This window comes from Rutidosis leptorrhynchoides, chromosome 3 (assembly GCF_046630445.1).
Source record: "Rutidosis leptorrhynchoides isolate AG116_Rl617_1_P2 chromosome 3, CSIRO_AGI_Rlap_v1, whole genome shotgun sequence".
Classification (NCBI taxonomy): Eukaryota; Viridiplantae; Streptophyta; class Magnoliopsida; order Asterales; family Asteraceae; genus Rutidosis; species Rutidosis leptorrhynchoides.
Window position 1 is genome coordinate 6,198,436 of NC_092335.1, and position 72,089 is coordinate 6,270,524.

The following is a 72,089-nucleotide window of genomic DNA, read 5'->3' on the forward strand; positions in this document are numbered from 1 at the left end:
TCACGTCCAACTATCAAAGAAGGATTTGGCTAATTAGTAGGTTTTTGCTCCAATCCTCCTAATTTCTTGGTTTCGGATCTAATTGGGTTCGGTTTCAAGTGCTTTGTTGCTGACTTTTCAGCATTGTTCTTGTTACTAATCTAGCTTGTCTTTTCAAGTACGTTCCATACCTTGACAATTTGGTGTGATCTGGGCTTTTTCCCTGCTAAAATCTGCGCTCTTCACCTCCCTTCTGGGCCGAGACACACTGTTTTCTTTTATGTTTTAAGTGTGTAGGTCACAAGCTTTTATCATAGCATGATTTTTCCATATTTGTATACTTTTCATCGAGTTAGCTTAGTATAGGTGTTTGGGTTTGTCGAGATTGTATATGGGCTTCGGGCCTGAATTTGTAATCCTTTTATATTTAATAAAACTGTTTGGCTTTTTTTTAAAAAAAGAAGAAAAAAAATCTTAAAACACTAGTTACCATTTCCTAAATACTAATTGGACTTGGTTTGAAAGTTTGACATTTATTACTGAACGACTTAAGTTCAACTGATCCTTCTGCTACAAATTACTCCACTCGTCTCATATTTATTTTCTTTAGATAAAAAATACTCTATTTTATAAATATCATTACATGATATTTTTTTCTGTACTTTACAGTTTTACCTCTTACTTTTTCTCTATCATTTTATCTTTATATACATAGATAAGGGTATTGATAAACTTTACCTCTTTATTCTTATGAAAGTGTGCAATTAATTTGGACAACATAAAAAGGAATAATTGACAATAAATATGGGACGGACGGAGTACTACTGTAACAGCCTAACTTAACATGACCACAATATTGTCCGCTATGCCCGCAGACGCACATATTTTTTTGGCTACCACACACAATGAGCACTTTCCCAGGAAGTCACCCATCCTGGTAGTGCCCTCGCACGAGCACACTTAACTGCAACGTACTCACACACCTGCTCTGCTTGTGGTCCCAAAACGCATTGTGTCATTTAAGCGTGAGTATTACCTAATAATCTCATGATTACTCTTGTTCATGGGCGATGCAGGATTTGTCTACGGTGTTACAACACATTCCCCTTAGGGACTCATCCTCATCGATGAGGTTTGCCCCACCACCCCCAACGACACATGAGTGGTTGTGATAACATACTGTAACACCCAGCTCAACATGATCACAATATTTTCCGCTTTGCCTGCAGGTGCACGACTTTTTCTTGGCGACCACACACGATGGGAAGGTCACTCATCCTAGTAGTACCCTCGCCCGAGTAAGCTTAACTGCAGCGTACTCACACACCTGCTCTGCCTGTAATCTCAAAGCGCGTTATGTCATTTAAGCGTGAGTATTACTTAATAATCTCATGATCACTTATATTCGTGGACGATATCAGATTATCCTAAAGTGTTACAACTACTCTACAAAAAGGACACGTGCCCATGGACTAGTACTCACTGTTGTAAACGGCGTCTGTTGCGTCTGTTGCGACGCTCGTTGCGGCGTTTTGGTGACTAAACCGTTTCGACCCCGTCCCTTTTTTATAAGTCGGTCAAAGATCAAAAGTCGGTTCAAATGCAGGAAAAATTGGGTCAATGCCGGTCAAAAGTCAGAATTTCTGTTAAAATCGGTCATAAGTCGGTCAAATTAATCAAAATTGACTTAGTTTAATATTCCATTTTGTATTATATTAACGCTAATAGCAATTATAGGTACAAACTTATCAACGAATGTTTTTTTAGCTCTAAAATATGTGTAAATATATTTATATATATAGAAGTCAACATTAGTTAACATCCGTTTCGACCCCGTTTCGACCCTGTTTTCCGTTGCGACGTTTTGAGGTCGCTACCATTTCAGCCCCGTCTCGCGTCTTTTTCAATCTTGCTACTACTTCAATGAATCTGGTTGTTGAGTATAAAACCATTATTAACCATTCCCATGATGCAGAGGTAAATAGTATAATTTTTAGGTAAAAAGTGGTTTGGTTTGTGACATGAAATTGTCATGGAATGACACTCTTTAATGGTAAGTGACAGTTTTCAATGTTAAAACGAATAGACCCTACATGTTTTTTTATTTTTTAATACATATGAAACATAACTAAACTAAAACTATAATTCAATAAACTACATATTAAATAGAAAAATGACATAAATTAAAATTTCATTAAAATTCATCATTACATAAAAATAGAAAAATGATAAAGAGTAAAATTCTTAAAAACTTGAGATTACATAAAACAAAAAAAAAAAACTAATGCATGATGTAGAAAGTAGGTGGAAGGTGACAAATGTATTAGACTAGATCATCTCGTAGTTGGTCGTGAATTTGCTTATCTCTAGTTACTGTTTCATAATATCGTACTTAGTTTCTTATACGTTGAGGCCGGTTCTCCGTACGCTCGGTAATCATCTCGTCTTAACTGACTAAATGCAAATTTGTTATCTTCCTTAATCATATTAAGTAAGAAGACACGACAATTCATTATTCTCCGCATCTTGTTTACACTTACGTGAAGGTGTCCTTAAAATATGAAACCGACCTTCAAATAATCATTCCATAACCGTTTTGCGTCAACCTCACGTCCCTCGGAATATATATTTGAGATCTTGGGATATGCTCGGGCTCATCTATCAAGTATTCTTGAACGAAGTCAAACAAATTTTCGTCTTCTACGCAGGATTAAAAAATAATATCATAAGATTTCATTTTTATATAGAGTTGGATGGGGTGGAGGATGTACGTGTAGAGTTGTGAAAAATGTAGTAAAATAGTTTGGTGTTTATAGCTTATAAGTAGATATATTACTTTTAATTAAATAATAATAATAATAATAATAATAATAATAATAATAATAATAATAATAATAATAATAATAATAATAATAATAATAATAATAATAAACAATCAGTAATATTACTGTTTGAAAAGCAAATTTCAATCAATCAAAGCTCGACAGGTGTCTTGATGCTTTTTTTCCGTCACTCCCCTAAATGACATCCCGCAAAGCCTAGACAGACGCTTCATTAAAAGCGTTAGAGAGGGTCAAATTTGCTAAATCACGGGCTCTTTTGCATTTTTTATGCCGCGATAATTATGGTGTAATGAATTCAAAATTAAATTAATGTAGTCATTGCTACGTGACTTTTCTTTTATTCTTTTCTAAGGTAGATGGTACTCATGGTAGCATGGTCCATTAGGCCAAAAATGTGTAGACATGTATACACTCGAATTAACCAACCTTGTAATGATAAACTTGATAATGAACATAGAGCATACCTATTATATTATTTTCAATAAACTGGCGATCGGTAAACTAGTAACTTACATTTTTACACATATATATCATATTATTATATATTATATATAATTAATTATTATTATATATTCTAGATAGAATGAAGCAATGCCATTGGCTTTAGCTCAACACTTATTTTAACAAATAACTCAAGTTTAAGAAATATTAGTAATGAGAGCCAAAGCATTGCTTGTTAACTCTGCAACATTCACTATATATCCTCTGATACTCACCTTTATCTTCACATTTTCAACACCACTATCATCTTCAAATCCATCCATACATGTATCTTCATCGGTCAAAGCTGCACTAACCCAAGTCTTCAAATTCCCCATTTTCTCATTATAATCTGGACCATCTAAATCCTTCATTTCCACCATTGATTTCTTCATCTCATCCACAGAATCACTCATGTTTTCCAAACAATCCGCTACAGCCTGCCCGTCTTGCATACTCAATTCCTGCCCTTTCAACAGTCCCCGTACGTCTTTTGAGGTCGATTTTGCACTTTTTAAGCACACGGTCAGGGCTGCATTGGCCAACTCCATAGCATTTGTTTCAATGGTGGTAGCATAAGGGGACAAAGTTTTATAGCACAAGCTCGGATACCGTGTGGTTTCACATGAGGCCTTAATGAAATCTGTGTCTTTGGCATTTGTATCCAAGCTCGTTTCTGTTAAAATACAATGCAAATTTAGAATAATATGGAATTAGTAAATGTATATGGGTAAAATATCTAGATATTAATATGTATAAGAAAATATCTAGATATTAGAATATGAGAGAAAAATCTAGAAATTGAAATGTAAAAGAAAAATCTAAATATTTGTAGGTTGTAGAAATATCTAGATATTTATATATCCATGGAAATATCTAGGTTCTAGAATGTTCCATGGAGTAGTATAAATATGGGAGGAGATTTCATTTGTGTTGTGTGAAAGTTGTGAGAGTGAAATAAGAAGTGAGTTGTGAAGAAGAGAAGAAGAGTGTGAGTTAGCGAAAGTAGAGAAGATAAAGCTTGTAAGTAATATTGTAATTGTAATTTAATATAAGTGTTTTTGTTAAGTTTCCCGATCAAGCCTTAGTTTGTGTTTAAGTTCTTAGTGCACTTTTGTTGTTCTTATTATATGGTCGGCTCTGCCGCCTAAGTAATACATGGTCGGTTATACCGCCTAAAGATATATGGTCGACACTGTCGCCTAAGTACATTGTGCACTAAGGATTTATAAAATTAAAGGCTAACCAACGTCAAAGTGTTGGTGTAGTGAGTCTAGTATAGTCTAGATCCTCTATAGTGGTGTGTTGGGCTCGTCGAAGCTTCCAACAATTGGTATCAGAGTGGGTCGTTCGGGACCATTTCTAGTGGAGGAAATCGGTAAACGTTGGACGTTTACATCGACTTGTTTTCACCAAGGCTCTAAGGGAGATTCTGTCGGAGCACAGTTAGGAACTGTGAAAGCTCATCGGTCAGGGACCAAGCTTATTGGACGTTGGAAGTCATGATGGCAGATCTTGCAAGTACGAGCAGTGGAATCAAGAGTCTCAATAACCACAACTATGGTTATTGGCGGACTTGCATAGAATCCTACCTGCAAGGACAGGATTTATGGGAAATAGTTGCTGGCAGTGATACAACGCCTCCACCGAAAGAAAATGCCGAAGCCTTGAGAAAATGGAACATCAAGGCCGGGAAGGCTTTATTTATATTGAAGACTACAATCGAGGAGGATCTATTGGAGCACATCCGTGACGAGAAAACACCAAAGACAGCTTGGGAAACTTTTGAAAAATTATTTTCAAAGAAGAATGAAGCACGACTCCAGCTCTTGGAAAATGAGCTCGCAGGTATCTCACAAGGAAGTCTATCTATTTCTCAGTATTTCACCAAGGTGAAATCTATTTGCCGTGAGATATCTCAACTTGCCCCTGAAGAGAAAGTGAGTGATGCAAGGATGAAGAGAATTATCATCCACGGCTTAAGATCCGAGTATAATGGATTTATAGCCGCTGTGAGAGGATGGCCTACTCAACCATCATTAATAGAGCTGGAGAATTTATTGGCTAACCAAGAGGCATTAGCCAAGCAGATGAATGAAGTGAGCATAAAAGGAGAAGAAAAAGCACTCTTCACCAATAAGAAGAAAGCTATGTCTCGAAGACAAGAGGCGATGAAAGAAAGTAAGACATATGGGTGGAAGGGTCACCTAAAATCAAAAGGCAACGCTTCAGGGGGAGCTCAACAAGGAAGAAGAGATCATCGTCAACAATACGGGGAAAATAATAAGAGAAAGAATGGTGAATGCTTCAATTGTGGCAAGAAGGGTCATTTTGCTCGAGATTGTAGATTCCCCAGAAGGCGAACTTTCGAAGAAAATGTGACCGCCGCAAGAGATGAGAAGAAAGAGGTCACATTCGAAGCATCCATTAATGAGGAAACTTGGGATTCAGAAGCAGGACTCTCCGTTGAAGCTGACATAGATGATCAAGCTCTTACAACAACTTTAAAGTCAAAAATAAACTACAAAGATGATTGGATCATCGATTCTGGGTGCTCAAATCATATGACCAATGATGAGACGAAGCTGCAAGAAATGGAGGATTACAAAGGAAAGAGAGTCGTGTTGACAGCCGACAATTCAAGGTTGTCTATTTCTCACATTGGAAAGACAATAATTCCAAGTGAAGGTGACTCTCATAAGCTCCAACTCGAGAAGGTGTATCTTGTCTCTGGCAGAAAGAAGAATTTACTATCAGTACCACAATTGACAGCAGAAGGGAATTATGTGCTCTTTGGACCAGAAGATGTGTCCGTATTCAAGATAGTGAAGGTTGTTGGCAATCCAATTATGCAAGGAAAAAGAATAGAGTCGGTCTATGTACTATCTGCTGTAACAGCATATGTGGATAAGACTCGAAAGAATGAGACGGCTGATCTGTGGCATGAACGTCTTTGGCATGTGGGATACAATAAGTTAAAGGAGATGATGGTGAAACGCATAGTAAATGGGCTTCCTCAAATTGATATCCGAACAGATACAATATGTGCTGGATGTCAATTTGGCAAAGCTCACCAATTGCCATTCAAGGAGTCAGCGCATCAGTCCAAGACACCACTAGAGCTAATACACTCAGATGTCTTCGGCCCAGTGAAACAAACATCACTTGGAGGTATGAAATATATGGTGACATTCATTGATGACTTCTCAAGATATGTGTGGGTTTACTTCATGAAGGAGAAGTCGGAGACTTTTCTGAAGTTTAAAGAGTTCAAGAACAAGGTAGAAAGTGAGCTCAATACTAAGATTCGATGCTTACGCACAGATAATGGAGGAGAATATTTATCAACCGAGTTCAATATCTATCTTGAGAAGCACAAGATCAGAAGGCAATTAACTTGCCCTAATAATCCACAACATAATGGAGTGGCAGAACGTAAGAATCGTCATCTTGCTGAAACCTGTCGAAGTATGCTTCATGGTAAGAATGTACCAGGAAAATTTTGGGCCGAATGTATGAGGACGGCTTCATACGTGATTAACAGACTCCCACAAACAAAGTTGGGATATATTTCACCATATGAAAGATTATGGAAGATCAAGCCAACCGTCAACCATCTCAAGGTTTTTGGATGTGTATGCTACGTCTTCGTACCAGATCATCTACGAAGCAAATTTGATAAGAAGGCAATTCGGTGCATTTTTGTCGGTTATGATGAATCAAGAAAAGGATGGAGATGTTGTGATCCAAATACTGGGAAGTGTCATACTTCAAGAAATGTGGTATTTGATGAAGCTTCTTCATGGTGGTCACCTCAAAAGATAGAGCTTCCAGAATCTCATGGATTAGAAGAAGTTCCAGAAGATAAAGAAGAACATAAAGAGCACATATCGGATCCAATTAAAGAAGGAGATGGATCGTACTCTAAGGAAACGAGTCCATGGAAAACTGGGGTACATCAATCTACATTCGAAGAGGTTCGTCCAAGCCAAATGGATGCCGAGGAGCATGTGCAAGAATTACGGAGATCAACAAGGTCGAGGCAACCTAATCCGAGGTATGCCAATGCTGCTCATGTGGATGAATTAATACATATTGAGCCTTCCACTTATGAAGAAGCAGCACAAAGTCAAGAATGGCAGAAAGCGATGGAAGAAGAAATTAATGCACTAAAAGAAAACCAGACATGGAGTTTAGTTCCAAAGTCAAAAGATGTAAAACCAATATCTTGTAAATGGGTTTACAAGGTGAAGACTCGATCAGATGGCTCCATAGAAAGGTATAAAGCTCGACTTGTTGCTCGAGGTTTTTCTCAACAATATGGGCTGGATTATGAAGAAACATTTAGTCCGGTGGCAAAGATCACAACAATTCGAGTTTTACTAGCTTTAGCTGCTAGCAAATCTTGGAAGCTGTGGCAAATGAATGTCAAGAATGCTTTCTTACATGAAGAACTTGACAAAAACATTTATATGGAGCAACCAAGAGGCTTTGAGAACAAGATCCATCCTGAGCATGTCTGCAAATTAAAGAAGGCACTATATGGCTTGAAGCAGGCTCCAAGAGCTTGGTACTGGAAAATTGGTGAGTTCTTGGTACAAAGTGGTTTTACAGTTGCTCCTTCAGATTCTAGTTTATTTGTGAAACACGGTCAAGGAAAACTAGCCATAGTGCTAGTATACGTGGATGACTTAATCATCACGGGAGATCATTATGAGGAGATTCAAAGAACAAGGGAGAATCTTTCTATCAGATTTCATATGAAGGAGCTTGGAGAACTCAAACATTTTCTTGGACTCGAAATAGAGCAGAAAAGAGAAGGATTTTTTCTGGGACAACAGAAATATGCGCGAGATCTTTTACAAAAGTACGGAATGCTTAATTGCAAACCTATCTCAACTCCGATGGATCCAAATACAAAACTACGAGCAGATGAAGGAAAAAGTCTTCAAGATGTTACCATGTATCGAAAGATGGTTGGAAGTCTTATTTATCTCACACTAAGCCGGCCAGACATATCTTATGCAGTTGGAGTGGTTAGTCGATACATGAGCAAACCGAAGAAGCCTCACCTTGATGTTGTACGACGCATCTTAAGGTATGTTAAAGGCACTATTAACTTTGGTATTGATGTGTTGCACGTGGTGTACGAAAATACTATTATTTTTAATATGAAATGCGACGAAATATTACACAAGTTTTAATTAATTTACGGACGGAATATACCTAAACGTTGCTACAACACTTATAGGCAGTGTACCTAATCGTAGAGTAGTGCAGTTTTTAGTAAGTCCGGTTCGTTCCACAGGGAGCTAGTGAAGTTTAACACTATATTTTTAAAACTATATTTTTACAAAAATATAAATAAATATAAGTAGTATTATTATTATTATATAAAGGGGGGTTTTTACCGTTTAGTGGCCGGTTTGTCGATTTTAAAACTTAAGTTACAATTAAAACCTAATGCAAAATATTAAATATAAATATATCTTAATTTTAAAGCGTAAAGTAAATGACAATAATTAAAATGACAGAAAATTTAAGTGCGATAAAATATGAAATAAAGGAATTATGCTTATTTAAACTTCCGTAATCATGATGTTTGGCGTGTTGATTTTAATTTAGTCCGATGGGTTAATTGTCCTTTGTCCTGGATTATTTAATATGTCCATCTGGTTTTTGTCCATAATGGTCCATCAGTCATAAATATAAAGTGCGAGTGTTCTCGTCAAATTACCCTTATGTCCGAAGTCAAATATTCCAACTAATTGGGGACTTAAACTATAATTACACCAAGTGTCCTTGTATATAATTCACCCCTGTTTTAATTAGTCAATTAACTATTAATCCATCCCCGTGTCCGGATAAATGAACAATTATTAGTACTTATAAATATCCCGCCCATCGTGTCCGATCGAGTGTATGTGGTTATTTATAGGTACGTCCAATTGTAATTTTTATATTAAATTAACGAACTGTCATTCAATTAACAAATATAAAACCCATTAAAAGCCCATAGTCTAATTTCCACAAGTGTCGGTCTTTTGTCCAAACCCCAATTATGGTCCAAAGTCCAATTACCCAATTTTAGTATTTAGCCTAACATCACGATTACTTCGGTATTAAATAAGCATAATAACGGCTTAGCTACTAAACAATAATGAAAATAATATAAACATAACTTACAGTGGGTATTAATAGCGTAGTATTACACGGGCAGAGCTTCGACTTAAAACCCGTAAAACATTTCTTACAATAACCCAATTATTATTAAACTTAAATTAAAATTAAAATTATAAATATAAATTACATATAGGGAGAAAGAAAGATTGAAAAAGGTGTACTTAAATTCATCGATTACATGGCCTTTTATAGGCAAATGATTAATTTGAATTTTCACTTATGACCCCTGAACTATGCTCAATTAACAACTTTTTATTATTTAATATTATTCTTATTATGAATTATTTAAATATTATATTATATTCTTTTGCATAGTTGACTTGTACTTTCAGCTCCGTTGCGTCGAGCGTTGAAAGTTGGTTCATGCCTCGGTTCCGGATTTTCGAACGTCCTTTCGTACAATTTTATATCGTGTACTTTGCGTTTTGCGTCTTGTATTCTTGTAATTTTGAGACGTTCCTCATCAATAATTTGAACCTCTTGAATTGTATCTTGTACTTTTTAGCTTTTTGGACCTTTGTGTCTTCAAATCGTCATTTTCGCCTTTTGTCTTCGCACTTATTTAATATAAACGGATATCACTTGAAAATGGAACAATTGCAACTAAAATCTTGTCTTTCTTGGGGAATAATGCTATGAAATATATGTTCCTTTTTAGCCTTATCAATATCCCCACACTTGAGCATTGCTTGTCCTCAAGCAATACAGTCTTGAAATAATATAATACATCACACGAATCACTTCTTTATTCTTCACACTTTGTACATCAGTGATTTTGATATGGCGGTATAAACAATGATAGTAACAATAGAACCATGCTTAAAGGTGGGTGTGTCATCCACAGTTGCCTCGGGTTTAGGTCAACGACACTTGCAATCAAATAGCCGATTTACTTTCGGTTTCCAAAGCAAAGTGCACATTTGAAAGGCGGTTTACAGTCCCACATGACTATAAAAATGTAGATCCTTTAGGAAAATTGGATCTTTATGAAAACATTTGATCTTTTTGAAAATTCATTCTAGCTTTTACCCTAGACAAGTTTTCCGATTTGATCCACCATTGGTGTTGCAAAATATATTTGTGGATCAATAGTTTGGCTAAAAACTTTTAGGCTCGTGTAATCCACTGTTATCCCTGTATCGAAAAGCACACATCCAGTTTATTTGTCCCGTATATTACCTTTCGGTAAACTACCGTCCGGTTGTAAAGGAAAGCGATGAACAAGAAACTGTTAAGGCAATGTCTAATGACATGCATTTGATTATGGTCTTTTTAACGTGTCGGATGCTAGTACTATCCTTGGTAGGAGCAATAGTAAAGATCATCCTTTGATTTTTCGGTCTGGCACAAGGTCCTGTCTCCGACCATGCTATGCAACCACCGTTCTTACGGTTGACACCCGATTTGGTTCAGGTGACCTAATGAATTCCAGGTGAATTCCTAGGATTTTACGTTCAATGGTAATGAACGCATTGAAAATGGGTTTCAGAAAACAAATCGGTTTGTATTTTTGATCAAAATATTTTCTCGTTCAAGCTCGAGTTTAGATATCATCGAATTCCATGAGTTTGAATTCTCAATCTTTAAGGTCAATCTCAAGGATTGAGTAATATCAGACTTAAAAGCTAATTTTTAATCTTTAAGGAGATTATCCTTTCTGGGGATCTGATTCATTAGTCTTATCAAGCTAATTTGCACGGTGCCCCCCCCCCATTGTACGAGATAAATCCTTCTCATGGTTAGGATAAATCTGACCACTTGGCGACCCTGTTTGATGCTGAGGTCCGTGGATTTCCTGCTGATTTTAGAGATGACTTTTCTAGATTTTTCGTCAACCTACAGCTGGTCTGGACGACAACTTCATGACCTAAATCAAGAAGCGCGTGTCTTTTTCGGAAGACTTTACTTCCTTTTAATGATGAAATTGATTCATCGTGTAGATCCATCTTTCTTTAATAAATCGGGTAAAACAGTTAATTTAGTCCAAAACAAAAACACCTGCAATAACTTTACAGAAACATGTGATAGATAGTTTTTAATTGAATAACTTGGTACATTCTCCCCACACTTAGTTTCTTTCTTTGCTTTTTTATTCTCCTTTATTCCATTTTAAATGAATTCAAGCGTTTTAGGTTGTTTCTCAATTTATGCCCTTTCCGAGGTAACGATAATTTCGGTATTAACACCTAGTTTTCACCGTTCATAAATATGTATAAACATAATTTTGACTTCATTTAATTGAAAATTTTTCAAATTTTCACAAAATTTGGCAAATAAACCAAGTGCAAACCCGAGAGAATTTATAACCCTTCCCCACACTTGAGATCATGCAATGCCCTCATTTGCATGAAATCAGACTATAATTATAAATTCATGAGGGTGATTAGTGTAGAAAAGTGATTAAGAAACCTAGTTTGTACTTACAAAGCTCTTCGAATGATAGATGGCGCGCCTCATCGTTCATTCCTTAATGTTGTTTTATCACACATATTTTTCTTCAAAAACGGTTGCTTTTCTGAACTGTTTGCTAATTTTGAAAATGCGTCTTTTACCCTAACTTATCATGCATTTTTGTTAACGAGTTATGCACTAACCCGAACCCCTAATTTAACGTTAAGTGGGGTTAGACTTCCCCACACTTAGCTGACGACATGTGAAGTCGGTAGAATAAGTTCCACGAATTAGAATAGTGAGCCAGTTATTTACATCTCGGGTGGTGTATAATATATCAATGGGTTTAAAGTTTAGACTCACCCGATCGTCACTATTTAATTCTTTTTTAAGTGTAGCTTTTAGTAAATGGATATGTCTCTTTTCTGGTTCTTGGTCAAATGGATCGATATATTCCGACATACATATTTCTATAGGGTTGACAATTCCTAAAAATTTCTTTCGTTCATCCTCGGGATCAAAGGTTTCACCTCTATTACCCAATTGGGTGAAATCCGAGGTGTCATTATCTATTACAGCTCGTAGTTCATCTTCGGTAGATGACTTGTCTATTGAGAATATTGGGTTAGAAGGTTGTGGAATGGTGAAGTTCGGTTTGGTCTCGGGGGTAAAATTTTCAACGTTATCGTTTTCCCAAGAGTACCAATTTGTTACCCTTATTTCTTGTTCATCATCCATTGATGGATTGATGATTTCGTCGGTAGAGGCTAATGTGTCGATATGTTGTGAAATTGGTAAGACTGAATAAAAAGTATCATCGGGATAATTGGTGATTTCGGAGCTCTCGAATTCATCAAAATTCGATGAAATGAAATTTTCTTGCACAATACTCCTCAGATCAACAGGTGTGTAATCTGATAGAGTTTCAGCTTGCCTATTTACAAACTCTCTCATTTGTTCATTTTGAGCATCGAGTTCTTCGAGTTTGATTTTCATATTGTCTAAAGAATTTTCAGACACATAATTTTCCTCGTCTTCTGGTTGTTGATTTTGGATAAATTCTTGGGAATAATCCCATTTAGAATTGTATTCTTTGTCATCGTTCCATTCAGGTTCCGTGGGTGCGTAATTTTCCATAGGAACGTAATAGTAACATTCCCATGTTGAGTGATAATCTCCACAGATTTCACAACCAGTTATTGTTTCGTCATTCGTGATCCAAGATTGACTGAACGAATTGTCATCAACACTCGTTTGAGAGTATTGACTTAATTGATTTTGGAGTTCAAAAAGAGTTTCCAAGGCCTTGTTTTCAAAAATTTTCATTTTATTGCGATGGCCAAATTTTAGCTACAATGTGGTACATTCACTAATTTTTCTATTAGTTATAAAAATAGAAAAACTTATATAAGTTGTCCAATTAATAGACTTTTCTGATTTTTGCCCACGTTTCGAATAGCCAAAAGATGTAGCAGGTAGCCATGACCCTTTAAATCGGAAGCCCACAACTAGCCACTAACAAATCCAACTATTACTACGAACCAGAAAAATGTCAACGTCCTTAATTTAACCGCTTAAATAATTTTTCTTTCCCGTTTGAAGAATTTAGATAAGAAATATAGAAAATTCTAAGTCCTAAAAACTAGAATGTCGAGAAATAAGAAAGAAATAGATTGCGCGTCAAAAAGTGTCGAAAAAAATAAAAAGGGTCGAAAAATAGGTGTCGAAAAATAAAAATAAGAAATTAGCGCGAAAAACGGCGTCACAAAATTCTAAAGCACCTAAATCTTAGTCTAAAGAAATAGCACTTAATGGATTTTACGGCAAAGCCTAAAAATTCTAGAAATAAAAATAACTATGACAAAACTAAACTTAATACTAAAAATTGTAACTATAGTCTAAAAATCTAAAGGTAATAAAACTTAAAAAAAATATTATTTATTATTTTTTTTTAAATATTTTTTTTAAAATTTTTTTTTTTTTTTTAAAATTTTTTTTTTTTTTTTTTTTAAAATTTTTTTTTTTTTTTACAATTTTTTTTAAAAACGTTTTTTTTTACAATTTTTTTTAAAAAAAAAAACGATTTTTTTTTTACAAATTAATAATTTTTTTATAATTATAATTTTTTTTTCAAAACTTTTTTTTTAATTCATTTACTATTTATGAATAGTAAATGAAAATAAATTAATTAATTTACTATTCACATGAAAGCGACATGATAGAAATTATTAATTATAAGTTACATAATATACCCCTGAAGTATTTAATAAATACGACTTTATCAAATTTTGATTCTAAAATATTATTATATTATTATATTCTATTTCAATATTATTATATTATTATATTCTATTTCAATATTATTATATTATTATATTTTATTTCAATATTATTATAATTAAAAATATAGCGTTTTAGCGCTCCCCGGCAGCGGCGCCAAAAACTTGATGTGTTGCACGTGGTGTACGAAAATACTATTATTTTTAATATGAAATGCGACGAAATATTACACAAGTTTTAATTAATTTACGGATGGAATATACCTAAACGTTGCTACAACACTTATAGGCAGTGTACCTAATCGTAGAGTAGTGCAGTTTTTAGTAAGTCCGGTTCGTTCCACAGGGAGCTAGTGAAGTTTAACACTATATTTTTAAAACTATATTTTTACAAAAATATAAATAAATATAAGTAGTATTATTATTATTATATAAAGGGGAGTTTTTACCGTTTAGTGACCGGTTTGTCGATTTTAAAACTTAAGTTACAATTAAAACCTAATGCAAAATATTAAATATAAATATATCTTAATTTTAAAGCGTAAAGTAAATGACAATAATTAAAATGACAGAAAATTTAAGTGCGATAAAATATGAAATAAAGGAATTATGCTTATTTAAACTTCCGTAATCATGATGTTTGGCGTGTTGATTTTAATTTAGTCCGATGGGTTAATTGTCCTTTGTCCTGGATTATTTAATATGTCCATCTGGTTTTTGTCCATAATGGTCCATCAGTCATAAATATAAAGTGCGAGTGTTCTCGTCAAATTACCCTTATGTCCGAAGTCAAATATTCCAACTAATTGGGGACTTAAACTATAATTACACCAAGTGTCCTTGTATATAATTCACCCCTGTTTTAATTAGTCAATTAACTATTAATCCATCCCCGTGTCCGGATAAATGAACAATTATTAGTACTTATAAATATCCCGCCCATCGTGTCCGATCGAGTGTATGTGGTTATTTATAGGTACGTCCAATTGTAATTTTTATATTAAATTAACGAACTGTCATTCAATTAACAAATATAAAACCCATTAAAAGCCCATAGTCTAATTTCCACAAGTGTCGGTCTTTTGTCCAAACCCCAATTATGGTCCAAAGTCCAATTACCCAATTTTAGTATTTAGCCTAACATCACGATTACTTCGGTATTAAATAAGCATAATAACGGCTTAGCTACTAAACAATAATGAAAATAATATAAACATAACTTACAGTGGGTATTAATAGCGTAGTATTACACGGGCAGAGCTTCGACTTAAAACCCGTAAAACATTTCTTACAATAACCCAATTATTATTAAACTTAAATTAAAATTAAAATTATAAATATAAATTACATATAGGGAGAAAGAAAGATTGAAAAAGGTGTACTTAAATTCATCGATTACATGGCCTTTTATAGGCAAATGATTAATTTGAATTTTCACTTATGACCCCTGAACTATGCTCAATTAACAACTTTTTATTATTTAATATTATTCTTATTATGAATTATTTAAATATTATATTATATTCTTTTGCATAGTTGACTTGTACTTTCAGCTCCGTTGCGTCGAGCGTTGAAAGTTGGTTCATGCCTCGGTTCCGGATTTTCGAACGTCCTTTCGTACAATTTTATATCGTGTACTTTGCATTTTGCGTCTTGTATTCTTGTAATTTTGAGACGTTCCTCATCAATAATTTGAACCTCTTGAATTGTATCTTGTACTTTTTAGCTTTTTGGACCTTTGTGTCTTCAAATCGTCATTTTCGCCTTTTGTCTTCGCACTTATTTAATATAAACGGATATCACTTGAAAATGGAACAATTGCAACTAAAATCTTGTCTTTCTTGGGGAATAATGCTATGAAATATATGTTCCTTTTTAGCCTTATCAGGTATTTTATACAAGAAAACAAAAGAATGTCACGTGACTGGATATTGTGACGCCGATTACGCTGGAGACTATGATACACGACGGTCAACAACTGGATACATGTTTAGTCTTGGATCAGGAGTAATATCATGGTGTAGCAAGAGACAACCAACAGTATCCTTGTCAAGCACTGAAGCAGAATATCGGCCGGCAGCATCAGCAACGCAAGAAATTACTTGGTTGAAACAACTAATAGAAGATCTACATCAATCAGCAGATTATCAAGTAAAGCTTTTCTGCGATAACCTATCAGCTATACGTCTAGCAGAGAATCCAGTCTTTCACGCAAGAACAAAACATATAGAAGTACACTATCACTATGTTCGCGAGAAGGTCCTTGAAGGGGAGATCAAGATGGTGCCAACAAAGACAGATGAACAGGTAGCAGATATATTCACCAAGAGCCTAAGTAAACCGAAGTTTACAAAATTCAGAGAAGCACTTGGAATGGTCTGCAAGACATCGTTGGAAGAAAATTTGCATTGAGGGGGAGTGTTAAAATACAATGCAAATTTAGAATAATATGGAATTAGTAAATGTATATGGGTAAAATATCTAGATATTAATATGTATAAGAAAATATCTAGATATTAGAATATGAGAGAAAAATCTAGAAATTGAAATGTAAAAGAAAAATCTAGATATTTGTAGGTTGTAGAAATATCTAGATATTTATATATCCATGGAAATATCTAGGTTCTAGAATGTTCCATGGAGTAGTATAAATATGGGAGGAGATTTCATTTGTGTTGTGTGAAAGTTGTGAGAGTGAAATAAGAAGTGAGTTGTGAAGAATAGAAGAAGAGTGTGAGTTAGCGAAAGTAGAGAAGATAAAACTTGTAAGTAATATTGTAATTGTAATTTAATATAAGTGTTTTTGTTAAGTTTCCCGATCAAGCCTTAGTTTGTGTTTAAGTTCTTAGTGCACTTTTGTTGTTCTTATTATATGGTCGGCTCTGCCGCCTAAGTAATACATGGTCGGTTATACCGCCTAAAGATATATGGTCGACACTGTCGCCTAAGTACATTGTGCACTAAGGATTTATAAAATTAAAGGCTAACCAACGTCAAAGTGTTGGTGTAGTGAGTCTAGTATAGTCTAGATCCTCTATAGTGGTGTGTTGGGCTCGTCGAAGCTTCCAACAGTTTCTAACCGAAATCCTGATGTTGCAGAAATGATGGTGAAGTTGAACGGAAGAAACAATGAGAGAATAGCTAGATAAAATAGCAGGGAACAAGCGAAAGATTGCATTTTGCCTAAACTCTTGTGAATGAAAGTGGGTTGCGTATGTTCTCATAACTACTATAGGGCAATAAAAAGAGTATATAATGTTTAGAAGAAATAAAATATTGTACTACAGTTGTCAAACATGATTGGTAAAGACAACAACATGAGATGAGATAAAATACTTTATCATGTGACACCTTTTCCTCTGTCTTCAATCTGCAATCTAGCTAATTCTTATTCAAGGAAAAGCTATATTACTTCATACATAGCTTAAAGCTGATAAAACAAGAGATTAGCATTTATAAAGCTAAATTCACCTTACCAGCCCTTAAGACAAGTTTATATAGATGCCAGATCATATTTCCATTGATACGTGAATTATATATATATATATATATATATATATATATATATATATATATATATATATATATATATATATATATGTTCATACTAGTTCACACTAAATAAATGCATTTCAGCATGTCGACTTCCTTCAAAAGTGTAGACCAGGCATTCAAGTTGACACCCTTGCAGTCACATTACAGTATTACACATTTCTAGTACTATGAGAATTGATTTATAATAAATCGATAGGACCACCTATAATTTGACTTAAACTATACCAATAATGATGCTCCAGCCACGTTGTTCGCGACAAATAACTGTTACTAACCAAGGGGAAATAATACAGTTAATTTAGTCGAGAAATGAATGCAGAATAGAAGTTCTTTACCTTATCGGGTGTGTTTGGATGACACATTAGAGCTCATAAAAGTAGAGCTTGATAAGATGTGGAGCTTACAAATTAAGCTCTTCCTAACTAGTTTTTTTTTTTTTTTTTTTTTTTAAAGTAGAGCTTATGAATGAGAAAATTACTAATATACCCTTTTTATATTGTTTTGCATTTTATATTTGGGTCCTTTTTAGTCAAATCACAACTATAAACTCCAACAACAGCTACCTTACCAAACACTTACAAAAAAATTAGCTCCAGCTTCCCGCTAAAAATAATAAGCTTCGACTATAAGCTTCCAACTATAGATAGTTCGTCCAAACACACCCATCGGCTATATGGTGGCAAAAGGTGCAGAATTTGCACTTTCCAGGACCTACGACTGTACCAGTAGATATTTTGCCGGAATGATGTCGGTATTTCACACTTAAGCATAAGCATATTTTCTTCCTTCTCTTGTCCATATCCATACAAACAACAATATACTACAGAGTAAGTATTTTAATGGTCATTACTTTAACCATTGTTATCGATCTAATATTATCATAACCTCGATATGAATATGAAATAGATGTATTAAGCACTGGACTGGATTGCTCATGTCATGTCTTATTGAGCTATTATTTATTAAAACATAGAAATAGAAATGAGCATATGTCATTGTCTTCTCAAAGCACTATTAGGCATCTCAAACAAATGTTGTGATTATGAAAGGATGACGTTGGTAGACACAAATTTGAGAGAAAATAACTCTATTACTTACAAGAATAGATTACACGAGTATTACAAAACTCAAATAAAAAAACTCTCAAACTAACTCACTAGGAATTTTCACCACTATCTAGTGATGTATTGACTCTAGGTTAGGATTACATTTAACTCACACACACTAATTAGGTTGTGATTACACATTTCTGAATGCAATACAATGGAGGTTTGCACCTCTATTTATAGAAAACTTTGAGGAGGTGGAATGGTGTGAACAGAAATGGCGTGAACAAAAAAAATGGTGGCTAGCCGTAATTGTTTCCATTTTTGCTACTTCCTTATGAGGAGGTGGAATGGTGTGAACGGAAAACAAGTGGCTAGCCGTCATTGAATTCAATTTGCCTTCTTCCATATAAGATGACGGCATCTAGAATAAACTGGAATGGAGGCATCTAGATGATACGGCTGGAAATCATCAACAAAACAGTCTTTCCACAACTAATGCAAACTAACACTCGAAAGTGCATCAAGTAAAAGTGTTGGGAACCCTATAGGGGTGAAAAGTTTAGCACAAACTCAATGTTTTTTTACCTATAGATTTACACCGAGGAGATTCATTTAAACACTACTCAAAAGTACCTTTTATTGTTCTGTATTTTAAAAATTCAAAGGATTGGTCCTATAAGAGGACCCATAGTCATAAAATCTGGAGTAAGTACTTTTGCATGCAAAATTGCAAATGCTATTATTATGCAAAATTGAATATCTTAAAACGCTAGCCTTTTACTTTGTCAACATAAACTGAATCTAAGAAATTATAAAATTGCTAACTAATATTTTTATATCTAGCCGTTCTAGCTCAGTTGGTAGAGCGCGTGGCTTTTAACCACGTGGTCGTGGGTTCGAGTCCCACGGATGGTGTTTTATATATTGTTTTTAATTACTCCATAAAGTCGCTAGTTATTACGTAGTATTACCTACCTTTTTTTATTTTAGATAATACTCATTAGATAATTCTTGTTTTTTTTTTTTTTTTTTTTTTATAATTTTAGAATACTTTTAAAAGTTTATAATATAATATGGATAGTCTGTAACAAATTCACGGATCTGGTTTGGTTAATAAAGCAGGGGTAAACTTTCTCAAATTTTATATATTGTTTTTAATTACTCCATAAAGTCGCTAGTTATTACGTAGTATTACCTACCTTTTTTATTTTAGATAATACTCATTAGATAATTCTTGTTTTTTTTTTTTTTTATAATTTTAGAATACTTTTAAAAGTTTATAATATAATATGGATAGTCTGTAACAAATTCACGGATCTGGTTTGGTTAATAAAGCAGGGGTAAACTTTCTCAAATTTTATATATGCTTGTACATACATAATTAAGTTAGTTTGACTAAAAAAATAATAATAATATTAATTAAGTTAGTTTGACTAAACGAATGACACATTCAATTACGTAAGGATTAGAAATTAAATTAATACTGTATCTGTTCTAATCCCATCAAATTGTTCGGATACCGTTTTCTGATATCAAATGAATACTAAAATATTAATTAATGCTATATAGCACATGGTATGAGCTAGGAGGTTTTTGTTCCTTGGAATGAGGGATGTGTAATGGGGATTAGATTGTTAATTAATTGATTAAAAGTTGATTATAGAAACATAATTAAGGATGAGATTTGGGCTTGAGACCATAATTCTCTATTTTTTTACTCACCATCACATAATCCATCTTTTGTCCAGAAGCTACCATCGTTCACAACTTCACATGTATGTCTATGCTTTTAAGTGAGGTTTATTAGTATCCTACTTCTAATTTGCTTAGAAATCAATTGAGTAATTATTACTGTATTTGTTTGTGTTGGTAATTACCTGGCAATTATACTAAACTTTGCGGTTGACGAAATGTTACATCGAGTCTAATTCTAAAATAGCACATATAAGCGATGAGCCTGATTCTCACGTATCAGCACATATCAGCAATCTCACATGTTTTTAGCCTGATTCTGTTTGACATATATAATAATTCACATAAACGAGGTGGTTACGTGTTACATAGATATTACAAATTACAATAACAATGAAAGACTTAATGACTTCATACCATTACCATGCACTAATAAAAATCAAAATAATATAAACCCACGATGCTATTTCAAAGAAAAAATGGCAGCTCGATCCGTATAACAAGGATCTTATCATTAACTTAATAACACGGTACTAGGTTTCTCAATGTCAACTTTCATTTTACTTGGATCATACTTTCATTATATATAGTGATCGTAGTCATACAATAAATATAAACTATATCATCTTGAATCCCCTAATAAAAACCTATTTCACATTTTAAACACAACTCAGAACAACAACCCAAAACTCTTTTACCTTAAAAAACGATTACCCAATAAAACAACACAAAACCGTAAACATCAATTAAATGGCTAAAGTGAATCTCATTTTGCCATTTATATTATATGCTCTTGTTGTATTTTGTTTGGAGTCTTCGTCTTTTCAACAAGAAGAAGAAGAGACGAGCGGTGACATTAATTATTGGTGTGAAAAAACTCCACATCCGCAACAATGTAAACATTTTCTTAGTCGTGGGGCACATCATACCCCACGACGCAGAAAAGACTTTAGAATGTTATTACTGCAGGTTGCTTTGGAAAAGGCTCTAGATGCTCAAACTAGCAACACTGGTCTCCAGAGTAAGTGCAAAAGCAGACGAAAGAAGGCAGTGTGGCTCGATTGCAACACACTCATCAACAATACTATTCTTCAACTAAATGAAACCTTAAATGGGCTCAAACACAACCGAAGTTCCGACTTTGATGCTCAAACTTGGCTCAGTGCGGCTCTCACCAATATTGAAACTTGCTTTATGGGCTCTCGAGACTTCAATTTGACAAACTTTGTATCACCTCTAAAAGCACAGAACCTAACAGAGATGATAAGCAATAGCTTGGCTATAAATCAGTATTTCGTGAAGCAAAAGTTGACGAATAATGAGGTTGATGATGATTTTCCTACTTGGGTTACACCCAATGACCGAAAATTGTTGCAATCGAATTCAATTCACATGAAAGCTGATATAATCGTGTCTCAAACCACTGGGAGTAGGTTTCGAACCATTCAGTCGGCTCTTAATTTTGCAGCTGGACTTAATCGTGGTACCAAGAGATACATTATCTACATTCGAAAAGGAGTTTACAGAGAGAATCTTGAAATCGGAAACAACTTAAACAACATTATGTTGATCGGTGATGGAGTAAAATACACATTTATTACCGGTTCACGAAGCGTCGCCGGAGGCTTCACAACTTATAGCACTGCAACCGTAGGTAAGATCAATTAATTTTTCTTTATGTCAATTAATTGTGTTATTCATTATAACCAATTTTTCTAATTAATAAACTTTTATGCAATTGAAATTTTTACTTCAGGAGTGGATGGTAACGGGTTCATTGCCCGTGGAATAACGATCCAAAACACCGCAGGCCCTGCAAATAAACAGGCTGTGGCACTTCGAACGTCGTCTGATCTGTCAGTTTATTACGCTTGTAGTTTTGAAGGTTATCAAGATACCCTGTTTGTCCTTGCTCAAAGACAATTCTATAAAACGTGCTACATTTACGGCACGATAGATTTCATATTTGGTAATGCAGCCGTTGTTTTCCAAAATTGTATGATCATGGCACGAAGACCATTAAAAGGACAATCAAATGTTATAACCGCCCAAGGTCGTGATGATCCTTTTCAAAACACAGGAATTTCAATTCATAATTCCCGTGTTATGGCAGCACCCGACCTTATGCCGGTAGTGAATACAGTACGGACATATCTAGGTCGCCCTTGGCAAGAATATTCAAGGACTATTTATATGAAAACTTTTCTTGATAGTCATATTGATCCACTAGGCTGGTCTCCATGGGATAATACTAATTTCGCACAAAAAACATTGGTTTATGGGGAATATGCATGTTTTGGCCCCGGATCATCGACAACAAATCGTGTGAAATGGCCTGGGTACCAAGTTATTACAAGCGTGAACGTTGCATCTCAATACACGGTCGATAAATTTATTGCCGGCAGGTCATGGCTACCTGCCATTGGCATCCCTTTTACTTTAGGATTATGAGGTTACTTCCATTGTAATGTTATAATTATATTAATATTAATTATTTGTGTACATTTTCTGGTTTGATATTGAAAGTGATACAACTCGTACCTATTCAATATATTTGTAGAATTTTGTCGGTTGTAAATCAGAAAACTGGATCATAAAGACCAACAGTATTGGTGGAATTTTAAAGCCCTTTCCGCTTCTAATATACGGGCCTTTGTTAATTATGATGGGCCAACTTGATAATTAATAATATGATGATATAAACAAGAAACGTAAGCACGTAAACGACCATATTTGCAATTTTTTTTTTGCCTCAGAACTTACAAAATAAAAAACTTGAGATTTTGTTCGGCAAGACGTAAATTACTTTTGCCCTCTTGCTTAATGGGAGACGTAAGATGCAAGGTGCCTCTTGCGATCTTGTTTCTCGGCAGACGCAAGGTGCCTTGCTCCCACCTGCATATCATAATCCACGTTTCTTTAAGGCATTTCATCACATAACATTGAATTCAACGATTCGATTGAAGTTAAAATATTATTAGAAAATATGTCAGTGAATATGGAAAAAAATCATTAATGTTGAAATAATAAAATTACCCTTCATTCGGTTTTTAGCTGGTTCAAAGTGGAAGCGTGTTCTTGGCTAATAAAGCATAGTGTTGGTCCACGGGTAAATCTCTATTAGACAGATTTGGTAGGTTAGCCTCAAGTTTGATTGTTAGTTCTGTTCTGATCTGCTCTGATTTCTAAGCATTTTAAGATTTTATAATCTCTATAAATAGTGTGTCAAGAAAACACAATAACCTACGGGTTCTCTGTCTAACAATCTCATCCACGTTAGATGATACCAACCGGAAATTAGTATTTTTCGATACACCATGTTACAATCCTAGAGAATGCACTCAAAATGAAATACTCTTAATCAAATGACTTAATGATGCGCATAGCATCCGGCCACGTCACTACCAATTCTATGTTCGTCAGCCAAGGACGAGAATGGACACACATTTAAACTCTCAATCTCTGTATTAGCAACACCACACGTTACTCCGTATTGCGGACATAATGGACTTCGACCAGGAACATGTTACTATTGAAACAATCCCATCACATATTAGTACCAAGCTAGACCACATCTTGGTTTTCGTGATGAGGCCATTACGATTTTAGAAGGTACACATGTAGCGAAACTCTCAATCCGACCACGGGCCTATGGCAAGCACACGAGTCTTGATCTCCAGATGACATCACATAACATTATGTGTTATAATGTATTAAGGAAGAGCGAACTTGGACACAATGCCTTCTTAAATGTAAACACGCTAGTATGGTATGGGCACACTCCCCCATCATGACTATAGTTAGACATGTCAATATCAACAATATTTTATAAGGGCTTACTATTACTTACTCTCTAACAAGACCATATATTCGTGTATCTCATAGGCCAAACCCTCAGAGCTAAGCTTTTAGAAGCTAGGGTTTATCTACAAATATGACATAACGGTTTATAATCCCTGCGACTAACACCATATAAAGCTTATAATACCGATCAACGATATTGATACTCTTAACCCCTCTCAGTCGATTCTAATCGGATTTAACGAATAATCGCTTATGCATCCTCAAGAATCTACACTCATATGATATACTCTTGATCAGCAAGCAAGGTACAATAACACATAGAACTAGTGTGCAAATTATTAACACCTCTATTTGATTCACATAAACACTTGAAAAATCATCAATTGAATACTAATCCAAACTCAAATATTAAGAATTGTTTAACCCTTTGATAATGAAACATAAAAACAAGAGAATATTGCACCGTTGGTCCATGTGGTTTACATGAAATGGGGTGTTTGGTCCTTGAACTTCATTTTCGAGGTTGTTGGTCCCTGTGGTTTACATGAGGCGCGTGATTGGTCCCTCAATCAAACGGACGTTAAAATAATCCGTCAAATGACAACACGTGACTGGCATGTGGTGGGCATTTTCGTCCGCTTACATTCTTCTGATAATTAAAACCCTAATTTCTTCCACATATATACAAAAACAAACCCATCTTTATAGCAGATCAAGGTTGCAAAATTCGCTATTCGGGGATTAATCGGTCGAGACTTTGGAAGGATTAATCGGTAATTCGGAGATTAATCGGAGATTAATCGGATTGTACTGTATACATTTAAATATTAAATTTTAAATATTATATGTGTAACTATAGAAAAAACTCATAAATATAAAGATAATTTTTAACATAATTGTCTAAAATTGTTCATTTTGCTTCAAAACTATAAAATTCTAGTTTAAATTCATGTTTTAATGTTAACCATTATTGACTTTGACTGACTTTGATTACCAAATTCGATTTTGATACATCAATTGACGTTCACCGTTTAAATAAATGGATTTTTGGAAATCGGAACGGATTACTTCTAAAAAATGATTAATTGGAGATTAATCGGCGAGTAATCGGGTTTTTTACAACACTGTAGCAGATACATGCATACACCAAAATAGTCATCATATTCCTATGAAAAATTACTGCTGGAGTTTTCGAACTCTGCTGGAGTTTCCGGAGACCGCTAGAGTTGACGCAGATCGTCGGATGTGCTGCATCTCCGGAAAATCGTTACCAGCTCGCTGAGAAATGAGACGGCCATGAGTAGATCGCCGGAAATGAGTTGCAGATCTGAAACCCGTTACCAGATTCGTAGATCTTCTTCTTGATTGATGAGTTTTTCCAGCATAGATCTTCTGCCGGAGAGTAAATCGATTTCAGATAGCAGCTACAGAGATAACACCGGGAAATCGTTGGTGGGTTAAGTCTCTGATTCAAATCAAAATAAGATCTCAGGGGAAATCCTTGGTGGGTTTTTAAATTTAGATGGTTTCAACAAAGGGGGTTACAACGAATGTGTTTCAACAAATGGGTTTTTGATTTTTTTTGTTTTAGTACTCCGTACTTAAATAATGGAAGAAAACAGGGTTTTAAATATCATGAGAAATGTAAACGGACAAAAATACCCATCACATGCCAGTCACGTGTCGCCATTTGACGGATTATTTTAACGTCCGTTTGATTGAAGGACCAATCACACGCCTCATGTAAACCACGGGGACTAACAATCTCGAAAATGAAGTTCAAGGACCAAACACCCCATTTCATGTAAACCACAGAGACCAACGGCGCAATTTTCTCAAAAAACAAAACACAATGTTATGTGTTTTCATCCAATTGTCAAACCTCTGTTTTCTCAGGAGGTCACTTATCCTGACAGTGCCCTCGCCCAAGCACGCTCAACTACAGAGTACTTGCATCACCTAACGTGCATGCATATGGTACGAAGACGAATTGTGTCATGAAAGCGTAAGAGTTACCTTATATTCCCATGATCCACTCATGAGGACATGTGCAATATGGTATTCTCCTAAGGTATTAACTGTTAACTTGCATCTAAGTATATCTTCTTCAATTTTGCATATAACATGTGTGATTAGTCTCTACTTTACAACTAATGTTTACATAAAGCGATTAATATGTTTTTTTACAATGATGAACATTTACAACATGAATGATGCAATCTGTTAGTTGCAATTGATAATCTGTATTTTATAGTATTGTTTGATTTTAGAATATCATATTATTTTGGAATATCGTTTGATTATCTTTATACTAAATTTTTGTAAGGATATACTAATTCAGTCTTTGTTGATACGTATTTTTGACCAAAGAGTAGATATACGTACCAGTGCAAGGTAGAATGCACTACGCGAAGCGTACTTTGTCGATTGACGTTTACTCTCGAGACGAATCCCTGCAGACCCGGATCATGGTCTAAAACCATGGGGTGGCTGAAGTCAATCTCGAAATAGGGCTTATGTATGTATTGCTTGTATCATGTGTGAGAAAGTACTTCTTGAGTCATGCATAAAGAAGTATGTCTTGTGTCCTGCGTTCTGCATTCTACTCTCTGCACTCTACGTTCAGGATAAAGGCTTATGGCCCAGTTGTAGGCTGATGGCCAGTATAAAGGCCGATGACCAGGATGAAGGCCGATGACCAGCGACTTGAGGGAGAAAGTCTAGAAGAGAAATTGTGTGTGAGAGAGAAATTGAAATGTGTGACCTTCCATCTGAGTCTCAAATGAGGTGGGAAACCCTCTATTTATAGGCAAAACTTGGGATTGTAAGGAAACTTCTTGAACTTAAATCATGAAAAAAGTCGAATAACTTGTATATTAATATATACACCAATAAGTCTCCCTAGTTTGATGTGATATGTATGTTAATGCGTATCATATTAAACTAATCTATCTTTTTATGCGTGCAAACCATAGAGTGCACCATTAGTCTTAATATGCTTGAGTGAAAAGATCTTTATATTTTGGCCAAGTTCCCATAAAAATCAAGCTAACGATTAATAGAATCCTTAATTATGTGAAAAATCCACAAGTTACCATTTGTGTGAGTTTCTTATGCATTTGTTTGCCTTTGTTTGCGTTACTTTGCTTAGTTTACGTTGGAGCCTAGGTTGAGTTGTTTTGTTTGAGTTTCTTTGTTGCCTTTTGGTTGGCTCTATTTAGGTTTGTTAGTTCGGGCTTGTTTGTGTCCATGTTTTTGTATGGTTTGGCCTTCATCGTTGCGAGGAAGTGCCTTACTTTAATATAATCGTTTGTTTTTCGGCCAAAAAAGAAGATAAATCTTTATAAAATGACAGTCATACGTATGTGAATGATCTGTAGACAAATACATGACTTAAGCTCATTGACGCACATGATCAAGTGCAACAAATGAGTTCTACAACCTTAAATAGGATCACAACCAACTCAGCGAGTAGAGTAATGCATACTTAGGTGGTTATGGACATTTTTTAAAGCTATGCCATTTATTGGCAACTTTTGTACCTTAGACCCACTTATTGTTAACTGTGTATGATGTTTTCTTTTGCTATGTACAACTTATCTACCTTCTCTGGAAGTTGGAACTATGTTTGATGTGCATATGGAAGCTTGAGGTGATTATAGATGGTTGTTAATAATCATTAATATACTTGTAAATAACTAAATAATAAGGACAAACACCGTCTGTATGCTTTGCTCTAATCACTAACAACAGGCAATCAAAATCACTATCTCACGTCCCTTTGTTTCTTCAATTCCCTGTATTCACTCATGGGCAACTAAAAGTAGCATTTGTCAAGAGTTTATTTGGTCGTATAAATTCTAAATAAGTACAAGCAACTCGGAATATAAAATATTCTTGCAACATTTGTGAGTTTTCATACTTCGACTTTCATGTACACTTGCCCCTTTCGAATTCAACGAATGCACATCGCACGGGCTTAAAATATAGTATTATATAGTAGTATACCCTATATAGAATATAAAATGGGGGATGATTCTCACACACTGTTTTTTGATCCTCACACACCAATTTACTTGAACTCCTCCCTAATAATAGGGTAAAAGGGTGTGTGAGGATCTAAAAATAGTGTGTGAGAATCATCTCCCATATAAAATATATATATACTGTGTAATATTATAGTAGTATATACACCAAAAAATGGAGGTATCTCCTGCTGTTAGTAGTCATCGAAAACGAGAACAAAATATTATATAAACGTTCTTGTTTTTAGTTTCACACGTCTAAACCAAGAGTCCCATTTTGGTTTAAATGTTGTAAGCAAATCGAGTCAAACAAACAAAACAAACAAAACCACATACGATATACATACAACAGAAATATATTATATATTATATATACCAACCTACAAATCCACTAATTATTATAAACCCTTTGCTCATCCTTTTCTACTCACCAAACTCACACCTGAACAAATAGAACATACACAAACAAAGATATTAAAAACATAAAAATCAACATGATGCTTGAAAAACTAAAGACGTATTTTTATGTCATATTAATTTTTTTTTTTTTTTTGAAAGATCTTTATGTCATATTATTGCAATTTGGGACCGTAGGTTTGGTCATAATTGCCAAGGTTGCTCTTAACCAAGGCATGAATCACTATACATTTACAACGTATCGAAGCCTCATTGCCACCCTTGTTATTGCTCCTTTTGCTCTCTTCTTCGAGTGGTAATCTAAATCTAATTCTGTAGACTTCTTCTATATCTTAATTTGATAATATTATCAAATATCTGATATATCTAAATTGTTTAAATGACAGGAAGGGGAGGCCAAAAATGACAATTTCAATTTTTTCTAAGATATTGTTGTTAGGCTTCTTAGAGTAAGTTTCTAATTTACTTGATCCTAATCAGGCATTTCAAGCAATTGTTCTATCCATTTTATTGTTTTCTATGTAGACCAGTTGTTGCTCAGAACTCATACTACGCAGGCTTGAAGTTTTCAACTGCAACTTTTGCAACAGCAATGGATAATTTAATCCCTGCCATGACGTTTCTCATGGCATGGATATGCAGGTAATGTTCTATCCATCTTCTAACATCGTCACGTAATCTAAATTTAGTGTATATACTTATTTGCTACAATGGGTCAGGTTAGAGAAGGTGAATATCAAGAAAATTCATAGCATTGGGAAGATAGTTGGGACATTAGTGACGGTAGGTGGTGCGATGATCATGACGGTGGTTGCAGGACCTACAGTTGATTTGCCATGGACCAAGGGTTCAATCATCACATATCAACACCAATCTGCAACCTCTGTGAGCCATGAAGACAGTATCAAGGGCTCGATCATGATCACCATAGCTTGTTTGTCGTGGAGTTGCTTCTACATTGTTCAAGTACGCCGTTTCTCACCATAGATACATAGCTTAGAATATAAGACTAACAAAAATAGGGTGTGCTAGATTACATGTGCAAGGAGCACACTACAAACACCATCACACCAATGACGTGGCGTGTTGGGTGGGTTTTGATGTGGCATGTGTGCTACCAACACACAAAAAATAAGGGTCGTGTAGTATTATTTATATATTATTCTAAATACTATTTTAATATTTTCTAGCCATTGCTTCACCCAACTTTCAATCATATTATAACACTTCACCCAACACGTCAACCCACTACTCCCAATTTTATCAACACATTTGTCACGTCAGCGTCAACTAACCACCCCACGCACCAAGATAACAAAAAACCTCTTAAAACATTACAATTGGTCTAAATGTTTGAAATGGGCAAGGTGGGGATGCGGAGCCAATAACGTGTCGGTTTTAATTGGGAAGTCCCCTAACATTTTTGTGTAATAATTTTATTAGTTTCACAATAAAATTAGTCTGTCAAACATAATGACACCAAAAAGAAAAGAAAAAAATTATTGCTTCAATAATAATGTAACTTCTTAAAATATTAGGAAGTTAACTATATGTACTAACAGTTAATTTGGGTTAATTTAGGTTAATTTTGGTTAATTTTAGTTCGTTTACCCTAATTGACATCTTTACATTTCAGCCGGTTCTTTAGTTTATCGATTTGGCCCATTTACTTTTTAGCTAGTTCTCTTAGTTTGCCCGGTTACCAGTTACAGATAAAAGAAAGCCACACAGGCCCATTTTAAGAGTATATGGACGAAAATTTCCACCTCTAATTTTGAGTAATATTGACAAGATCACTCCTAATCACTTTGGTAATCTGATAAATTAATAAACCTTATTTGACAGGCAATTACATTGATGTCATACCCTGCACAGCTTTCTCTTACAACTCTAATTTGCGCAACAGGGACATTGGAAGGAAGTATAGTGACCTTAATAGCAGAACGGAAAAATAATGCAGCCTGGAGGCTACACTGGAATGTTGGTCTTGCAGCTATATTCTATGGTGTAAGAAAAACCTTTTTTTTATTGTTATTGGTATCATCAATAACATTTAAATTATTACTTAGCTTGTAACAAAATTTCTCATGTTCAAATGCAGGGAGTAATCGGTTCCGGATTGGCTTACTATCTTTCAGGAATTATAATTAAAGAAAGAGGGCCAGTTTTTGTCACTGCATTTAACCTTCTAGCAAATGTTATCATTGTGATTCTAGGATCTTTTGTTTTGTCTGAACAGTTGAATTTAGGAAGGTATATTATAATTAAAAATAGTCTAGTGTATATATAGAAATAATTAATAAGGTAAATGTTAATTCTGCAGGATTCTTGGAGCGGTTATAATCATTGTAGGGTTATACTTGGTGATATGGGGCAAGAGTAAAGATCAAAGTCAGCATAATGAAAAATGTGACCCTGTTCAGATTCAACCAATTAATCAACAAATATCATTAACAACGAATAACATAAAAGTGGGAAAGCAGGATCATGACAGCCTCTCAATAGCAATACCACCACTCAATGAGATGATTAAGAAAATTAACAAAAATTAGAGTAGCTAATTGTGCGTTATTGAGAGGCCGGGAATTACCGACTTCGATCAAATATGAAGTTTTTATATTATAATATACTAGTTATTAGCCCGCAACTAGTTTGTAACCAGCAACTTTGCAGGACATATTTTAGATACAAAATATCTACATGATAGATGTTTGATTTGCATTTTTCAGATCAAATTTCTCAATTTTCCGTAGGTCGCTACATAACTCGATAACCATAAAAACTTTATAAATTCAGATAATTATGCATATTTAGTTTATATTTTTATCATCTGAATTTCGAACAAATGAATCTGATTTAGATTGGCTTAAATTTGATGTATTTTATTTTTCAAGTTCATCACTTTATCATAATATTAGTCATTCATTTCTAATTGTGAGTTATTACAAACATCTTCTATTGTATAATTTAGTTTTGTTGTGATTGTTGACATTATTAGCTTTTTGCAATGAAGAAATCAAGAACTGTTATTTGTGTCCTATTTTTTTCTGCATGATTCAACCTAAGATGGTAAACTCAAATCAATCAACAATAATATATATAAGCTGGAAAAAAAAAATCAAAGTACAGAACAATGTAGCAATATACAAACTAAACACTAACTATAACTATAACTATAACTATAATATAATAAATGAGTAAATTATATCTAACCATATTCATAAATGAATGAGAATCAATTATAAAATCGAAAACTAATTGTTGATGCATATTTGTATGGCCGTTGCTGGGCGAATAACGTTTATTATTCCATTGTACACCTAGGATTGTATTGAACAAGTAAACTCTCGTCACATGAGCATATGTGACAAAACGTCCTATATAAAGAGTTTCTTGGTTCATTTGTCATTTGAGCACCTCCATAGTATGTGTGAGTACTTGAAAGTTAGAGTGAGGTGAGCTCCACCTCTTCACCTTCATGGTGGAGAGGATCCATGGTGGATTGATGCTCCAACCACCATGGAAATGGCAAAGTGTGATAGCTTAGATTAGTGTTATTGTTTTAGATTGTTTATCTTGATTCATGAATGTAATCTTGGCACTAGTTTCAGCTGATTATCTTTGAGTTTGTTCATTGTTCATCTCATATTCATCATGTTCATCATATCTATCACTTATTTGATCCAAACGTTAAATCGATGCTTGTTTATGATCTAAAGATCCTAGCATGGGATCCAACACTAATTCCTTTGTTATTGATGATATTATATAAGAAAACCAGGAGAAATCAAGGAATATCTAATGGAATTTAGAAGAAGGAAAAAAAAGGTAAAAGAAGAACGAACCAGTATCTTTACAAAGTTCTAATGCTTTTATTACATTTATTTTTTGAATCGTAAATGAGAGTATCATATGTTAATTAGTTTCACCTACTCAATATTTATTTATATATAAATAAAAACATAACTTAACACATTTACCTTCTTTGTCACTGGAGGGTCCTTAATTTGTTTTGCAGGAAGAAGATCTCAATCAGAGTACAAACTTCCAGCCTGTTTCTCTACATTATCAATGAGGATGTATAAACACCTGAACATTCAGTCTTACAAGTAATTGCTGAGTCAGTATCAACATGTAAAAAAAACAACAAATTGTCTCTGTAATTGCTGAATTTGTGTTTAAGCATTTGTCAAGATCATTAAGTTCTTCTCGAGTAGCCAAGGCAGCGAGTGTAAGACCCATAGAAATGAAATGAGAACCGTATCTTATTACATATGAATCCTTGAGTCCGGCTGAAGAGGAGAGAATAATAAAATCCTCATACCCCTATTTAAAAGCCAAATCGCAAAAACTGGCCCCAAAGGGGAACTCACTTGACTGCAACCCTAATTTTGATTTGCAGTCCTACGATGAATCTGAAAATAGGAGTATTGGTTTTGAGAATTCAACACTAAAACCATCCCACTTCGCTAATGTACACGTCACACCGCCAACTAAGACTAGTCACAACGGTGTTTCTTACTACCTGTCATTTTTTAGTTTGAAAAAGATACCATTGGTACCTAATCGTCATTCATGATCTTTTTTCAAACATATTACATTTTCGTCATTTTATGAACATAAGAAGACGTGGTACATGGGCCACTTGGATATTTTTTTCACTAGAATTATTATTATTATTTTATACTAATTTTTAATTATAAAAAATTGAATAATTGGTTGGTAATATTAATTAAGTGGGTCCAGTCTTTTTGTAGAAGTATTTTATGGTTGGTAGTGTTCAATCCTTTTCAATTTTCTTAAGAAGATGTTGAGATGTCACTGTTATAGAGTTCAGTCGTTTTTAAGAAGCATGTCATGGTTGGGAGTGGTCTAATCAAATACCTACAAATAACCCCCTAGTGGATCAATATTTTTTAGAGATCCTTTCTTAATTTCATCTCCTTCACATAAACCCTCCTATATAGTAAAACTAGCTTGTAACTGAAGCAAAACTTGTAGCTGAAACTGAAAACTGAAGCTTATGTTTTATAAATATTTGATAAAATAGTTGAAACTTATTTATGTAAAATGACATAAAACGACAAAAAAATAAATTATAAATAATGATTTAGAGCTAATAACGTAATTTTATTTTCATAAGCTTCATAATTTATTTTCATAAACTATTTAAACTAGCTAATTTTTTCAGATTTTTTTTTTTCATAAGCTCTGAAATATTTGTATACCAAACAAGACTAGAAGCTGGAGTTTATGAAAAAAATAAACTTAAGCTCCTAAAAGCTGCGTCGCCAAACACACTCTATATCAGTTTTTTTTTCCCAAAACGTCCTTCCATAAAAATAAATTCCTTTAATAATAAAAGCTTTAAATTTGAAAAGAAAAAACAACTTTTAATAAATAAAAAAAAAATAAAACGTTACTAGGAAAAGTCAACACAATTTTAAGTAAAGCACAAAATAGCGAGGGATTTTTCGACATTTGAAAGAAAACGTTCTTTGTTTGTCTGTCACAATTGCTCAGCCAATTGCTAAATCATGAGTTCGTATGCCTTTTTTGTTTTGTTTGTTCAATGTGGCATGACATCATCAAGCTGTAATGACGCAAGAAGGGGGAGCCCATAATAAATTAAATGCGTGCATTAAGAAACAAAAGCTTCTTATTCCACAATTGGTGCCCACAGATACCATGTTTTTTGAAAAAATTTTATACTATTCAAGCGGACAATGAAGGGGTAGTTCAAATAAAAGGCGAAGGTATTGAGATTATGTATTTGGATCGAAACAGTAGGTGTATGATGATGAACCCTTTGATAGTGATATGAAGATGATGAACATGAAGAAAAAGGATCTAAATTGGACTTAAATTTTATCAATTAGTGTTTTGTACAAATTCGTAGCCAGTGGAATTGATCAAACTAAGATTAATTCACGGGTTTCTTCAACAGTCAAATAAGATAAGTATTGGTGTATTAGTATATGTATATAAGCTGAGTCTGTCTATACAATTGGACCCGGTCTATATACATATACTAATACACTAATAATAAATATCAATTTGATCTCACAAATTTGTATCTACTCTCTTAGCAATGTGCTAGAGAGTAAATGGGGAAAAATACACTTTTTGTTTACGAATTGTGAGTTAGGGTGGTGAACGCTCATCATTCTAGTGATGTAACATGGTATTTATACCTCATACCGATCAATAAACTCACCTAATGTTAATTATATACTATCTTTTAATGTTATATTTTATAATTTGAGTCGTGAAATATCAATAACATACTTGTATATGTGTGTTCTTATTTAAGTTTGTAGATAAGAAATTCTGCCTAGATGAATATGAATATGTTTAAATTGTGTTTCATTAATTTCTATCGGCAAAAACTACCTTTTTAAACAGTTGGGTTAATCAGTTTAAATTAAAGTTGAATTTAATATTTTTAATTGTTATGTAGTAAGTTAGGATTTATATTAGTCATTTATTTTAACAAAGTAATTATCAGTAGAATTTGAATTGGTATTTTCTACAACCGAAAGTTGAGTCATGGTTATGGGTGTGTCCCGTTTCTATAGGAGAGTATGGTAGAAGTTGTGCTATTTAATTGCATAGTGGTGCACATACGTGTAACTTCAAGGCTATATATAGCCATGTGTTTTGGTGAATTAATATAGTGAATGGTTAAAATGTAGTCTTTATTGGTTTATAGTCTATATCTGTTTGCGTAGCAAAACGTAAACAGAAGTTTGTTACTTAGTTTCTTTAAACTCAATTTCTATTGTGAGTTACCGTGGGACTTATATTCCAACAATTGGTATCAAGAGCAAGGGAGTAGTTCCAACAAGAGTCATGTTGCTCGTTAGAAGAAGCTAGACCGGGGACAAGAAATCGTGATAGCTCGTGGCCAGAGTTTGTTTTCTTGGGTGGTGTGAAGAGTTTCTTGGAGCGGTGATCAGGAAAGTTGGAGTTGTCAAAACTTGTTCGTGATAAGAGACTAACCGGTGGAGGTACAAGAAAACGTGATAGCGTGTTCGGCTTGTTTTTTGGGCGGTGTAAAAGGCTCTTGGATAGGGATGGCATCGGGCCGGGTTTGGGCCGGGTTTGAGTAATCTCGGACCCGGACCCGATAAGGAAAACTAGTCCCAAACCCGGACCAAATACCCGACGGGTAAACGGGTTTACTAACTAGCGGGTAAACGGGTTTACCCGCGGGTAAACGGATACCCGTTTACTTTTTTTTTAGCAATTAAATATATTACCAAAAGCATATACAATCTATAATTCTGTAAATTAAATGCTTTATTTATATGTGTATATTTGCACATTATATATTATTTCCTATTTTCAATTATTATCACTATCAATTTTTAAATATTTTTATAAATCAGATTTTTGATTTGAATCCAGATGAAAATGTGAAGTTGATAGATGATAAATAAATATATAAACTCATATTGACCTTGTAATCAACATATTTTTTAATATAATTTTTGTTATTATTCATTTTTAATTATTATTGTTATTGTTATTATTATTATTATTATTATTATTATTATTATTATTATTATTATTATTATGCGGGTATACGGGCCGGGTAAACGGGCCGGGTACACGGGTCTTTATTTAAACCCAGAACCAAACCCGAACCCGAATATTTTTTCAAAATCAATACCATGCCTGGCCCGAGACCCGTAGACCCGGACCAGACCCGGCCCAATTATGTCGGGTTTCGGTTTTCCCCGTCGGGTTCGGGCTTTTTTGCCATCCCTACTCTTGGAACAAAATTTATTGGAACGTGGTTGAAGTGAACATTTTGGCAATGGAGGTTCAAATCGAGATGGCTGTGGGCGTGACCAGGGAAGAGGTCGGGAGTCCGGGTGAGCCGAGATGGTGTTGAACAGTTCAAACTGAGATGACTGTGGACGTGGCCGGGGATGAGGTCGGGAGTCCGGTGAGTCGAGATGGTGTTGAATATGTCCGGGAGAGCCGCAATGAATGTTACAAGTGTGGTGAACCAATGGTGCAGATAAACTGATTAAGGGGGTGATTGTTGGGTTAATCAGTTTAAATTAAAGTTGAATTTAATATTTTTAATTGTTATGTAGTAAGTTAGGATTTATATTAGTCATTTATTTTAGCATATGTGAAGTAATTATCGGTTGATTTTGAATTGGAATTATCTACAACCGAAAGTTGAGTCATGGTTATGGGTGTGTCCCGTTTCTTTAGGAGAGTATGGTAGAAGTTGTGCTATTTAATTGCATAGTGGTGCACATAGGTGTAACTTCAAGCTATATATAGCCATGTGTTTTGGTGAATTAATATAGTGAATGGTTAAAATGTAGTCTCCATTAGTTTATTGTTTATCTCTGTTTGCCTAGCAAAACGTAAACAGAAGTTTGTTACTTATTTTCTTTAAACTCAATTTCTATTGTGAGTTACCGTGGGACTTGTGTTCCAACACAAACTGCTCTGATGATCCAGAAAAATGTCACCTTTTCAACAATTAAATTTATAAATACATATGTGTGAAAGTTAAAACATCATCATATAAACAACAGCTGCAAATGCCATCAACAATAGCAATTTCCACCTAGACTGTTCTCGAATGGTTGATCCAGCTGAATACAACGTTCTTTGAGGCCTGAAAATGCAAACAGTATAACGTACATAGATAAATGTTTCATAATTTGACCTTGACCATAAAAACTAGAAAATTACTCAGAAATCATATAAGTTGAGTGACATACTTTTGCAAGTGTCCAAGAGCACCACAAAACAACGCATTATTAGGCACTGGTAATTCAGTTTTTTGGTCATGATCTTCAGGATTGATGATTCTCATATAAGTTTCTTGCCCTAAATACCATCGATCAAGATTCACCGTTCGAAGGTTCCAAGCTCCAACGTTATCGAGATAAACAAGAATCGATGTCCATCCTCCAGGGAAAACCTATCACATAATTTGTAAAGTTTCATACCCTCCTCATAAGAATGATTTTAACTAATTCAGCAATATGTCAACATGGGTGGTTTTTATACGTGTCAAAACGGGTCGGGTCGGGTCAGGTTGGGACTATCTGTCAACATTTTTTGTCCATTCTTCCAATTTTGACAATACAATGATGTATTGACTAAAACTGTAAACAACATATAATCAAAGTAACAATCAAATATTAAGGCTTTGAAAACACTTATGGTTGACTTTTGACCCATTTGATCAATTAGAGTTATCTAATCCTGTTGTTACTCCAACTAATCGAATTTGCCACATTCATGGTAAACAAACCTGTGTGGTAGAGCGTGCAATAGCGTCCCAACGATTATAAGAACCGCGACTATTTTCTGACCAATTCCCATAATCCATCCTATAAATCAGTAATGTTCGTCATCATCTACTTACGCAAGTTGTTAAATATAAAGATACAAAAAAAAGGTAGGATAAACGAAATACCCAACAACAAAAAATGAATAACCATCCATATGAAAGCTCTGAACTACTTCATCGTTGTTCTGCAATATGATTTCTGCAAATCCTTTATAGGTTGCATTGATGATCGATCTATCTACTAGTGGCGGTCTGTTTACAGGCATTTTTGGGAAGTCAAGTTTGTAACTACCCTTCACATTATGATTGTCAGCTAACCTAACTGGTGTATTCGGATTAACAAATGATATGCCATTGAAGGACGCACGAAGTTTCCCATTGATCTTTAACGGTGGAACGGTTCTTAGCACATATGTGTCAGTTACCTTAATCGAACCATAATGAAATGAACCCTGTGGGTTGGGTCGAGCTCCACTAGCGCTGTTGTTCATCCTGATAGGCACAAACATTACTCAAATTGAGAGTTTTTAGTTCAAAGTTAGATACATACAATATAAATTCAAGTGAAGTTTAACAAATTTTTAGACAGTTATATAACTCAATAAACATACCTGATGGACATAGCTTGATTCATCGCAAATGAATGGTCGTAAATGTCATTTGGAGGGTCAGGTAAAGGACCTGAAGCCTTGCCATTAGAATTTGAATATTGCAAAATAGCAACGCCTGTAACTCGTTGCCAACCCGTTTGATTTAAAAATCGACCACTTGCAACAATGTAGTAATCGCTACTTGCATTTTGATCCATATGAACCAAAAAAGAGTAGGATTGTCCTACGTGGATATCAAAGCTACTATAGTTTTGTTGGGTCGTATAATGTCCCTCAGCTTCCGCAAGAACCAAATTATGGTTTTGAATTCGAAAATTCAAACAAGTTGAGACTCCAACATTTATCACACGAATTCGATACGTTTTACCTGTAGCACATGAAAATAATTGTTAGACTTACAACTACAAAGGTTGAAATAAAAAAACATATAACTGTACAAACATAATTATCCATTATTTATCGAATGGCTCAAACCAAGACCAAACGGGTTTGGGCCATGTTAAAAGTACGTTAAATGGGTCAGGTCAGATTGATACCTGGATCGACATTAAGCGTTGTATGATTAATGCCATCTGGAACAGAGGATTTATACTTAAAAGGTCCCTTGCCATTGATCAGAACTCCATTTGGCATACCAAGATGCTTTCCAGTATCAAGAGAATCCCTTAGTACCTTAATTAATAAAACACATTAATTGCAAAATTAGTTAGATAATTAAACAAGGTATTAGAACTTAATAAGATCAAATACTTACAAAGTGATTTCGAGTATACCAATCTCCAATGGTAAGGACAATGTCTCCATCAGGCATATCAAAAGGAAGTTGTATAATTTTCCGATTTGTGATGACAAAACCACCAAACCCGCCTGCTGCTCTTTGAAAATTAATACTTGGAACGTAATGGTAGCTACCAATTTGATCCTTAACTTGAAACCGATACGTCCAGTTCCATTTCGGAGGGATGGGACAGTTAGTGCCAAGTACCCCGTCTTGCCAAGATGAACGACGCATTTCTATTCCAGGCCTATCAGTTATAAGTTCCCAATTTCAAAAAAACACATATTATAACCAAGTATTTTTAGTTGTATCCAACGTTAAAATGTGGTGATTCTTTGTATATATATAAGAGTATACTATGATTTAAGATTTATGTTTATATACCATGTAATGAGGAGGCTTTCGTCTAACTTGTTTATGACGTTAACGACGACATTGTAATTGGTGGTAACATTAAGTGTTGGACCTGGAAACTCACCATTCACTGCTATAACCTGTGAAAAGATCGGAGTTTACAATCACATTCACATTTTACGATTAAAATATTTACCAAAAAAAATCACTAAAAGAATAAACAGAGCTGGATTGCTACCTGTTGTGGAACACCAAGTGGAGAAGCAGTAATGTACGAGAATTCGAGTTCATAATCCACAAATGGATCGCCTGCGTAACAGACTCCTAACAAACCAATGTAGAACCAACATAGTAACAACAACGTACGACAACTTAACGTCATTTTCTGAGTTGTATATTTGGTGTGGTCGAATGGGTAAGGGTTTTTAAGGTGACAATAGGCGGACTTGATTAATGATTATGGCTAAAGATTAATTAAATTAAAGTGAATATTAATTTAAGTTAATAAAAGGTTAATAATAATGATGAATGAAAATAAATTAATACGGAGTAATAACTTTATTTCCTGGAAAAGTTTGGGCGTGTTTTGCGGGGGGTCATGGTGTGCTGTTTGAGGGAGTTGCCCTACCGCTCAACGGTCTTTTTGGCATTTCAATGGCGTGATATGTGGGATTTCTAACAGAATTGGCGCTAACGTCGTGTTTGGCAAAATATATATATATATATATATATATATATATATATATATATATATATATATATATATATATATATATATATATATATATATATATATATATCCATCAAAGTGACTAAGAAATTTCAATTATATTACCTTTTTAGTAAATATTCTATTCTGTTTGAGTTTAACATTTTGTTAACGTAAAAAGGAATTTATCTAAAAATTTTGTTATAAGTTTTCGTGTATGTATGTTTAACATATAGTGAAAACAATAAAATAAATAATTTGATTGTTTTTCAGCTGTTCTTACTAGTTTTTATTTCCTTTACTTTCGGTGTGCGTAGTATCATCATATGTGAAAATTAAATATGATGGTTTATTGATTATCATCTTCTAAGGTTATCTTGAAGTTTAATGGCCTATACATGCAAATTGGCATTTATAAGAATTATATACTTCCTAATTTGTTAATTTCATGGGTCAGTAAATACAAGCCCAATAACCCAGTTATGTTGAAGGTTCAAGCTTGTAGCCCATATCTACATTACATGTAATAATGTATGCTTTTATTTTCCGCCAATTCAAAGCTTTTACCGTTACCAATTAAGATTTAAGATACATATATTTTTTTTCCTTCCCTTTTTTCTTTTTTTACAAAAAAGAGGAATATATTTAAAAAAAAAAAAAAAAAAAAAGCCAAAACTTTCATCAAAGCAATGAAGATTAACAATTTTAAGATAAGTACAATGACGGAAACAAGTTCGGTCACGATTGATATGATACAAAAGAGACCATAAGTCCTAGAAAAAAAGTAAGAAAGGATTTTGATCCCAAACGTAAACTCGTAGCCCATGAACCAAGTTGAGATAAGTAGCCCATGAACTTCATGATGGTGGCTATCCAATGAATGCGATTCCAACTTTTGATTAAAGAAAATATATCGGAACTCCAAATTGAAAGGAGGCCTCCCGATCTTCCAGTACTTGCCTCTACTTGAATTGCGTTGAAAGCCTAGGGTTTCCATATGTTAATTAAAACGGTGTGCGACTTCGTTGATCATCGATTCTTGAATTGCTAAAAATTATATTTGAAAAGATTGGCTAAGGATCCCGCCATACGACCTCTCGACTTACTGAGGCCACGAATGTTCATTAGGCTAGCCTCATGGCTTGGCGGTTTCGAAAGGCATTTCATCGTCCTTCATGTTTTTCATTAACTCATCGAACTTAATCATTTCCTCTTTATAGGTAAGCCTTTTACTTCCGAATTTTGGCAATGAGGATTTGTTATTATTAATTGAGGAAACTTGCCCAACGACGTAGTTTATTTCACTAGTCGTATCGAGGATATCAGTTGAATCCAGGGTCTTGTCTATCCAGAACTTTATTTTTAACATATATTTTAGTGCTAATTATTAGGCGGAGAAAAACTTCTTTAGGGCAGGTGCTTGGGTTGCAACGACCTCTTATTTCGTCACAAGACGATCGGCACTCTTTCCCGAATCGTCGATCCTCCGAGATGGTACATGGTTTATCAGTTTCAATTACTTTAGAGGCAAAAGATTCATCTTTTTTGAGGAATGATGGTGGCTGTGTTTATGGAAGGGTACTAACAGAACATGGTTTAGAATTTGAGAGGTTTTTTGGTGAGATTTTTTCAAGGATATGATAGTCATTTTTATTGAGTTACATCTGAGATACAAACATTACCACAAGTAACGAGTAGTAAATTACCAATTTACGAGGTTATATGTTCAAGTTTTTTCCTTTAGAACATGTTTATACTCCCTCCGTCCCAGTTCAATTGTTTTGTTTTAACTTTAGAGGTCCTTTCTTTTCAACTTTGACTTTAAATTACTTTTTATGTGTTATATAATACTTAATGATCATTGTACCGGTAAAAATATATTCAAAAACTATTTCATTGATATAAAGTTCATCGAATGATATATAATACAAATAAAAATATTTAAAGTCGAAGTTGAAAAGAAAAAACCAAAGTCACAACACGTGAACAATTGAACTGGAACGGAGAGAGTGTAACATACAGAGGTTATTGCATATGTGTTATTGTTTGACGATTTAAGATTAAGAAAATAAACAAGCAAATTTTAACAACAAATTTTTTAGAGTGTTATCATTAAATTTGATGTTAAATGGTTCAAGATAAAATAAAATAACTAATACCTCTATTAATACATTTACACTTCTCTCTCTCTTAAATATTTTCTCTCCGTACAAAACACCACCACCTACTTTTTCATCGGAATTTCTTTAAAAAAGGCATCTAGATCCATTTTCCAGTTCTGTTTCCTCTGCCGGTTTGCTATCTTCGGATTCATAGCCTTCTCCGACCACCGGCATCTCGCCGGTGGTTCGGTTTTAATGCTTTTTGTGTAATAAGTCGTTTCGCCGCAGTTTCTTCCTTCTTCGGTGTCGGGCTTCTCTGTTTCGGCTTCCTCGTTCGTCTTTCGGTCTCCAGGCGACGATTCTGTGATGTGTATTCTCGGGATCTGGATTTCAGTAAGGGTCTGTGGTTGCAGGTATTAGGGTTCCGGCGTCTGGGTTGTGGGGTCAGTTTGCTGCCATCTTTCGCTTCTTCCTCTCGTCGTTGATGGTTGCTCTCTGATGGTGTGGGTAGGCGACGAATTCCTTTGGAATTCTACCTTTCACTTTTGGCAAGTTTTCGTTTTCGTTTTGGGGTTTTTAGTCGATTGTGGTTGTTAGGGTGACGATGGTGTGAATTGTGTTGATCTCCGTTGGATTCCGGTGGATTCCTATGGTCTCCGGTGTTTTCCGGCGGCTGTTTCCGGTGGTTACCGGCGGTCTACGGCAGAGATCTGTTTAGTTTTATATACTTAGAAAACTCGGTGAAATGGCTTGGCTTCTATTCGTTTGACTGCGCATTTGGTACTGTTTGATCGTCGCTACTTTAGTGTGTTCAGACTTTTCCCGTAGCCGAGTCTGTTTGGGTAGACTCGGTGTTGTTGCCGGCGTGTGTTGATTTAGTTGACCTCGGAAAATAGGCCTCGGGTTTGGTGCTGCTGGAGTGCCCGACGTTCATATTTGGGTGCGGCTGTTGAATTGTAGTGTTTGCGGGGTTGAATACGGGCTCGGTTTTATGATATATTTAGTTTTAGGTTAGGTGGTTTTTGTTGTGTCATTTTATTTTCAATATGCTCGTTTTCTTTCAATCATTGTACTCGTCCTGTGTGTAGGACGATAAGAGCGAGCTCTTTCAATTTCAATCATTGTCATTTGTACGTTCCACCGGATCTTTACGATCTTTATTTATATATATATATATATATATATATATATATATATATATATATATATATATATATATATATATATATATATATATATATTAACTATTTTGCCGGAAAAAAAAACATAAAATAAAATAACTAATAAAATATCAAAAATTTTAGTAAGATTTTATATGATAAAATTATACTCACAATAGAACAAAATCAAACAAATAAAAAATAAATGATGAGATACAATAGGTTGAATAATCGATATTGTAATGGCGGCATCTGTACTTTTAATGTTGACCAGCAAAGAAATTATCAATATGTGCTGAGTTCATATTCCAAGCATTTACGTTAGCAGTTACAGTTATTCCTGTTGCATTGTTAAACAAGAACACCTTTGCTGCTGTATAAATCGCTTTTGTCGGATATACCCTTGATGTTATAACTGTTCTTCCACCTTGTGCAAAACTCTCCACTATTGAATGATCAACCTGAGATAATAATAATTTCATATAACAATACTCCATTAATTAGTTTCACTATAGAATTTAACAAATAAGCTGTTAGCAGTACATAATAAATAAAGAATCATTACATACCAATAATCTCATGCTAAAGCTTTCGCCTTGTAGAACAGGAACACTGCTTCCATAGACTATTTTCACTACATCTGAAGCTGTTGATGATCTGCACATATTGTTTGAAGTTAACATAATTAGTTTCATTATTTTGGTACAACTTTAAACACAGTTTTTGAGTCAACGAATTACTAGATACTTACTTGGTTTGATCAGCACAAAAGTAAGTATTAGCAACCCCATCAGCACCTTTCGCAATGTAAAAATATACAGGAGTTTGTTCCGTAAGAGTTTGATCTGCAAGAACAACTAGTCCAAACGGTCCCAAAGCTCCTCTTGCAGATGAACCACCACTAGTGGTGCAATTAAAACTTACATCTGCTTCGAGTGAGGCTTCCAGTGCTTGCTTGTTAATCTCAAACGTTGCTGATATGTCTAACTGCAATCATTCAAAATAAAAACTTCAATTACATTATTAGTATATAACTAGTGGTGGGTCTTCGCTACGCTTTAGGTTCGTTGAATGTCAATAGAAATTTTTAGTAACCGGGATTGTTCATCTTACATTTACAATTTAATAGGATAAAAAACATAATAATTGGATACAAAATAACAAAGGAGAAAAACACAAAAACAAAAGAGAAAAACTTGTCCATAAGACCAAAAAAAAAAAAAAGGACCGGGTCAACCGTTTTTTTATTTAATTATTGTTTTGTAATAAGTGTGAGAGTTTGGGGTTAATTTGCAAAAGTGAAACATTTAATGATAATGTGTAAAATGTAAAAAGTATATTGTTAATTTGTAAAAAGTAAAAAGTATAGTGTTAATTTGTAATAAGTATATTTAGTTGATTTGCAAAATGTGAAAATTTTGTGTAAATTTGTAAAAAGTAAAAAGTTTAGTGTTAATTTAAAAAATCCAAAAAACATACTATTCATAATTTTTTTTTAAATAAAGGGTTAATATATACTCGTTATATGCTACAAACTATATGTTATATTTCACATGATCCAATAAGTCATCAAGTTAATGTACCTGGGTAGCTAAGCCAACCTCAAGTGGCACAATCGATCCTGGTTCAAGTACAACTTTCTCAAATACGGTACTTGTAGTTCTTAACGTCTCTACCTCTTTAACCGGCCATTGAAGTACATTGGTCCCAGTCTTCTTATCGAACACTACTTCTCTTGGTATGGACTACATATATGTACAAAAAACACGTTTACCTCGTGACAACATAAGTACTTATGTTGGTTGTTTATTTTAATTTTTAAACATATCTATATTTATTGTTGACAGTTTACCTGAACAGAGGACCATCCTTTTAAAATGTCGGCAACTTCGCTATCGGTTTCCCCAATCCAACCCCAAAGAAGTCTTCTTTTCTTATTTTGATCATAAAAGGTTTTTGAAGCATAATACTTTCCATAATCGAGTCGTAACCCGATACCTACGTCTAACAAAGGGTTATCAGGTGTCCACTTGTTACTAATCGGCTCATACGTCCCAAGTGCATAATAATCATGCTTGTCATCATCTAAACTTGATTTCAACACATGTTTAACACTCGGTCCATTAACTGATGTGTCCAACCCGTTTGACTCGGTTGTCGATACAGGATAAAAGTCAACACATTCCCACATACCCGTACCTGGAACCGCATGCAACACCTCATCCAACAACTCGTAACTTATAAAATCTTCGGTTTCATAAACTAGTGTTATACCCGTTTTATTAACCTTTGACCCTATTGCAATTCGCCATTTACCATTTGGCCCGAGCCATGCGGTAGTTGGGTCCCTAAAGTCCTTAGACCCAATGCCTGGTGGAGGGACTAAAACCGGGTTACCCGAAAATTTGATCCAATCAATAAGAAGAGGGTCAGACTGGTTGGCAGGATAAGCCAAGTTTTGAACCTGCACTTCTTGATCGGTCGACCCGGTATAAAGCATCATGATCCTACCATCAGGGAGAAATGTAGCTGATCCAGTCCAAACACCATTGATATCATACCATTGATCTGGGATCATAGCAAATGGAAGATGATACCAGTTGATTAAGTCCTTTGAAACAGCATGTCCCCATGTAATGTTACCCCAAACAGCTGCATCTGGATTGTATTGATAGAACAAATGGTACCAACCCATGTGATATAATGGGCCTGCAATACATTGTGGTATATAATCATCAAAATTTCATCTTTCATAATGTTTAAATTAAATATTATTAATTGCTTGTTTTATCAAGAAAATAATTAGTAACTATTTTGTTAAGTGTTTCTTGTAAATCTTGATTAACTAATTAATATAATCAAATAAACGTAATGTTAAACAAGATTTTGAATTGGTCCAATCAATTCATTGAAGAATCAATAATAACGGTATCGTATACGGCAGTTAACTTTTAAACGTCGTAAAAAAAAAAGACCAAGCTAATCCACAGATTTTCCAATAATTAATCTGATATCCACGTGTTAATACGTAGCACATGATCCACGATTATTGTAAACTTTATCCATAAAGCCACCTCAGCTCTGATTCGAATCCATGAGGTGGGGACTCCATTTGATTTTGTTTCTAAATAAATAAATTGAATTATTGTATTTTTAATAAATAGACATAAATAAACATTCACAAAATAATAGCAGCACGAAATATGATTGGATACGACTTTCTAAACCCTCATTTCCCAAGATAGCATCCATCCAATTAGTGTAATTTAATTGAATTATTGTATATTTAATATTATTATTTATTTATTCTTTATGATGATTATAATTCAAATAAATGACTAATATAACGTATTGTAAAATAAGTAATTTCTTGCAAGCTATGAAACACTTGTGCTACACTAGATGTTTTCGGAATATAAATCTTAATATAGTAATTTTACAACCATAAACACAATAAAAGTTACAAATTACAATTTACAATTTACAATTTATTATGTGAATGAAAAAAAAAAAACAAAACAATTTTGGTTTTCATTCGTAAAAAAATATTTGCCCACATCATTATTTTAAGATGTCAAATTATTGAAAAATCTGTGGATAAATATTTTTGATTGGTGGTGAATGAACTTATGAAACTTTTTAAAACTACAAGTAAAAAATAAATAGACAGTTATAATTAAACAAGTAATGTTACTTTGTTTTTATACTCCATATATGTTACCATCAATTCATAAAAGATTGGTGACATTTATCTGTCTATTTAATGACTAGTTGGATCAAACCTTGCGATTGATAAATTGCCTTTTATTAAATCTACTTCTATTTCTATTAATAATTAATTATTAGTAGTAATTATATTATATTATATTCCATAATAAAATATAATATTATAAATTTTTAATTAATTATAATAATTATTAATATTAATATTAATATAATGTACTATTACAAGAGAAATAGAATGAACGGACTTAAAATATAATTTTATTTTATCAATAAGATTCACGTGATTAAGAAAATAAAATTTTAAAATAGATGTAATTAAATAATTTGACAAATAGTTCAAAATTAATTATTCACGTGCAAGTAAGGCTATTGAGATTTCATACAATTTCATACAAAATTAACATCGAATTTTATACCAAATTAATTACAGAATTTAATACAATAATTAACACCTACAAAATCCTCTTGTTCTAGTTAAAAAATCAAAAAGATCATGCAAACATTTACCATATCAAGAATATTTAAAAAAAATTCTTTACTTGAAGAGAGGTGGGATAATAATGGAATGCATATCAAGTCATTTTTCTTTCTTGTCCAAAAAATATGGAAGCAAAGAGTTGACCACGTAATTAATAAATTATCAAATCTTAATTGATTGTCTTAGATTAAACCCTTCTTGTCTTGCAATAAATAAAATAAAAATTAAAAAGGTCTATAACCTTTGAGCTACCCTAAAATCCATTAAAGCATTTTGTTTTTAAATCAAAAACAACATAAAAAGTTAACAATTCATCATTAACTGGGAAAAATAACTCATATGTATAAGAAATCAAAATAAAATAAGTAAACAAAATATAAGCAATATTATAAAGATAAAGGAGAGCATACCATTGGGATCTATTGAAGAAATAAATCCAATCACCAAAATTCAACGATTCCATTGAGGTAAAAAAATAAAAACAAAATATCAGGTCAGTAAAAATGGAAAAGATTGAATCTTTAATCATTAATGTTGAAGTTATGAAATTACAAAATTACCATTCATCCAGTTTTTAGGTGGTTGAAAGTGGAAGCCTGTTCTTTGCCAAGAAAGCATAGCATTGGTCCACGGGTAAATCTCATCCACGTCAGATGATGACAACTGGAAATTAGTCTTTTCCGATACACCTAGTGTTACCCCTCTTGAAATGGGTTTCGCCGGCGATGAATATTCACGGTCAGTATGTGTAAGTTGACTACGTTGGTTGAGTATAAGTGCAATTAAAGATGAAAAAAGTAACATGGATATAAAGATTCCGGATAATAAGGTGATGGGTCTCCGACGTCGAGATGACGGTTCATGGTGGTGGTTGTCGGAATCCGGTAACGGGGAATATGAGGTGGATGTGGCATGTTCAATATCACTTGTCATTGTGATAGGAAAATAAAATGGATGAATGTTTGCAAAAGAGGGAGATGAGTTTGGAGTATATTTAAACAACGAATGGATATTTCTAGCATGTTAGATAACACATGGACCCGGGTTATGGGTTTCTGGTTGACGTGGATGTGGGTCAAGCCCAGCTCATTTGAAATCAACTTAGTTGGTTGAAAATATGTTCTTTTTTACTTGGTATATACGCCGTAATAAAATAAATAAGAAATTTCAAAGTTAATCGAAGGTTGCTCTCTCTTAATTAAAAATTAAAACGATTACTGTTTCGTAACATATAACCCTTTTTGGACGTGTAAGAGTTATGGTAAATGAACAATTTCTAAGATCTACTAAATTTATATGAACAATTGTACAAACTTACAATACACTAAAGTGCTTTTGTACTTTCATTTAGTTACTCATTATTTGTTATCCTGTTTAATAATTTAATTTAAATATAGTACATAAGAAATATGTAGATAAATTAGGAGCTACTTAATAAATGGATCGAAATTATCCTATGTTCTACTTTTTTCTAGTAACAAAGTTAATGCAACTCACACGTCACAACAATATAAAGGATTTTATAATGACAATTCGATCTGTTTGAGAGATAAAATTAATCGTTAGTAGTTATTACTATATAATTATGTATGTATATAATATATTGATTTTGTAATAACAATAAATATAAATATAAATATAAATAATAATGTATATAAATAAAAATGTTCATTTAGGCTTGAGAGGATCAGTAAACTTTATATAGGAATTTCGAATTCAAAACTCCTTTACTAAGACCACACTCGAGAGTGGCTTTCATCAAGGTCATGAAGGGGCAACCGCTCTCACTGAATTTTGAGTATGTAACTGATTTTGTAGTTATGAACGTTTGTTCTTTTGAAACAAAAAATATTGAGCCCCGGTATTACAAGATTTATGATCAAATTGATAAACGCTTGCACAATATGTATTCTGGGGCGGAAATAGAGTAGGTCCAGGAGGACTGCCTCTAGTGAATCTCAAGTTTTTAAGCTTAAAATTTTAGGATTTTTTGTTTTGCCTCAAACTCAAAGGTCCATGACCCAAAAGTCTCCATTATTTTCATTGTTTGACTCCTTATTTTAAAGAGAAAAAAATTGTGTTTTGCCTAAAAGTCATCATATTTTACCCCAACCCAGTGAACAAAAATGTTTATTTTAAAAGTCTCCATATTTTACTCCCAACCTAAAAGCACATTGTGATGACTCGGGAATTTCCGACCAAATTTAAACTTAAATCTTTATATGAAATCGACACGATAAGCAAAGTCTATAAAGTTGAGTCTCAAAAAGTTGGAACTATTATTCATGAATACGTTTGACCTTGACTATTCCCGATGATTCACGAACAATTGTGTGTAAATAAAAACGTATATATTATGTAAATGTAAATATATAAATACAACAATTTGAAATTACAGAATATAATTGAAACATTAGAATCAAATACGTAATGTATGATACACAACAATTAAACTGTTATGAAGAATGAATCCATGTATATATATATATATATATATATATATATATATATATATATATATATATATATATATATATATGATTTTTATACACAATTAATATACTATGCATATTGTATTAAAAATTAGAATATGTTATATGAAGGTTACATAATAAATAATATGTAATGTTAATATATAAAATATAATTACAGAATAGTTATTATATTTATGAACATTACTTTCATTATTAATACTGATATCAATATTATTAATATTATTAATAATATTAATTTAAAACCTAATATATAGATATGAGTTTGGATAAGCATAATTTGTTATATCAATATCATTATTATTATTACTATTAACATTGGTATTATTATTTGTATTATTAATAATATCAATTTCAATATAAATAAAATAGGATATGTATAAGTTGTTATTAATATCAATAATATTCATATTATTTTAAGAAGAGTTATTAATAAAGTTAATAATAGTATTATCATTATTTCTAATTACTACTAAATTTATTAAAACCATCATTATTGTGATAATATTATTCCTATTCCTATTAATATTATTAATAGTATTACTAATTACTATTATTATTAGTATTATTGATTATTATTAATGTAATTATAATTATAAATATTTAATTTATAATATTTATATAAACCCATATATTTATACAGATTAGGATTTGAACATGTTTCATGTACCATCATACGATAATCAGTTTTATTCTTGTCTTTGAATCTATTACCTAAATGAATCCAAACACAGAACTAATCCAAAATCAGTTAAACCTCATTATCTACTTTTCCATTTTTTTATTTTTTTTCTGTCCTTCCAGCTTGATTTCCTGTCGAGCAATCTTGGCTACAAAACAACTCAATCACTTCTGGACATTGAATTAATCATTCACATATGTGTATACATTAGCAAGGGTTGTTATTGTTGAAAAACAGAAAATTAAAAAAAAAAAATGAACACCGATGCTTCCCTCTGTTCGTTTAGTTTTTTAACCAAGTCTTAAATTCATATCAAATTTTAAAATCTATAAATGTGGAAGTGTTAGGAACTATCCAAACGAACTTACTGCAAGATTACAGCTTCAAATTCTTCTTATCGATTCCTAATTTTCGAGTCAAAGTTCTTGAAATAAAAAGTCAAACATTGTTCTTAGATCAAATTCGAGTTATATGTTACGATTCAAGTTAAATTGACGATTTGAAAAGTTTATACGAAGTATTTAGAACCTATTTCATGTTGTGATTTGAGTCTATAACGATTTCGTTTTAAAAATCAAATTATTTTTTTTTTAATCCTGTACAGCGACGAACCCAGCAACTATATTTTCATTTTTTTTTTGCTTCGCTTTCTGATTTATCTCACAAAACAAGATGATTACAATCTAATTTTGAGTCTTAAATTAAGTTTAGTAATTTGTTGTTGTGAAAGGAATTAACTCCATGTCGTTCGAATTTTTGGGAAGAAGAAGGAACAAAACAGAAATGGGTTATGTATTATACGATATGGTATTAAATTAGAAAGACATATGTGGTCCAGTGGTTTGAGGGGTGTGCGTGTTAGCGAGAGGTCTCGAGTTCGATTCTCGGCTTGGACATCTATTTTTTTAAAGCCTCCTTTAAGGTAGTTTCATGTTCTTTATTATTATTATTATTATTATTATTATTATTATTATTATTATTATTATTATTATTATTATTATTATTATTATTATTATTATTATTATTATTATTATTATTATTATTATATTTCATGTTATTTATTATTATTATTATTATTATTATTATTATTATTATTATTATTATTATTATTATTATTATTATTATTATTATTATTATTATTATTATTATTATTATTATTATTATTATTATTAGTTATGGTTATCATGTTGATTAATATGAATATTATGATTTATATAGTTTACATTATTATCAATTATATAAGTAGTATAATTATTATTATTACTAAATCAAACTTACATTTATAAGTATTAGAATTATAATTATTATTGGTAATAATATAATTATGTATTACTAACATTAGTTATTAGTATTATCATCGTTGCGAATACAAGTATTAGTAACATTTATAAATTTTATTAGTATTATTAACAAAAGTATTATTAATTAGGATTACCACTAATGATAAGATTGTATTATTATTATTATTATTATCAAGTGTTAGTTATTATTATCAAAATCATTATTTTCAATTACCGTTACTATTAAATTATTCACTTTATGAAGAACTACTATTATTATCATTATTATGAGATTTATTATCAAAATTTTCATTAATATTAACATATATAGAAATATTAATACTAATATTATTATCATTAATATTAGTACTATCATTATTATTATTGTCATCACTTAAAAAAAATTATCTTAAAATACTACTTTAACAAATAAATGGTAATTATATAAATATATTTAATACATATTACATAACAAAAATTTAATATCTTTTATGTACAAAATGAATATATGAAATATATATATATATATATATATATATATATATATATATATATATATATATATATATATATATATATATATATATATATATATATATATAATATAAAAAGGATGTAACTAATAATATTATATATATATTTGTTTGGTTACAAATATGTGTGTTAACAAATACAAATGATATAGGTTCATGAATCTGAGGCCAACCCTGCATTGTTCAATATAGTCATATGTATTTTTACTACAAAATACATTAGGTGAGTTTCATTATTCCCTTTTTAAATGCTTTTGCAATATATATTTTTGGGACTGAGAATACATGCGCTTTTATAAATGTTTTACGAAATAGACACAAGTAATCGAAACTACATTATATGGTTGAATTATCGAAATCGAATATGCCCTTTTTTATTAAGTCTGGTAATCTAAGAATTAGGGAACAGACACCCTAATTGACGCGAATCCTAAAGATAGATCTATTAGGCCTAACAAACCCCATCCAAAGTACCAGATGCTTTAGTACTTCGAAATTTATATCATATCCGAAGGGTGTCCAGGAATGATGGGGATATTCTTATATATGCATCTTGTTAATGTCGGTTATCAGGTGTTCACCATATGAATGAATTTTATCTCTATGTATGGGATGTATATTGAAATATGAAATCTTGTGGTCTATTAAAATGATGGAAATGATTATTTATGTTAAACTAATGAACTCACCAACCTTTTGGTTGACACTTGAAAGCATGTTTATTCTCAGGTATGAAAGAAATCTTCCGCTGTGCATTTGCTCATTTTAGAGATATTACTTGGAGTCATTCATGACATATTTCAAAAGACGTTGCATTCGAGTCGTTGAGTTCATCAAGATTATTATTAAGTCAATTATAGTTGGTTGTATTATGAAATGGTATGCATGCCGTCAACTTTCATTGTAATGAAAGTTTATCTTTTAAAAAATGAATGCAATGTTTGTAAAATGTATCATATAGAGGTCAAGTACCTCGCGATGTAATCAACTATTGTGAATCATTTATAATCGATATGGACTTCGCCCGGATGGATTAGAACGGGTCGCTTCAGTTGGCATCAGAGCTGGTATAACGCCGTCCATGTGTGGCGGGTTAGTCGTAAAGGAGGTTCTCACAGTGTTACCTGTGACGAAGCATTGGCTCTTACTCCTTGCGATTCCTTACGAGGGTTGGCAGTAGCCGAGAGGCAGGCCCTAAAATCAGTATCTGAGGTACACTCCGTGGTCACCAGGCGGTTAGCTGGGAAGGCACTGGGTGGGACGGTGGTTGTCCCCAACTATTCTTCAGTTGGTATCAGAGCGGTGGTCTTAGCGAACCAGGTCTGCATTAGTGTGTATAACTGATAAATCATTAGGATGCATTAGTGAGTCTGGACTTCGACCGTGTCTGCATGTCAAAAATTTTGCTTATCATTTTTGTCGGAAATCATCAGTTTATCATCCTTAGGAAATTACCTGCTTATCATTCTTAGTCTAGACACATCTTACTGCAATAATTGCATGAATAGTGTATAGACAAAATTCATATCTTAGCATACCTACTAATCCATATCTTAGCGTATCTGTCACTGTAGACTTTATCTGACACGTTTCCTTAATTTTCTCCGTAATTCACGGGATCTTTGGAAGTATGTATAGATATTCTATATATAATTAGAATATCATACGATATTTGAAAATCATTTCATTTCAAAACCCTTTAACTGATCGTGAGAGATGGATCCTACACCTAGCTTGGATTCCATTAGTTCTGGAAGCGATTTCGAGATGTATATTGAAGTAGACTCCGAAGTCAATGAACCAGAAGTGCCTCAACCATTTAGTTATTTTTCTTTCTGGAGGAGATGGGGGTGGGTCCGAGACTTACTCACTCGATGGAGAAATGAAGAAGGTGAGCCCTACCGTGAACCAAACTTACTTCCTAACATCGGAGAAAATGATGTACTCACCGATGAACCTATGTGCAACACTGTATTCACCCTTCTTGCTAAAGTTTTCCACCTCGAAGGTCGCGTTACTGCAATCTGTGACGACCCGTCCTTATCCACCTGGACGAAGTCATCAACATTTGGTTCCATTGCGATGATCGACTCCAAATAATGTCCTTAAATGAGCAAATGCACAGCGGAAGACTTAATTCGTACCTGAGAATAAACATGCTTAAAGTGTCAACCAAAAGGTTGGTGAGTTCATAGGTTTATCGTATCAATTATTTCAATATATTAATAGACCACAAGATTTCATAATCATAAACATAATACACTCGCAAGTGTATGTAAAGCATTCTAAGTGGTTGAGCACTTGGTAACCATACTTAACATTTAATCAACGTCGCATATTCCCTTTATTATGAAATCTCATGTAACGACCCGGATTTTTCCGATCGTTTTACACTTATAAGATTAATATTTACATAAATTAAAACTTACCAACATGATAAGCAATCTAAATTGTTGAGATTTATGATTTTGAAAAGAGTTTTACATAACGTTTAACCGTCTAGTTTGACCGATGATATCACGAACTATACAATATATGTTAATTATACGTTTGTGTATATATATGTATATATACATATTTAACATGATTTAAGGATGTTTAAATATCTCATTTTGTATTAATAACAATAAGTTATAAGTATATTTTGAAACTACTAACTTAAGCTTTCAAAACGATAACTATACGTAACGTTATTTGACATAAATACTTACGACCTATAATGTTTATACATATATCGTATATATAATGTATTTAATCACTTTTAAATACTTAAATACATAAAACAATATAAGTATATTCACAAAAGATAGCTATATTTGAATCCTCATTCCATTTTTCACAAGATTTCTATACGTATATCTAGAGTATATGTACTCGTATCATACCTAGCTTCTATACATATTTACTATTGGTATATACACATCAAATCACCACCAACCAGCCCTTGTTCATGCCTTATGTATAAGGTAACTACTTTTGTTATTTAGTATGACAATTTCACATGATTAAAAGATCTTTTCACAAAATTACAAATTTATACACCTTTTACACCACCATAAATACATGCATCCATTTTCAATTTTTGGAACATCATTTCTCTAGCTAAACACACACACTTACTAGCCTCATGTCTCTCTAAGAACTCCAGCAAAAATCCTCTCAAGAATCATCTTAAACACCACCAAAAAAAAGATCAACAAAAACACTACAAAAATACAACTTTCAATTCAAGTTTATGTCTTGAGTTGCTTCCAATCTTTCATCCAATTTCATCACTCTTTTGGTTCTAGGTTTTTACTCCTCTTTTACAGCAATCTTGTCCAAGTAACTTGAGGTAGTAACTTTGTTCATAACCTTATTCGATTCATATATATATAGCTATCTTATTGTATGGTATACAATTTTAACAACAAAAACATAGTTTGAATGATTTCAAACTTGTTTGCAAACTAAATAGATCCTTCTAACTTAACTTTTAAAATACTTCAAGACCTGTAATATAACTTAAATATATGCTAATTTAACAAGGTATAACTTGGTTTTTCAAAGAATACCTTAAAAAACTGTTTTTATGACGTCGGAGTGCAACCGGGGGCTGTTTTGGGTTGGATAATTAAAAACCATCTTGAACTTTGAATTGGAAGTTTATATTCTGGAAAAATGATATTTCTTATGAATATGTTAACACATAAAAATTTCATGATTTAATTCATAGTATAAGTATTTTTAGAAAAATGGTCATTAAATGATGTTTTTTGTAACAAAAATGATTAACTTCATAAGTTTCACCAAAATTTGACCTATGACCTATGATTTCGAATACAAACTAAGGTATTTACAGTTCATATTCTTAAAGAGGGACTCGATCCAAGGAAGTGGAAAGTTGAATCAACGAAAACGGAGTTGTAACGAAGAAATTATGACCAAAACAAAATCGGATATCCAAGACTAGTTTAGCCACGAAAATAATTGGAGAAAATTAAATAAATCACATCTTCCTAAAGTAACATGATATTTTATACATATGTACTCATAATTTAATTTTATATGGTTCAGGATCACCCGTAAACAATACGAGAAGATTAATCATAAGATCCCATGATTGTACGCAACACGTCATTTGACAACACCGGTACTTTATGTACGCAACATGTCATTTGACAACACCGGTACCATGGGTCAAGATTAATCTCGACCAATACATATACGATGGGGGTTTTATTTATTTCATTGGGGGTTTATTAAACAACTAAATATGAACCATTAAAATTGAATTACTAACATCGGACTGCTAACTACGGACTAAGGAATTATTAAAAGTATTAAAAGTATTATAAGTATATATATGTGACGATTGTTTAAAAAGAAAAGGTATTGATATATTATATATGGATAGGTTCGTGATATCAATCGGAGACCAAGTCGAAATTACATATCTTCAAGACAAAAGTGAGTATATAGTCCCACTTTTAAACTCTAAATATTTCGGGATGAGAATACATGTATTTTATGTTTTACGCTATGGACACAAGTAACTAAAAAATATATTCTACGTTGAGTTGTACCACTGGCATACTTCCCTGTAGCTTGGTAACTAATATTTACAGCGGTATTGTAAACGCGAATCCTGTTGATAGATCTATCGGGCCTGACAACCCCAACCGGACTGGACGACCAGTATTCAACGGTTGCACAGTACTTCGTTTCGTGACTACACCTTGGTACGGTGTAGTAAGATTTCATAATAAAGGGAATATGCGACGTGATTAAATGTTAAGTATGGTTACCAAGTGCTCAACCACTTAGAATATTTTTATTAAAATGTTTATATATGAAATCTTGTGTTCCATTGTTATAACGCTGCTAGCATCAAACCTATATATCTCACCAACTTTATGTTGACGTTTTAAAGCATGTTATTCTCAGGTATGAATTAAGTCTTCCGCTGTGCATTAGCTCATGTTAAGGATACTACTTGGGACCTTTTAAGCCATGATACAAAGACGTTGCATTCGAGTCATTGGAGTTCAATAGAGAATATAAATAAGTAAATGACAGATTAGGTCATTTGGATATTATGAAATGTTAGACGAAAATGTCAAATATTGATGTAATGATAGTTTGCCTTTTAAGAATAAATGCAACGTTTGTAAAATGTATCATATAGAGGTCAAGTACCTCGCAATGTTATCATATGTTATTGTATTCGTCCCTATGGATTGGGTCGGGTCGTCACATGTGGTATCAGAGCGTTGGTCTTAGCGAACCAGGCCTTGCATTAGTGTGTCTAACTGGTAGTTGTTAGGATGCATTAGTGAGTCTGGACTTTGACCGTGTCTACATGTCAAAAGTTTTGCTTATCATATCTAGTCGAAAATCATCTGCTTATCATCCTTAAGAATTTCCTGCTTAGTATTCTTAAGTCTAGACACGTCTTACTACATTTGGTGCATCGATAGTGTATAGACAAAATTCGTATCCTAGCGTATCTGTTGCTATAGACATTGCCTGACGAATTTCAAAGATTCTCCGTAATTCACGGGATTTTGAGTATTATAAATACATATGTAAATTATGTATTGAAGAATACCAAACCCAACTCCTATAATCTATTCCAAACCAAAAATTCATTTCCCCGACTGTACAAGATGAACTCCGCGTCCAGTTCGAATTCCTCCGACTCCGACAGCTACGCTGATAAGGATTTCCATTCGGGCTCCGAAGGCAGCGTCACTGGAATGGATCAACCAATTTCTCATCATCTATTCTGGATGAATTGGGGATGGGTTCGTAGTATACTAAATTATTGGAGACAAGAAGAAGGTGATCCCTTTCACCCACCGAATTGCCCCATTGGCGACGAACCTGAAGCACTTACCGGCGAACCTGTTCGAGAAACCATTTTCTCTCTCATTTCTCGAGTATCTCGTCACGATTATATCCTATCCCATATTTCGGATCTTGTTCATTCGCTCACTCCAACCGCCAATCATCCTGGTGTACTAGCAGAAATTAACGAACTTCGCGCTCGTGTGACGGCTTTGGAGAACACGGTGCGAAGGTTACAAACACCAACAGCAGCACCAGCAGCATAACCAGTACCGTTAACAACATCAACCTCGCAATCTTCAGTACCAGTAGCATCATCGACGTCAACGACATCATCAGCATCAACACCAACCTTATCATTACCACCACCAACAATCACATCCGCACCACGTACCTCAACATCATCATCTGAACTTCGAATATGATCTTTGTTCTACATATCATTCTACACCGATTACCTCTTCTTTACGTATCGTTCTTCGTTCGACATGACGATTATGTAATCTCTAATGTTTTGGAGATTATGTAATCTAGTAATAACGATAAATCAAATGAGTTGAATATTTTATTGACTCATTAAATTCATAGTTACCTCCGAAGAAAATATATATGCAAATATTTTTCATAAAGATTGTAATTAAAAATTTCATTCGTACAAACTGTTAATGATGAAAATATTTTAACGGGTGGGTAGTACCCAAGGAATATTTAGAATTCACATTAACAAGTTACACTGTACATTCTTCGAATCTGATTCAACGATCATTTATTATCCTACTTACAATTACCGATATACGTATCCGTTCACCCCAGATTAACCATTTCCATTTAAATTTCATATTTGGATTTTTACCTATCCGAATCCAACAAGTGGCATAATGAAGAAACATTGGCAAAATAAAAATTGTTAGAAACAGATGAATTAATTAATTGAAATTGTGATAGGATTACACGCTAACTGTTCCGGCTAACTGTTCCCAGCTAACTGATTAATATTTAATTTATCGCAATTTACATTCTTGCAATTTTAATTTCTGTACTTTACATACCGTCGGGACACATGTACAACAACACGTCGGATTAATTCTGAGACAACACGTTGTATAATGGGTCATGATATATATTTATTTATTTTACGCATTTTAATTAACGGGACACGTATACAAGGTTTCGACTTATCATATTGATCCATCTATATATATATTTCGGAACAACCATAGACACTCTATATGTGAAGGTGGGAGTTGGCTATACAGGGTCGGAGTTGATTCCAAAATATATATATACTTTGAGTTGTGATCGACACCGAGACCAGTACACGGGTCACGATACGTATTAAGTAATTCGAATATTATATATTTAGTTCATATATGAATTTATTGAACCATTGGACAATCGGACTATTGGACTGCTAACTTTGGACAATTAAAAATGAGTTAAAATGATGATTATTACATATGAAACTAAACAATCCTTCAAGTTTGCCACTTGATTCTATTTTAAACCTCATTTGTATCTTGACGATTACAATTCGCATTCACAACTTTTCATGATTCTTGAAAACATCTCGATCGAGAAGTTCAACCAGCCGCACCTCGTCTACGGAATAAAGATTTATGCATACAGTTATGCACCTAAAAATTTTTGAACTCGAAGTTATAGTTAAAATGTATCCGCATCGAATTCCTTATCATCCATTAGCAAAAACAATCATGCGATTCCTTTTCAATTAACTAATTTTGTCACAGCTCCACTTCGATATCTCAGTAAGACTACTCTTATTACAATCTCGATATATATATATATACGTTGTTCTTTCGGCATCGTTACCGGAGAACCTTTTATATTCCATCATATTACCATCAGCGTTTAATCATCTAAAAATACAATTCTCCTTAAACCATCTTGGTTTGATAACCAATGACCCAGATCCGATAACTTTGAAAATACTGACGAAGCAGCATGTTGTAGAAGGTCTTAATGACCAAATGTTGATGATAAAAGAAGAAAGTGTTAGGAACGCTCGATAGAAAATTGGTACTGAAAACCGGATTGAACAAACCATGAAGGAGACTCTGAACAAGTTACAAGGACTAAACTTGTACATAAAGAATTATGACGATTCTGTAGCAAACACCTTGCTTCTGAATCTAAACCCTTACGGGTCAATCTTCATCATCATCCTTCGACATTAGAAATTCCAAGATATTATCATATCTTTCATTATAAATATCCTCAATATTTCTGAAGATATTTTCACCACTATCCTTATCTGAAATCATTTATCTCTCTGTAATATCTGCGTTACAATATAAAGGAAACTGTGTTAGTTTCTAAATCCTTCAAGTTTAAAATAGGAATGTTCTGAAGCAGTGTTGAGAACTGATGCATGAACTAGTATAATATAATGAAACTTGATCAACTTCATTATATTACAGTAAGTCATGTTAAGTTTCTAATGGAATATGATGATTCATAGTACCGTCATCATGTGCCATGTTACACGACTTTTACATTCTATCCAATTCCGAAACATATTAAGAACAAATCAACTTGATAGTTCTATTTTCCTGGATATTCTGGTAATTTGACAAATCAAAATCGTGCCATTACCATTCCTTTCTTAGAGCATTAGCTATGTTCATTCCGAATTTTATACCTACGAATTTCGAACTATTGATCGCTTGACTCAAGGACGGGAAGAAGAAACGAAGGGACAAAGTCCCAAAATAGAAATTGGGGTATAGATTACAGCAAATAGGAGAGAGTATTAACTATGGATGACAATGATTATGGAAAACAGAAGCAGGAGCATCGAAATATAAGGAAAGATATCAAACCCAATAACCACCCAAAACTACAAATCGTGTGTATCAATACGTATGGCGACGTAAAGACACGGGAGAATTAGAAACATTATAATTCCAAGAAAATCATAAAAGTGAATAGATTCTTCTAGCGGTAGATGAAAGAGAAGAATGAAAGATATGAAAGTTAGAAGTATAACAAAAATCAGAACGGGATGAAGCATTTTAAAGGATACCTTAAGGTATGAATTAGAGGAGGAAGAGTAAGAGATGTGAGGTATGGAAGTAAGAAAGGGAAGGAGGTGGATTTATAGTGAAATATCCGACAAAGAAATCGAAACAGATTATCGCATTAAATCAAAGGAGATCCTGTTTTCTAAATCATCGAAGAACCAAATCTTATTACATAAGATTTTCTTTAAATCACTTAAATTCTGGAAATCAATCCTAATCTCGACATCGGTTAAAACAATTCTATATTCACTCATTTCATTCTTTTGTGATAGCTTCACTCGTGCGCTTCACATGACCGAATCGTTTTATCCATATCTTCCAATAATGATAAAACTCTATTAATACCTCATATTCGTCATGAAAACATTCCTATTGTTATTTATGACAACCTCTACCAAATTTCGGGACGAAATTTCTTTAACGGGTGGGTACTGTAACGACCCGGATTTTTCCGATCGTTTTACACTTATAAGATTAATATTTACATAAATTAAAACTTACCAACATGATAAGCAATCTAAATTGTTGAGATTTATGATTTTGAAAAGAGTTTTACATAACGTTTAACCGTCTAGTTTGACCGATGATATCACGAACTATACAATATATGTTAATTATACGTTTGTGTATATATATGTATATATACATATTTAACATGATTTAAGGATGTTTAAATATCTCATTTTGTATTAATAACAATAAGTTATAAGTATATTTTGAAACTACTAACTTAAGCTTTCAAAACGATAACTATACGTAACGTTATTTGACATAAATACTTACGACCTATAATGTTTATACATATATCGTATATATAATGTATTTAATCACTTTTAAATACTTAAATACATAAAACAATATAAGTATATTCACAAAAGATAGCTATATTTGAATCCTCATTCCATTTTTCACAAGATTTCTATACGTATATCTAGAGTATATGTACTCGTATCATACCTAGCTTCTATACATATTTACTATTGGTATATACACATCAAATCACCACCAACCAGCCCTTGTTCATGCCTTATGTATAAGGTAACTACTTTTGTTATTTAGTATGACAATTTCACATGATTAAAAGATCTTTTCACAAAATTACAAATTTATACACCTTTTACACCACCATAAATACATGCATCCATTTTCAATTTTTGGAACATCATTTCTCTAGCTAAACACACACACTTACTAGCCTCATGTCTCTCTAAGAACTCCAGCAAAAATCCTCTCAAGAATCATCTTAAACACCACCAAAAAAAAGATCAACAAAAACACTACAAAAATACAACTTTCAATTCAAGTTTATGTCTTAAGTTGCTTCCAATCTTTCATCCAATTTCATCACTCTTTTGGTTCTAGGTTTTTACTCCTCTTTTACAGCAATCTTGTCCAAGTAACTTGAGGTAGTAACTTTGTTCATAACCTTATTCGATTCATATATATATAGCTATCTTATTGTATGGTATACAATTTTAACAACAAAAACATAGTTTGAATGATTTCAAACTTGTTTGCAAACTAAATAGATCCTTCTAACTTAACTTTTAAAATACTTCAAGACCTGTAATATAACTTAAATATATGCTAATTTAACAAGGTATAACTTGGTTTTTCAAAGAATACCTTAAAAAACTGTTTTTATGACGTCGGAGTGCAACCGGGGGCTGTTTTGGGTTGGATAATTAAAAACCATCTTGAACTTTGAATTGGAAGTTTATATTCTGGAAAAATGATATTTCTTATGAATATGTTAACACATAAAAATTTCATGATTTAATTCATAGTATAAGTATTTTTAGAAAAATGGTCATTAAATGATGTTTTTTGTAACAAAAATGATTAACTTCATAAGTTTCACCAAAATTTGACCTATGACCTATGATTTCGAATACAAACTAAGGTATTTACAGTTCATATTCTTAAAGAGGGACTCGATCCAAGGAAGTGGAAAGTTGAATCAACGAAAACGGAGTTGTAACGAAGAAATTATGACCAAAACAAAATCGGATATCCAAGACTAGTTTAGCCACGAAAATAATTGGAGAAAATTAAATAAATCACATCTTCCTAAAGTAACATGATATTTTATACATATGTACTCATAATTTAATTTTATATGGTTCAGGATCACCCGTAAACAATACGAGAAGATTAATCATAAGATCCCATGATTGTACGCAACACGTCATTTGACAACACCGGTACTTTATGTACGCAACATGTCATTTGACAACACCGGTACCATGGGTCAAGATTAATCTCGACCAATACATATACGATGGGGGTTTTATTTATTTCATTGGGGGTTTATTAAACAACTAAATATGAACCATTAAAATTGAATTACTAACATCGGACTGCTAACTACGGACTAAGGAATTATTAAAAGTATTAAAAGTATTATAAGTATATATATGTGACGATTGTTTAAAAAGAAAAGGTATTGGTATATTATATATGGATAGGTTCGTGATATCAATCGGAGACCAAGTCGAAATTACATATCTTCAAGACAAAAGTGAGTATATAGTCCCACTTTTAAACTCTAAATATTTCGGGATGAGAATACATGTATTTTATGTTTTACGCTATGGACACAAGTAACTAAAAAATATATTCTACGTTGAGTTGTACCACTGGCATACTTCCCTGTAGCTTGGTAACTAATATTTACAGCGGTATTGTAAACGCGAATCCTGTTGATAGATCTATCGGGCCTGACAACCCCAACCGGACTGGACGACCAGTATTCAACGGTTGCACAGTACTTCGTTTCGTGACTACACCTTGGTACGGTGTAGTAAGATTTCATAATAAAGGGAATATGCGACGTGATTAAATGTTAAGTATGGTTACCAAGTGCTCAACCACTTAGAATATTTTTATTAAAATGTTTATATATGAAATCTTGTGTTCCATTGTTATAACGCTGCTAGCATCAAACCTATATATCTCACCAACTTTATGTTGACGTTTTAAAGCATGTTATTCTCAGGTATGAATTAAGTCTTCCGCTGTGCATTAGCTCATGTTAAGGATACTACTTGGGACCTTTTAAGCCATGATACAAAGACGTTGCATTCGAGTCATTGGAGTTCAATAGAGAATATAAATAAGTAAATGACAGATTAGGTCATTTGGATATTATGAAATGTTAGACGAAAATGTCAAATATTGATGTAATGATAGTTTGCCTTTTAAGAATAAATGCAACGTTTGTAAAATGTATCATATAGAGGTCAAGTACCTCGCAATGTTATCATATGTTATTGTATTCGTCCCTATGGATTGGGTCGGGTCGTCACATCTCACTACACCGTACCAAGTGTAGTCACGAAACGAAGTACTGTGCAACCGTTGAATACTGGTCGTCCAGTCCGGTTGGGGTTGTCAGGCCCGATAGATCTATCAACAGGATTCGCGTTTACAATACCACATGTAAATAGTAGTTACCAAGCTATTAGGGATGATATGCAGGGTGGTACAACTCAACGTAGAATATATTTTAAGTACTTGTGTCTATTTCGTAAACATTTATAAAAGCAGTGCATGTATTCTCAGCCCAAAAATATATATTGCAAAAGCAATTAAAAAGGGAGCAAATGAAACTCACGATACTGTATTTTGTAGTAAAAATACATATGACGACACTGAACAATGCAGGGTTGACCTCGGATTCACGAACCTATATCATTTGTATATCCATTAATATATATAGTTGTAATCGAATAAATATATATATTATTAGTGATATAACTTTTGTATTGATAACTTATATTCATTTTATATAAAAATATTAAATTTTGTTATGTTATATGTAGTAAATATATATATATATATATATATATATATATATATATATATATTATTTGTTTGTTAAAACAGTACTTTAGTAATACTAAAATAATATTTGAAATAATAATAGTGATATTAATAAAATGATAATATTAATTATATTTCTATTATTAATAATATTAATAATAGTTTTCAATATTAAATCTTATAATGATAATATCAGTAGTTTTTAATAAAATAATTAATTTAATAATAATGGTAATGAAAATAATAATAATTTTTTTTATATTAATACTTACTACTTAATAATAATTATAACAATCTTATTACTAATGGTAATCTAAATAATAATAATTCTAAAATAATATTAATACTAATATTAATAATAATACTTTTATAATTTTCATAATAATGCTAATAACAATCCTAATAATAATAATAGTAATAATAATAATAATAATAATAATAATAATAATAATAATAATAATAATAATAATAATAATAATAATAAGAACACTAATTACTAATAATAAGAACACTAATTACTAATAATAATAACATTATACCTAATTAGGGTTTTGGTAGTCCATTTAAGAATTAACTTGTTGGGCCAAAAAAACGGATCATTAACTTAAGCCCAATACAGATACTTCAATGTTCTGATATATATTCGATCCCTCTTTTTTTTCTTTTTTTTTTATCCCAGACGATTCAATCGGTCTTGTGAACACAACCCTAAAAAAATCAAATCAAGTCACAAGCTCGGATGAAATTGCTTCCTGGACCCGCGATTAAGAAGGTTTGTGAAGAAATTCCTGATTAAGATCATCAACCACTCCATCAGTGGCGACGGTGATGAAGAACATGAAGATTAGAAACTGAAATCTGAAGTGTATCAGGTATAAATTTCTTCATGAAATGTGTTTAGAATCTCCCATAAAACATTCGTCACATATCAATTGTACCAGAAATAACATATTGATTACAAATTTGATGAAGAACAATGAGGTTGACTTTTGATTTCAGACCTTTGACTTGGAAATTCGAATTTAATTGAAAGATTTAGAGATTGTAATTTTGTAGACAGTTTATGTAATTGATTTGTAACACTCTTGCATTTTTGAATTGTGAGGATTCGTTCAATTTCGAGCTATTGTAGAAATTATTATGAACGGAGCAGTGAACTATCTTTTTTTTTAATGTTTAATTCGCAGATATAAACTATTAAAGGTATTTGTTGTTGATATTGGTGGAGGATTATCGATTGATTTTGTTTTCACAACTTGAGAAAATGAATCGTTATATAAAAGGATTTATGTCAACATGAATTTTGACAGGTTTTATTTCATCAGATATGAACAAATAAGAAAAAGATAAAAAAAAACGATATTGATTTGTACCTGTGATCTGTTGATGTCGATATATTTGCCAATTAAGAAGACAAATTTAATAGAATGATAGTGATTAGGAACTGAATACGCAAGTAGGTAAAATTATTTGTATTATATACGTATATATAATAATAATTGAATTCTTTTATATCTGGTTATATATCCTTTTATATAGCTATACTTATATAATTATATTTATATGTATATCCGTTTATATATATATCTGTTTTATTAAATTCTGTATTATTAATTTATGATATCAACCTATTAATAATTTTAATAAAAATATGAACTAATAATAATGGAAATATAGTATTGATAATATTAATAATAATTCCATTTACATGATATTATTAATACTTAAAAAAAATAATATTATTTATAAGATAATAATAATAATAATAATAATAATACATTTAAAAATATAATGATAATAGTAATAGATTGTATATGATATATTATATGTTCTTATATGAAGTATACATATTATATGTATATATATAATGTGTATGGGTTGATTGTAATTGAAAGCAAGAAAAGCAAAAAGTAATAGAAATCGTCAAAGGGTGTTGGTTGTGGATTATAATTGTGATTCCATTTGTTTGGCCTCACATCTATCTATATAATTTCTATTTAAAACAAACACAGTAAACTCACATTTAATTCAACATTTAAATAGTAACGCAGTCCAAATTTTGGATGATACTACCGACACTAATTCACGTTGTATTAATTCGTACTCCGTTGATAATCAGTAGCGGATAAAAGTCCTCCAGAAGAATTTCAAAATTTTTGAGACTTAACATTACAGACTTTTCTTATCTTGTCGAAATCACATAAAGATTGAGTTTAAATTTAGTCGAAAATTTTCGGGTCGTCACAGTACCTACCCGTTAGAGAAATTTCGTCCCGAAATTTGAGTGTGGTAGTCATGGCTAACACAAAAATGTTTTCATGACGAATGTGAGTTGATAAATAGAGTTTTATCATTATTGAGTAATATAGATAAAACAATTTGGTTATGTGAAACGTACGAGTGAAGCTTTCACAAAAGATTGATATAGAGATTTAACTTTTGACGTAGTCACGGTAGATTTCTGAAATTTAAAAGAAAATCTTGGATATCTGTAGGATTTGATTCTTCGGGATTTATGGAAAATTAGGATCCTCTTTAATTTAATGCGATTATCTGTGTCGATTGCTTCGTCTGGTATCTTCTCTATAAATGAACTTCTTTCATTTTATTATTTTCAGAACTCCAATTCCTTCTTTCTCGATACATATACTTTCAAACGATTGTGAAAATGCTTAATCCAGTTCTGATCCTTGTCCTCATCCTTACTAGCGCAACATTCATTCTCCTTTTCCAACTTCCACCAGAGGAATCTACTTTCTTCTACTATGCCTTTGGGGTTATAGTGTTTTTAATTCTCCCGTGTCTTTATGTCGCGATAAACATTGATATACACGGTTTGTAATTTCTGTGTTTGTGATCGGCTTTATATTTTCCTTTATTTTTCGGAGCTCCATGCTCTTGTTTTCTCTTCCCGACTTCCAATCAAGCGGATAATGGTCCAGAATTCGTAGATATAGAGTTTCAAATGATTATAATATTTTAAGCAGGGTGGAACGTGATAGCACGATTTGATTTTCAAATTTATCAAAATTACAGAAAATAGAACTATCGGGAATACATTTTCTTGATATGTTTAGAAGTTAAGTAGAATGAAAGAGTTATGTAACATGGCACATGATGACGTTATGTTCTGTGAATCATCACGTTCCATTAGAAACTCAGCATGACTTATTGTAATATAATCACGTTGGCCAAGCGCCATTATATTATACTAACTCATGCTTCAACTTCCAACACTTCTCCACAATTCATTCATTTATACTTTATACTTAGAATTTACAGAGGTTTCCAATATAATGAAATACAGAAAATACGAAGAGATAGATAATTTCGGACTAGAATATTTATGAAAATATCCTCAGAAATATCAAAGATATTTATGATGATATTTTAGAATTTCTAAGTTCAAAGGTTAATGAAGAAAAATTTTCCGCAAAATTTTAATCATGGCTTCGAAGTAAGATATTCTCTAAAGATTTCATCGGATATTGAATTATTTGGATTCTTTGAATATGGGGTTTGGTCCTTGTACTTGTTCTTTGTTTCCTTCATGGTTAGCTCAATTCGTTTTTCAGTAACAAATTTTCTATCGAGCGTTCCCAATACTCCATACTTTATCATTAAACTCTTGGCCATTTAGGCCATCTACAAACTTTTACTGTTTTGTCTGCATTTAATGCAGCCATATCTGAATCGTCGATTTTCAATCCGAGGTGGTTTCAGGAAAATTTTGTTTTTAGATGATTAAACGCTGGTGGTAATAAGGTGGAATATGAAAGGTTCTCTGGTAACAATAAATGAGCACCTATATATATCAAGATTATAATAAGGTTGTTTTGAAAGAGAAGTCGGAGTTGTATTGCTGGAGCTGTGACAAAATTGGCTATTTTGAAAGGAATTATAAGTTATTTTGGGTAATAATAACACTAAGGAATTAGCACAGCTATGTGTTAAACGTTTACTCAGTTTCCGAGAGTTTTTCAGGTGCATGACTATATGCATCAATCTTTTCTTCTATAGATGAGTTGCAGTTGGTTTATCCTCTCGTTTGAGGTGTTTTCAAGAATTATGAAAGGTTTGAACGCAGAATGTAATCGTCAAGATACAAATGAGGTTTAAGATGAAATCAAGTGGTAAACTTGAAGAAATGTTTAGTTTCATATGTTATAATCAATATTTTAATTCATTTTAATTGTCCAATATTATTAGTCCACAGTCGATAGTCCACAGTTAACAGTCCAATAATTCATATATAGTTTAATATTTAATATTCGAATTAATTTATATGTTTCGTGACCCGTATACGTCTCAGACTCGATCACAACTCAAACTATATATATTATTGTAGAATCAACCTCAACCCTGTATAGCTAACTCCTGCATTACTGCATATAGAGTGTCTATGGTTATTCCAAATAATATATATAGATGCGTCGATATGATATGTCAAAACCTTGTATACGTGTCCCGATATTTAAAGTGCGTAAAAATAAATAACAAAAATTAAATGACGATAAATAAAGTGCGTAAAGTAAATAACAGAAATTAAATGACGATAAATAAAATTGCGAGAATGTAAATTGCGATAAATAAATTGCGATAAATAAAATGTAATCAGTTAGCTAGGAACAATTAGCTAGGAACAGTTAGCGTGGATTCTTAACAACATTTTTCTCGTAGTTAATTTGTTTGTTTCTAACAAATTTTATTTTGTCCAGTGTTTTCTTCATTATGCCACTTGTTGGATTCTGATAGATCAAAATCCAAATATGAAATTGAATGAAAATGGTTATTCTGTGGTGAACGGATACGTATATCGGTGGTTGTAAATAGGATCGTAAATGACTATTGAATTAGATTTGAAAGAATGTACAATATACTTATTAATGTGAAATCTGAATATTCCTCGGGTATTACCTACCCGTTAAAATATTTTCAACATTAACAGTTCGTACTAAAGAATTTTTAATTACAATCTTTAAGAAAATATACTTACATATATATTTTCTTCAGATTTAATCATGGATTTAATGAATTAATATGACATTAATCTCATTTGCTTTTCGGTTTGAGCTAGAATAGCTAATCTCTAAGATGTTGGAGATTACATAATCGCCATGTTCCGTGAAGATAAATGATATAGAACGATTCGTAGAACGAAAATTAATCGATGTAGAACAACGTGTAAAACGAAGATTATGCTCGAGGTACAGAATGAGATGTTGAGGCATAGATTATTGATGGTACTGTTGGTGCCGGTGATGTTGCTGAAGCTGGTAAATTTTGCACCATATTCTCCCAATTGATTACTTGAGCGCGAAATTCGTTGACTTCTTCTGTTATTCCGGGATGATTGTCGGTTGAAACAAGCGGATGAATAAGGTTCAGAATTGTGGATAGGATATAATCGTATCGAACTACTCTGGAATTGAGGCTAAAAATGGTGTTACGAACAGGCTCGCCGGTAAGTGCTTCAGGTTCTTCATCAAAAGGTGAATTCGGTTAGTGGAATGGATCGCCTTCTGTGCGTCTCCATTGATTAAGTCGACAACGAACCCATCAGATGAAATGGGGATGGATGATTGGTTGATTCATTCTGGTGACACTACTTTCGGAGCTTAGGTGAAACTCCATATTAGAATAGCTGTCGGAATTCGAGGAATTCGAACTAGTTGAGGGATTCATCTCGTACGATCAGATGAAGGATTTTCGATAAGAAATAGATTATAGGATGTTGATTAGTACCCTGCAATACATAATTTACATATGCATATATAATACTAAAATCCCATAAGTTACGGAGGAATCTACGGAATATGTTAGGCGAAGTTTACAGTAACAGATATGCTAAGATATGAATTAGCAGATACGCTAAGATATGAATTATGTCTATACACTATTCATTCAATCCAGGCAGTAAGATATGTCTAGATTAAGTATGATAAGCAAGTGATTCCTTAAAAATGATAAGCAGGAAATTTTTGACACGGAATGATAAGCAAAACTTTTGACATTCAGACACGGTCGAAGTTCAGACTCACTAATGCATCTAATCAACTATTAGTTAGACACACTAATGCAAGACCTGGTTCGCTAAGACCACCGCTCTGATACCACCTGTGACGACCCGTCCTTATCCACCTGGACGAATTCATCAACATTTGGTTCCATTGCGATGATCGACTCCAAATAATGTCCTTAAAATGAGCAAATGCACAGCGGAAGACTTAATTCGTACCTGAGAATAAACATGCTTAAAGTGTCAACCAAAAGGTTGGTGAGTTCATAGGTTTATCGTATCAATTATTTCAATATATTAATAGACCACAAGATTTCATAATCATAAACATAATACACTCGCAAGTGTATGTAAAGCATTCTAAGTGGTTGAGCACTTGGTAACCATACTTAACATTTAATCAACGTCGCATATTCCCTTTATTATGAAATCTCACTACACC

The 72,089-nt window shown here is 32.9% G+C and overlaps 5 protein-coding genes and 1 non-coding gene across 6 annotated transcripts; 3 read left to right on the forward strand and 3 right to left on the reverse strand.

Annotated features, from left to right (window-relative positions):
- Positions 1-3,316: 3,316 nt before the first annotated feature.
- LOC139897431 (21 kDa protein-like) lies at positions 3,317-19,180 on the reverse strand. Its single transcript, XM_071880124.1, has 2 exons — positions 19,156-19,180; positions 3,317-3,978 (listed from the first exon to the last, which is right to left on the reverse strand). The coding sequence occupies exons 1-2, from the start codon at positions 19,178-19,180 to the stop codon at positions 3,461-3,463; spliced, it is 543 nt and encodes a 180-aa protein (XP_071736225.1). The 3' UTR covers positions 3,317-3,460.
- A 421-nt stretch (positions 19,181-19,601) lies between these two features.
- On the forward strand, positions 19,602-19,674 carry TRNAK-UUU (transfer RNA lysine (anticodon UUU)). Its single transcript has one exon. It is a non-coding gene; the product is annotated as a tRNA-Lys (tRNA).
- A 1,527-nt stretch (positions 19,675-21,201) lies between these two features.
- LOC139895684 (pectinesterase 2-like) lies at positions 21,202-22,902 on the forward strand. The gene is made up of 2 exons (XM_071878216.1): positions 21,202-22,105; positions 22,208-22,902. The coding sequence occupies exons 1-2, from the start codon at positions 21,202-21,204 to the stop codon at positions 22,900-22,902; spliced, it is 1,599 nt and encodes a 532-aa protein (XP_071734317.1).
- A 3,889-nt stretch (positions 22,903-26,791) lies between these two features.
- On the forward strand, positions 26,792-31,249 carry LOC139897445 (WAT1-related protein At2g39510-like). The gene is made up of 8 exons (XM_071880143.1): positions 26,792-26,918; positions 28,839-28,992; positions 29,084-29,146; positions 29,223-29,339; positions 29,417-29,663; positions 30,543-30,704; positions 30,799-30,950; positions 31,021-31,249. Exons 1-8 carry the CDS (start codon positions 26,792-26,794, stop codon positions 31,247-31,249), a joined length of 1,251 nt encoding a protein of 416 aa, XP_071736244.1.
- Positions 31,250-37,227: 5,978 nt separating this feature from the next.
- LOC139897447 (monocopper oxidase-like protein SKS1) lies at positions 37,228-40,153 on the reverse strand. The gene is made up of 9 exons (XM_071880145.1): positions 40,010-40,153; positions 39,802-39,911; positions 39,394-39,664; positions 39,176-39,311; positions 38,640-39,006; positions 38,155-38,520; positions 37,990-38,068; positions 37,451-37,653; positions 37,228-37,344 (listed from the first exon to the last, which is right to left on the reverse strand). Exons 1-9 carry the CDS (start codon positions 40,151-40,153, stop codon positions 37,236-37,238), a joined length of 1,785 nt encoding a protein of 594 aa, XP_071736246.1. The 3' UTR covers positions 37,228-37,235.
- Positions 40,154-43,842: 3,689 nt separating this feature from the next.
- On the reverse strand, positions 43,843-48,901 carry LOC139899578 (beta-fructofuranosidase, soluble isoenzyme I-like). The gene is made up of 7 exons (XM_071882392.1): positions 48,507-48,901; positions 48,357-48,365; positions 45,595-46,451; positions 45,326-45,487; positions 44,494-44,729; positions 44,312-44,399; positions 43,843-44,203 (listed from the first exon to the last, which is right to left on the reverse strand). Exons 1-7 carry the CDS (start codon positions 48,877-48,879, stop codon positions 44,003-44,005), a joined length of 1,926 nt encoding a protein of 641 aa, XP_071738493.1. The 5' UTR covers positions 48,880-48,901; the 3' UTR covers positions 43,843-44,002.
- Between the last annotated feature and the right edge of the window lie 23,188 nt (positions 48,902-72,089).

Excerpts from the sequence above, each read along its gene's own strand:
- LOC139897431 (XM_071880124.1), bottom strand. The coding sequence starts at position 19,180 with ATGCCGTCATCTTATATGGAAGAAG. Across the intron at positions 3,979-19,155 it reads GTCATCTTATATGGAAGAAG|AAACGAGCTTGGATACAAAT; the intron begins GCAAATTGAATT and ends GTATTTTAACAG.
- LOC139897447 (XM_071880145.1), bottom strand. The coding sequence starts at position 40,153 with ATGACGTTAAGTTGTCGTACGTTGTTGTTACTATGTTGGTTCTACATT. Across the intron at positions 39,912-40,009 it reads CACTTGGTGTTCCACAACAG|GTTATAGCAGTGAATGGTGA; the intron begins GTAGCAATCCAG and ends ATCTTTTCACAG. Across the intron at positions 37,345-37,450 it reads GCTCTTGGACACTTGCAAAA|GCCTCAAAGAACGTTGTATT; the intron begins GTATGTCACTCA and ends TTGCATTTTCAG.
- LOC139897445 (XM_071880143.1), top strand. The coding sequence starts at position 26,792 with ATGTGTGAGAAAGTACTTCTTGAGTCATGCATAAAGAAGTATGTCTTG. Across the intron at positions 29,664-30,542 it reads GTTGCTTCTACATTGTTCAA|GCAATTACATTGATGTCATA; the intron begins GTACGCCGTTTC and ends CTTATTTGACAG. Across the intron at positions 30,951-31,020 it reads GAACAGTTGAATTTAGGAAG|GATTCTTGGAGCGGTTATAA; the intron begins GTATATTATAAT and ends TTAATTCTGCAG.
- LOC139899578 (XM_071882392.1), bottom strand. The coding sequence starts at position 48,879 with ATGACAAGTGATATTGAACATGCCACATCCACCTCATATTCCCCGTTA. Across the intron at positions 44,730-45,325 it reads AGGTTGGCTTAGCTACCCAG|TTAGACATATCAGCAACGTT; the intron begins GTACATTAACTT and ends GAATGATTGCAG. Across the intron at positions 44,400-44,493 it reads TTTTGTGCTGATCAAACCAA|ATCATCAACAGCTTCAGATG; the intron begins GTAAGTATCTAG and ends CAATATGTGCAG.
- LOC139895684 (XM_071878216.1), top strand. The coding sequence starts at position 21,202 with ATGGCTAAAGTGAATCTCATTTTGCCATTTATATTATATGCTCTTGTT. Across the intron at positions 22,106-22,207 it reads TTATAGCACTGCAACCGTAG|GAGTGGATGGTAACGGGTTC; the intron begins GTAAGATCAATT and ends TTTTTACTTCAG.